The sequence below is a fragment of the Procambarus clarkii genome, chromosome 65, assembly GCF_040958095.1.
Source record: "Procambarus clarkii isolate CNS0578487 chromosome 65, FALCON_Pclarkii_2.0, whole genome shotgun sequence".
NCBI lineage: Eukaryota > Metazoa > Arthropoda > Malacostraca > Decapoda > Cambaridae > Procambarus > Procambarus clarkii.
In genome coordinates this window covers 22,305,037-22,377,125 of record NC_091214.1, presented here as the reverse complement: position 1 = coordinate 22,377,125, position 72,089 = coordinate 22,305,037, and the positions used below count along the sequence as shown (strand labels likewise).

Below are 72,089 nucleotides of genomic sequence, written 5' to 3'. Positions count from 1 at the left end.
TCACGCTCAGGAGTCAAATTTCCGACATTTCAGATATTTTGAAAACTGCAGGGGGGTTTGGGCAAAATATGACCCATCGCCGTTTTCAGTAATTGGCATATTTTCGGTATAAAAAGTCGTAATTTGAAAATGAAAATAGGTGCATAGAGTCAGAATTCGGCTCAAAAACCACACTCAGGAGTCAAATTTCCGACATTTCAGATATTTTGAAAACTGCAGGGGGGTTTGGGCAAAATATGACCCATCGCCGTTTTCAGTAATTGGCATATTTTCGGTGTAAAAAGTCGTAATTTGAAAATGAAAATAGGTGCAGAGAGTCAGAATTCGACTCAAAAATCACGCTCAGGAGTCAAATTTCCGACATTTCAGATATTTTGAAAACCGCAGGGGGGTTTGGGCAAAATATGACCCATCGCCGTTTTCAGTAATTGGCATATTTTCGGTGTAAAAAGTAGTAATTTGAAAATGAAAATAGGTGCATAGAGTCAGAATTCGGCTCAAAAATCACACTCAGGAGTCAAATTTCGGACATTTCAGATATTTTGAAAACTGCAGGGGGGTTTGGGCAAAATATGACCCATCGCCGTTTTCAGTAATTGGCATATTTTCGGTATAAAAATTCGTAATATGAAAATGAAAATAGGTGTAGAGAGTCAGAATTCGGCTCGAAAATCACACTCAGGAGTCAAATTTCCGACATTTGAGATATTTTGAAAACTGCAGGGGGGTTTGGGCAAAATATGACCCATCGCCGTTTTCAGTAAATGGCATATTTTCGGTATAAAAAGTAGTAATTTGAAAATGAAAATAGGTGCAGAGAGTCAGAGTCTCTTGTAATCCACTGATTGGTCAAAATTCAAATTCAAAATTCAAATTCAAATACTTCCAACACCTGTGAATAAATCTGACAGGTGTTTTTATTACATATTTACAATAGTCTCCAATTATCGATCATCAAAATAGAAAGACAGGGAAAGGTAACGAAAAACACATGTTTTCAATGAAGGAAAAACAGCTGTGTGTGCCGAGAGCCAACTACCCTGCTAATTGAACCTAACTCACTGGGTCAAGGAGTTACAAAAAGAAAGTGGCGAGCAGTCTTGAAGAACCAGCGGTAGTTAGCACCGGTTCTGAGGGCGAAGGTGTTACCACTGTGCCACCAGAGGACGAACGTTAACAATCCATATCATACTCTCGATTTGCCACTCTGTAAAGAATGCAACTCTTTTTACCGAATCTCTTTGTACCGAATCTCTTTTTATCAAATCTCTTTTTACCAAATCTCTTTTTAACGAATCTCTTTTTACCGAATCTCTTTACCAAATCGGAAACGTACGAATCCAACTTATCGAGGCAGACAGAAAAAATCAATATTACGATGCTTTATTTTGTCTTAATTTAGTTGACTCTCCGTTAAAAATGCGATGTGTTAGTTAACACAATGGGTTCATTTCACCCTGTGTCTGAAGACTGTAGAGGCGTCTCAGTTTGTGTTACCCCTCTCCTGTTGCGTTTTCTCTGATTCTTGTATTGTTTCCTGTTTTCTTTGATTCTCTTAATTTTTTCCTGTTTTCTCTGATGTTCTTAAATTTCCCCGTTTTTTGTCTGATTCTCTTAATTTTTCCTGCCATTTTATCTTTAAATTGTTCTCAATTTTATATCCTGATTTCTCTAATTATCTTAATTTTCCACAATTTTCTCTGATTTTCTCCTTGTAACTCCTACTTAGCCTGTTAATCACCTGTTAATTGTGAGCTGTTCTTGTTCAGTTCATAAATGGTAGTTATAACACCTTAGATCACCAACCATTAGTACATGTTATAACACCTTAGATCACCATTACTGCTCGTTATGCCATATGTATTTCCTGGCATTGTTACTTTAGAAGTTCATCCCGATAAAGTGCAATCATCACCTTGTTCAGTTCTGTAGTTCAGTCTGTTCTGGAAAAATCACAAATTTGAAGAAATTCAGCTTACAACCCCCCCCACCCCCCTTCCCTCTCCCACAAAAAAAATCCGAAAAACTTTAAAAATAAACCTTTGAAACTCATTGAACATTGAGGTCATTGAAAATGAACTCATTTTAAGACTGAATATATTCAGTCTTAAAATGACACGAAAAAAAAGCCTTTTAACACGAGTAATTAAGACTCTCAAATGCATTAGAATCTTGTCTATGAAAAAATTGTTTTCATAGATAAGAACCACAACGTGCAACAATGGCGGCTCTAATATACACATCATTTTCCTCCCCCCAAAAAACCAACCTCTTCCGTTCCCCCTCTCCAATACGAGCATTAAACACATTAATCATTTCACTAAGTGATGTAACTCCTCCAAGCATGCCTTGTGTGTGTGTTTAAAATATATATTCAATTAGTATTTCTTTGTTCACCATATCTTTGTTCTCTCATCTTCGTTTGCCATGTTCTTTAGTTCATCTTCTCATCCCATAGTCTCACATTCCTTCATAACAGGTAACAGGGACTATAATATATATATATATATATATATATATATATATATATATATATATATATATATATATATATATATATATATATTAATATATATATATATATATATATATATATATATATATATATATATATATATATATATATATCACATTTCTATCAAATCTAACGTAAATGTATTTTCATCATTTTTGTACCATATATATTTACAAAATTATATTAACATAGGGTTAGATAAGGTTCAAGCTAGGTTAGGTTCAAAATTAAGTTAAGATTCTATTAGGTTCAATTTAAGTTAGATTTGGTTCAAGTTTGTATATTAATCCATAACTAATCACACTCTAAAGGTTATGTTGATATTTAATGACAAAAAATATATTATAATATTAAATAGACTTGATATTGTTAATGCTTTTGTATAGTGTCATAAACAAAAGGGTTTTGGGTTGATATTTACAGTACAGTAATTTTTAGGGGTCTTGTTAATGGGATTTTGTAGGTAGGAATCATGTGTTGCTTATATGTGCTTATACTGTGGCAGTGTTAGCTGTGTGTCTCTCTTTGTCTCCTTCTATCCAGTATATTCCTTCTAAGTGTATACCATTAGCAACACTGACCCGAGTTGAGGTTAATGTTCTCGAAAATAATCAGCAAACTAATCTGGACCATCCCCCCTCCACCCCCCTCTCCATCCATCCCCATTACCCATTCGCTAAGAATAACAACAAACCCATTACATCACATCTCGTCATCCTTGTCCCATTAACCCATTCAGGTCTAACCTTCTAACCTAACCTAACCTAACCATCCTTCGTTAAGGAAGCCCAATCGCTAAATTTATCTACCTCCGAACCCCTCCCCCCCCTTTCAAGGACAAACCAACCAACCGCCTCTCATTAACACCCCCCCCCCCCTTAGGGCAACACCTCACCGTTCCCCTTAGGACTAACCATTTTGTAATTAAGGGGTAGTCACTAACCACCAGTTATTCTAAACATTAACCACTAACTACTCGGACCTTTGTATCACTAACCACTATACGCTCCTCCCCCCCCCCCCGGTCTATTCCCCCTTTACCCCTATTTGACTATTAACCCCTAACTACTATTACCCTTAATTATTAGTGTCATTATTTCCTCTATTTTAGACTATTATCGCCCTAACGGCTGCTGTTGCCACCACCACTATTCCTGCCGCTATTTGCATTCTCATATTGACTATTACTATTCCCCTTAGTTATTAGTAGTTGTTTAACATAGTTATTACTGCTACTGCACCCTTATATATCCTATTTCTGCCTCTATTCTACGTCTACTACTAAGTCCTTCTCCCCTCCCGATAATTTAAGACTTTACAGCGGGTAAATTCAAATTCAAAAATAACCGCCACTAACGACCACTTCCCCCTCGTGGCTACAGGACTTCCCAACATGGGTGTTATGGGCGTGGCACCCGCACGACCCCGGGGAGGACCTGCACCCGGAGTACCACCACAATAACCGGGGCGCCCGTCGCCTCTGCCTGCTGAGGCTCGACTGCTGGCCGCCTCCCCGTCCGGACTCCGCCGCCGCCGCCGCCTCTTCCTCCCTCCTCCTCCTCTTCACGCTGCTGCCACGTCTCTTATGAGCCCAGGGAGAGCGCGCTATTGCCATATCTAGTGTTTTGTTTTGCCTATGGTCCATAAGGGAGTGTTTGGATAAAACCATAGATTAGAGATGGTTGTGAGAGGTGGTACATATATGCGTGTGCTTTCATTATTTGGTACAATGAAAGGGGTAGGGGGGCTATGTTCCTCTTTGATTTTTCCCTATTGGACGGCAAGGAAGGTATATTCAGTATGTAAAAACCTTATTTTTATGTGCTTTCGAGCGTGTGAATAGGCAGAGGAAGAACATTATTACACCAAGCTTGAGGCACACATTAACGCAATGTTATCAGCAGCGTATGCAACGCTGCCACTCGTCACAACAGCCACTCACGTAGGGCTTTCGTAAGCCGTACCTTCAGCGAACACCAGGCCCAGCAGACGAACGCAATTTCGAACATTAGAGCTTTACGCTTGGATCGAACCAAAGCTGGTCCAGAGGTCTGATCCATTACTGGTCTTGGAAGACTGACCCATTAGGCTAAGTGGACTTTGACCTCCTTAAACTGGAAAAACAATGGACTGTGCAGAGGCGACATTATCCCATCCTACAAGATTCTGATAGGCCTATGATCAAAGCGAACAGATTCTGATGCATAGGCCTATAACCAAAGTGGACAGATCAGAAACATTCACCATAGAGGCAGCGCGAGATGGTCTGACTAACAAACCGAAGGAGAATTGAAGGAGCAGGAAGCAGAATAGCGAAGTTCAGGAGCTAAGACTCGTTCCTCAAACACATGTGACTACACACACGCAGACACACACGTGCCTGAGCAAACGCACAGGCGAAGAACAAGACAAACTCATTACAAGAAATAGCCTATATTCGCTGTTCTTATAATTATTGGGTACGGAGATAACATCCATTGATATCTCTGATACAGACCTATTGTTCCCACTTTAATCCTTTTTGCGCTACCGCTCACAGGATGAGTATGGGGTGAACAATAAACTACCTGTACTACTCACTACTCAAAGGATGAGTATCGGGTGCACAATAAACTACCACTCAGAACGAGTATGGGGTGCACAATAAACTACCACTCACAGGATGAGTATGGGGTGCACAATAAACTACCACTCACAGGATGAGTATGGGGTGCACAATAAACTACCGTTCACAGGATGAGTATGAGGTGCACAATAAACTACCGTTCACAGGATGAGTATGGGGTGCACAATAAACCACCACTTACAGGATGAGTACGGAGTGCACAGTACACTACCACTCACAGGATGAGTATGGGGTGCACAATAAACCACCACTCACAGGATGAGTATGGGGTGCACAATACACTACCACTCACAGGATGAGTATGGGGTGCACAATAAACTACCGCTCACAGGATGAGTATGGGGTGCACAATACACCACCACTCACAGGATGAGTATGGGGTGCACAATACACCACCACTCACAGGATGAGTATGGGGTGCACAATACACTACCACTCACAGGATGAGTATGAGGTGCACAATACACCACCACTCACAGGATGAGTATGAAGTGCACAATACACTACCACTCACAGGATGAGTATGAGGTGCACAATACACTACCACTCACAGGATGAGTATGGGGTTCACAATAAACTACCGCTCACAGGATGAGTATGGGGTGCACAATACACCACCACTCACAGGATGAGTATGGGGTGCACAATACACCACCACTCACAGGATGAGTATGGGGTGCACAATAAACCACTCACAGGATGAGTATGGGGTGCACAATACACCACCACTCACAGGATGAGTATGGGGTGCACAATACACCACCACTCACAGGATGAGTATGGGGTGCACAATACATTAAACACATCAACCCCATAAAAGTATCTTTGGAAGGTATAGGAATGAATAAATGATCTAATAAATTAGACGAATTTAAGAAAGTTAGTGGTATCTAATACCCGTTTTCTTTTCATAGAGAACGTGACTGCGCGCTACAAGGGTAACTAAGCTAGATGTTAAGGAGTCCCTTTCCGGGGGTACAATGCTAGTGGATATCTTTTTATTACGGTGAATTTACATTTGGGAAGAGTGTCTTAAGCATTCAGCCTTGTTAATGATCAAATAAAGGCTTCCATCTAAATGAGATTTTATAGAGATCTAAATCAAAGTTTCAGGTATATGCTGATAATTATCAAAATGATAACAGTGTTTTGTTTTTGATGTTCTGGAGATTTGAGTGTGTCTGACTTTTGCATGTTTTGATCTCCGTTCTGAGGGTGTATATACACTTGAGAAGTGCGACCCACTTCTAGGTGTATATATACACCTTTACGTTCAGGACTGAAATAGACTTACTGGCAGTTCAGTAAGTTGTATGTGGTGGCCTTAATAACCCTCCAGAGGTTGATAGGTCTTAAGCCCAAACACCTAACCTAAACAATCTTTCGATTTTTATATTTATAAATTCCGATAAAGCTTTTTTTTTCTCTGATAATCTCACTAAACTAGTAAATAAGTGGTTTAAATCTTCAGACTTTTAACAAATACATAAAAATAAAAATAAGCAAGTCTCACTAAACTAGTAAATAAGTGGTTTAAATCTTCAGACTTTTAACAAATACATAAAAATAAAAATAAGCAAGTCTCACTAAACTAGTAAATAAGTGGTTTAAATCTTCAGACTTTTAACAAATACATAAAAATAAAAATAAGCAAGTCGTAAAGTCAATCCTCTTTTTCACAGCTCTTGCCCATGAAGCAAGACTTTTAGACTTTCCACGACCTCAGCAAAATACATTTTGTATCGTCCTCAGAAGTCGTTATTAATACACTCGTGAATCACTCTCAAGTCACAACCCCAAAATATAATGTAGTTTTATACAATTAAGGCTTTTTTATGCAGTCAGACTAAGAGTTAAATTTGAGGAGTCATGTCTACGGTAATCAGACTCAAGTCTGACACAAGGCTTCTGTACTTAGGTCTTCGCTGGAAAGGATATTCAGACTTTGTTAAACACTTCTCCATTATGCAGGCGAGGAGTCACAATAACGTGGCTAAAGTATGTTGACCAGACTACACACTAGAAGGTGAAGGGACGACGACGTTTCGGTCCTTCCTGGACCATTCGTGGAATCGACTTGAGAATGGTCCAAGACGGACCGAAACGTCGTCGTCCCTTCACCTTCTAGTGTGTGGTCTGGTCAACTTCATTATACAAGGATAATTGGTTGTTCCAACATGGCTGATCTTCATAGATCGACCAAATGAATCATTCTCATCGGAATTGATCGTCAACGTGATTGGTCTATTGTTCATTCAGATGTGATCGACCTCATCCACTCTTCTCCAGTTGGTATCTTAAGGTGATCTTAGTTGATATCTTAAGGTGATCTTAGTTGATATCTTAAGGTGATCTTAGTTGATGGGGGTCGAGGTTATGCCTCTCAGGTAACATTTACTTATGTGGTTATTTCCGTGTCAGCGCATCGTCCGTGTCCTCCTTGAGTCTTTCCTTGGGTCCTCCTTGAGTTCTTCCTCGAATCGTCTTTTGAGTCATTTCTCGGGTCCTACTTGAGTCATTTCTAGGGGATCTCTTTGAGTCCTTCCTTGGGTCCTTTTCGAGTCCTTCCCCAAGTTTTCCAACTTAAAGTCTTCCTCAAAATCCTTCTTATACAGATCAATAATTTTCCTTAAGGTCTACCATCATTATCTCCAAATCCCTAAGTGAATTATCAACAGTTAATCCCAAAATCCCTAAGTGAATTATCAACAGTTAATCCCAAAATCCTCATTTAAATCGATTGAAAAATTCCGCTTCGTATTTCTTTGCAGTTTGCTGAAAACTTTTGTACATAAAGTTCAATGTTTCTCAAATCTTTTGAAAAGTAAATTTCAAGGCGATTTTCCTATTGTGCGCGCATGTGTATGTGTGCGTGTGTGTATTTACTATTTGTGTCTGCAGAATCGAGGTGTTAGCTCTTGGACCCCGCCTTTCTAACCAATCTATTTTTCCTCAATTATATCTTCTACATATATTTTTTTTCTATAATGCACGCACACATATCCCCAGGATCACCCAGCTGCCCGTAGCAGCTGTCTAACTCCCAGGTACCTATTTACTGCTAGTGTGAACAGGGGCACCAGAACGAAAGAAACTCTGCCAATTTGTTTCCGCCTCGGCGGGGGATCGAACCCGGCCCCTCGTAGGACTATAACTCCCGAGCGCTGTCCACTCAGCCGCGAGGCCCTATTGTGTGTGTGTGTGTGTGTGTGGGTGCGTGTGTATTTACTATTTGTATCTGCAGAATCGAGCAAATAGCTCTTGGACCCCGCCTTTCTAACTAATTTATTTTTCCTCTGTTATTTCTACTACATATATATTTTCTCTCTCTCTCTCTCTCTCTCTCTCTCTCTCTCTCTCTCTCTCTCTCTCTCTCTCTCTCTCTCTCTCTCTCTCTCTCTCTCTCTCTCTCTCTCTCTCTCTCTCTCTCTCTCTCTTTCTCTCTCTCTCTCTCTCTCTTTCTCTCTCTCTCTCTCTCTCTCTCTCTCTCTCTCTCTCTCTCTCTCTCTCTCTCTCTCTCTCTCTCTCTCTCTCTCTCTCTCTTCTCTCTCTCTCTCTCTCTCTCTCTCTCTCTCTCTCTCTCTCTCTCTCTCTCTCTCTCTCTCTCTCTCTCTCTCTCTCTCTCTCTCTCTCTCTCTCTCTCTCTCTCTCTCTCTCTCTCTCTCTCTCTCTCTCTCTCTCTCTCTCTCTCTCTCTCTCTCGCTCTCTCTCTCTCTCTCTCTCTCTCTCTCTCTCTCTCTCTCTCTCTCTCTCTCTCTCTCTCTCTCTCTCTCTCTCTCTCTCTCTCTCTCTCTCTCTCTCTCTCCTCCCCTCTCTCACCCCTCCCCAAGGAAGGCATTACCCAGCCACCATCACCACTCCTCCATGCCTTCTGATTCGCAGATCGGAAATATGGACCACTTGAAAGGTCCCAGGTGAGGACCAGGGACTCATGCCTATCATGCACTGGGTTCGTCTCACCAGTAAGGGCCCTTGTCAACTCACTAGGGAAGCGTACAGCTCCCTCTCAGCTCACCAGACATGGCGGCCACTTCACCAAATAGGGCTGACCTCACCTCAGTAAACACGGTGATGTCTCTTCACCGCGCGCGAAGCAAACCTGGAAACACAATCCTTTTCCTTCTGTTGTTTTTGCTGCGTTTTCTCTTTCCATGACGTCAAAGCACCGTCTTTTATTTACTTCGTAAATTTTTTGCGTTTCTAAAACTTCAACGTTTTCTTTTTTACATGTATGGTTTTGTACTGTTTTTGTATTATTCCTGATGTACATACGTGTAGAAATGGTATACCCAAAAGTCTGTTTTGACTCGTCGAGGGATTCGAGGTGTGAGTTGGTGTGTTGGAAACTCACTTTATCACCACAGGAAGGGGCGTGGTTTGTGCCGAACCTTACACATATCCAACAGCTGTTATGTGCTCCACACATCCCCATCCCACACCTCCCACACCTCCCTTCGCGAAGACCTCGACGTCTGTGGACATCGAAGTCGAGGGGTTCCACAGACTAACACACTCCGTCAATCTCTTCCGCTTGTCCTCGCCGCGGCACTGTCTGGCCTTTCGTCCTCTCTGGACATCCACTGAATCGCACATCTTGCTTAATGACAAAAATCTTGTTGCATTTCGAACTCACTATTTATATACGAATATTCATGTATCTATCTTAATATAACATATTTGAACTGTGTTTTTTTCCCCTTAAATGAGGAGAAAATCTCACCAGTTCACGCCAATGGCTTGGTTTTCAACGCTGACGTTCTCCTATTGTATTATATTCCAGTTGTATTCCCGTTGTATTCCTCTTGCATTTCCTAATATAGTAACACGCATTTGGAGGGTGAATTCTCGCTCGGTGATATCTCCTAGTTTGTTATATGTTGAGGCGTCCATGTGAAGGCTGCCAACATATGTCTTGTGTTTACATTTGGGGCAAGGGGATACGAGCACACTTATTTTTGTAATCGATCCGCTTGTCTTGTCATTTAGTGAAAAGGCGCCATATTGTCTCTGGATACTGACACTTATTTTCTCTCGGTGTGTCTTAGGTGGCTGCAATTGCAAGCAAAGCCTCAGTGGACTTGTACAGGTTTCTGTCGATAGATGGGATGAGTTTCTCTAAGCTCTCATAGAGCCGTTCAATATGATGTTGAATGTGAAATTGTGATCGATAGATAGAGCTTTTTTTGGGGGGAGGGGGGAGAATTTTACAGGGGAGGACAAGGGATGGGTTATGTTGTGTATGAACAGGCGTCGTTTGTCGGTGGAGATGGCCAGGTTTTATGGAAGATATATAGATGTTGATGACTCAGTGTGTCGTTGAGGACACGTGCAGGGTGTCGTGGAGAGTGCGTCGTACCTAGCACACACACACACACGCGCACACACACACACACACACACACACACACACACACACACACACACACACACACACACACACACACACACACACACACACACACACACACACACACACACACACACACACACAAAGCGGGGCGCTGATTGAGAGTTCATCCATCTGCGCGCTGCTGGTGGGACATTGTTATTTTTGTACATTATAAGGGTAGGTGTGTGTGTGTGTGTGTGTGTGTGTGTGTGTGTGTGTGTGTGTGTGTGTGTGTGTGTGTGTGTGTGTGTGTGTGTGTGTGTGTGTGTGTGTGTGTGTGTGTGTTCACCCATACATAATCGAACAGTAGTTAAACGTGTATGTTTTGTATAACGTATGAATGTGAATTGCAAAAATAAAAAATCATTCTCACTACAAGCCTAGTATTAGGAGTAAACGCAGTGTATGTATGTATATATATATATATATATATATATATATATATATATATATATATATATATATATATATATCAAAGAATCTAGCACGAAACTTATCTGTATTTCTAATTGTTCCTCTTCACCTATTTCTTTATTTCTGAACCATCGTCCTGTTAACACAATATTGGTCTCTGTAAACTACACAGGCTTCAAGGATTCATAAGTTAGTGTTGGGACAATCAACACCCACACGAGGGAGGTGGGTGTACCTATCAGACTGGAGACCTACACACTTTGATCTCCTACAATCCTACGGGCTCACCATAGCCCGTGCTACTTGGAACTTTTTGTTCCAGATAGCGAATCTTTAACAATAACATCCTACAATCGTTATAAGATTGCGTGATGCTGGTATCAGGTGATTGTTAACTTTCTCAGATCTGTGTTTTTGCATTTGGATCGACAGTTTGGCTATTTGCTGTCATTTTTCAGCAGGGAAATTTCGGGATTGACCTGTTCGATTTCAGGATTGTCGTGTTCGATTTTATGCTTGGCCTGTTAAATTTCAGACTTCACCTTTTAAATTTCAGGCTTGATCTGTTAAATGTTAGGCTTTACCTGTTAAATTTAAGACTTGACCGGTTAAATTTCAGGGTTGATCTGCAAAATTTCAGGCTTCATCTACCAAATTTTAAGCTTGACCTGTTAATTTTCAGGATTGACTTGTTAAATTTTTTGGGCTTAACCTGTTAAAATTTGAGCTAGACCTATTCACAGCAAAATTTCAGGCTTCATCTACCAAATTTCAAGCTTGACCTATTAAATTTCAGACTAAACCTGTTAATTTTCAGGATTGACTTGTTAAATTTTTGGCCTTAACCTGTTAAAATTTGAGCTAGACCTATTCACAGGCTTAAGTTGTCGTCTGCCCTGTTTTTCAAAATTTGATGTGGTAATTATTTTTGTGTAGAATGCTGGCCTTTAGAACTTTTGGTGTTAAATTTGTATTTTAACAATATCAATCTTCATTTAATGAGCATTGGTTCCATAACTTGTCAAAGTTGGTCATTGTTTTGCGTATATTCAAAGCTGAATTCTGGAAGGCGGGGGTTTTCCTCATATATATATGCCTTTAATAATATATATATATATATATATATATATATATATATATATATATATATATATATATATATATATATATATATATATATATATATATATATATATATATATATGTCGTACCTAGTAGCCAGAACGCACTTCTCAGCCTACTATGCAAGGCCCGATTTGCCTAATAAGAAAAGTTTTCATGAATTAATGTTGTTTCGACTACCTAACCTACCTAACCTAACCTAACCTAACTTTTTCGGCTACCTAACCTAACCTAACTTTTTCGGCTACCTAACCTAACCTAACCTATAAAGATAGGTTAGGTTAGGTTAGGTAGGGTTGGTTAGGTTCGGTCATATATGTACGCTAATTTTAACTCCAATAAAAAAAATGACCTCATACATAATGAAATGGGTAGGTTTATCATTTCATATGAAAAAAAAAATAGAGAAAATATATTAATTCAGTAAAACTTTGCTTATTAGGCAAATCGGGCCTTGAATAGTAGGCTGAGAAGTGCGTTCTGGCTACTAGGTACGACATATATATATATATATATATATATATATATATATATATATATATATATATATATATATATATATATATATATATATATATATATATATATATATATATATATATATATATATTCAACGATAGCTGGATATTGTAAAAAAAAAAGAAAATGATTAAGGATGTTTAAGAAGAATTTGTAAGATTTTTGGATTAGATATTAATGGACGCGGCGCTAATTTTCTGGTATGTACCCATCCAAGGTGGTATCTATCCAAGGTGATATCTATCCACCCAGGAGCCGTGGCTACCGCAGACACCAGTAGATAAGCAAGGATCTCCCAGCATGGTGGGAGCAACTGCCAACCGTACAAAACGCATTTCTAAACAGAGATAAACATCCGTGAGTTTCTGAAACTCTCCATCAAATGTTCACAACGATCCCGTCTTCGTTTCCCGGCGCGATGACTTCAAACCTCTTCAGCAAACCATCGAAATCACCAATTAACGAATATATAAATGTAAGAAAACCCTTAATTTATCGACTATGAAGCCGAACTTTAGAGCGTTGGTGGAGACAGCCCGGGCCTCCTAGAGACCCCCTCAGCAAGGCGGGGGCCCGGGCCTCCTAGAGACCCCCTCAGCAAGGCGGGGGCCCGGGCCTCCTAGAGACCCCCTCAGCAAGGCGGGGGCCCGGGCCTCCTAGAGACACCCTCAGCAAGGCGGGGGCCCGGGCCTCCTAGAGACCCCCTCAGCAAGGCGGGGGCCCGGGCCTCCTAGAGACCCCCTCAGCAAGGCGGGGGCCCGGGCCTCCTAGAGACCCCCTCAGCAAGGCGGGGGCCCGGGCCTCCTAGAGACCCCCTCAGCAAGGCGGGGGCCCGGGCTTCGAAGCCTAGCCTGCATTTGAAGTTTAAAGCTGCCTGGTCGCGCGGACAGCGATGGGACTCCGCCTGTCGCGACTCTATCCAAAAACACATTTTTCTGGTCGGACTAATATTGCTCTGTTGCATGGAAACGGGATAGGAAGGGAAGGGGGAAGAGAGAGATACTGAGCCTGAAGAGGAAGGATATGAAAGGATTGAAACAAGGCAAAGGAAATCATAAAGAAGAAAGATCAATGTAAACGTAGGTGATCAATAGGCAATTGAAGAAGTGAGAAAATTATTCCCAGGAGGAACAAGATGTATAGGGACTCTTAATCAGGCGAGAAAGTGATTAGTAATTATTTAACGAGTTGAAAGACTGGGTCAAAAAGCGAACAGATGAACAACGGATGAGCAACAGATGGCAGTTAGAGGACCAACCCGAAAAAAAATCTTTTTCAAACGATTCTTTCCAAATAAGCGTCAAGTGACATCCTAGACCCCAACAATAATAATTACTGGCTGAAGAAGCAAGCACCTGTCACGTCTCTGTCGAAGACGCCCCCTTAAAAAAAAAAAAATTAGCAAAAAACGTGTCCAGCCAATTAAATTTCTCCCCAGAAGTTTCCCATCGTTTTGATTGGCTGGTGACGTGGGACGAATCACTTGCTGCAAGTTTTCGCAGCTTGTTGTGCTGAATAGCCTAATCCAGGATCCTGGTTCAAGTACGTTTATTGAGACAATATGATACATATCAAAAGGATGTATCTTATGTGTCTCAAACTTTAAACCACAAAACCGAACAACAATGCCAATTTCGACCTTAATTGGCGAAGCATTATATCATAACCCTAAAATAAAAAAAACTAAATCAATAAAACTAAAAAAAAGTAGCAAGTGCAGCAATAACAAAATAAATTAATAGGCAATTGTGTGAATAAATAAAAAAAATCGTAAATGCTATTTAAGCCCCAGGAGAAAATCAAAGAGAAAACTCATTAGACCCGAAGAATATTTTGTAGTCAAGAGCACCAGATGTGAGGACCCAACCCCACAGCACATCAGAAGAGGAAGACAGCGTCTGGGATCATCCCGGGCGTAAGTAAGTTCGAACCCTGATCACGGCCCTTGTGGATTTGTTCAGAAGAGAATTTAGTGAGTCGTTTCGGTCCGTCGTTTCAATGGGTCGGACCGAAACGTGGTCTCCTCTTCGTCCTGTGATGTGTGTGTGTGGGGGTTTTTGGTCATCATATCTTCAGCCATGCTATTGGGACTCATCATCTGCACAGAACACCAGCTTCAAGAGTGTGTGTGTGTGGAAATGAAAGGACTGTTAAGCTATCAGTTAAATTACATTAACTGAATATCTTTTGCGTTTAACCAACATTAATTTTATATCTTTTGTGTATGCCAAAGAGAGCTCATGCAAGCAGAGAGGTAGAGCTCACTGTGGTTAAAACCCGGAGAGGATAAAGCTCAGTAGAGTCCAGGACGGTAAGCTTGTTGCAGGTAGAGCCCAATGAAATAGAGTTCGATATAGAGCCCAGTAAGATAATACACAATTTGGGAAAATATAGCACAACAAATCGAAAGATAGTATGGTGGAAATTATGTATTTAAAGATAAAATTCCAATCAGTGTTTGAGTATTCTTATAGGCACAGCCAATAGTATTTGTACTCTCTCTCTCTCTCTCTCTCTCTCTCTCTCTCTCTCTCTCTCTCTCTCTCTCTCTCTCTCTCTCTCTCTCTCTCTCTCTCTCTCTCTCTCTCTCTCTCTCTCTCTCTCTCTCTCTCTCTCTCTCTCTCTCTCTCTCTCTCTCACTCTCTCTCTCTTTCTCTCTCTCTCTCTCTCTCTCTCTCTCTCTCTCTCTCTCTCTCTCTCTCTCTCTCTCTCTCTCTCTCTCTCTCTCTCTCTCTCTCTCTCTCTCTCTCTCTTTCTCTCTCTCTCTCTCTCTTTCTCTCTCTCTCTCTCTCTCTCTCTCTCTCTCTCTCTCTCTCTCTCTCTCTCTCTCTCTACAAACTAAATGGCGTTTTAAAATTCCAGACAAGTTATGTCATTTGTCATATATAAAACAAAAAACTAACAAGTAAAACTAACGAAACCGAAACTAATTAAAAACTATTGAAAAGATACAGGTAATTATTTACTACAAGAGCAAGAAGACTACCAACTCGCTCATAGAGAACTCTCTGCCACAACGATCTCAATATATAGGCAAGACAACAGCAGCTCTCAAAGCACCTGAAAACGTACCACCTTGAAGACAGATTAGGCACCTCACACTTCACCTACGACCCCAACCAACATCGACTGGGTGTACCACCTTACCCGGTACCTTAGAGGGAGTACCTTACTTCACCTTATCCTACATGGTTACAAAAATACTGTACCTTCACTTCTTTTGTATCCACTTCCCCCCTCTGCCTCCGGAGGTGGTGGAAGCTTCAAACTAAATCCTTAACTTGTAGTCAGGCCAATAATATTGTACAATGAACTAAGAAGTTAATTTTGTTAATTTTCTTTCCAAGTGAAGAAGGAAGAAGAACATCATAAAATTATATATATATATATATATATATATATATATATATATATATATATATATATATATATATATATATATATATATATGTAAAATTCGTGCTAGATTCATTGATCTAACTCTTTGTCATATTTGAAACACACACACACACACACACACACACACACACACACACACACACACACACACACACACACACACACACACACACACACATATATATATATATATATATATATATATATATATATATATATATATATATATATATATATATATATATATATATATATATATATATATCGTGATCAAAATGTAATTTTTAAGCTTCAATATTTGGATACCATTATACAGTACTGTGCAAAAAGAAGTTTACACTGATATTATACCAAAAATGTTTTCTAAAGAGTTGAGGGACGCTGAACCAGAATTCAGTTTCCAAAACACTCTCACTTATCTCTAGAGCACGCCCGCACTTAGAGGAAACCCACAAGCCGGATATAACACGTAAATACCTTTCAATTTCATCTCATATCCGAAGTCACCATTCATCCGGACCGTTCATCACCCGGATGTATGTTGTTCGGTTGTTCATCATTCGGATGTTCCATTGCTCAGAGCCATTCCAGTATAAGCTTTTGTTATGGCGTTATTTAAGAGTGTTGATGTGGTGTGTAGTATTAGTGAATTATAACAGGGGAGTAATGACGCTCAATTTCAAGTTAAAACTTATCCCGAGATTCAAAGACGGCACTAGTAGGGAGGAGCATTGGGGGATGGAGCCAAGCCTCAAGTGTCAGTTTGAGGGCCATCATTCTCTCTGTCTCTGTCTGTCTGTCTCTCTCTCTCTCTGTCTGTCTCTCTCTCTCTCTCTCTCTCTCTCTCTCTCTCTCTCTCTCTCTCTCTCTCTCTCTCTCTCTCTCTCTCTCTCTCTCTCTCTCTCTCTCTCTCTCTCTCTCTCTCTCTCACTCTCTCTCTCTCTCTCTCTCCCTCTCCCTCTCTCTCTCTCTCCACCCAAGATGCTTCTCCCTGCGAGTGTCTCTTAAGGACTCCGGATTTAGTGTATGTATGTTCTAATATACAGATTTTTGCTTTTCTTGACGAGAGTTTCGCTAATCCGGCCCTTCTTTTACCGGCCCTTCCCATCACAGCGGCCCCTCAAGCCTCCTCATTCCATCCCTCTCTTGCTCTATCTCTTCCCTCCCTTCTCTCTCTCTCTCTCTCTCTCTCTCTCCTCCATCACAACTTGCGTAATCATCAACCCACGACAACTATCAACCACGACAACCATCAATCACGACAACCATGAACCCCAACAATCGTCAACGTGCCCCTCAACTTTCAACTGTTGTCAAACTTGGCAAATAATCACTTCATTTCCAAATATCCTTCCTTTTTTTCAACGGGCCCCCATCAGGCATTGACGATCCACGTTTCATCAACCGTCATCAACTCATAGGACACTCAACTTAGCAGTTCTCAACCTTCTTTTTAACCCTCCATCCTTATTTTGTCAACTCTTCAGCAACGATTCAACCCCAAATTCCAGCAAACCATCAATCCTTATCATCCTAAACTGAACATCTCCCAGTCACCACAGTTTTATGCGGCTTTTACCCCCTCTCCTATTCCATCTTCCCTCCCTCCTTATCCCTCCCATCCTCCTATCCTTCCCTCTGCCTCCTCCTGTTCCATGGCCCGGAAGCGAGACTAGCGTTCTAACGGCTCTAGTTCGTGTCGTTAGCTGTCGTATGTTCGTAAGGACTGTATATCGTATGTTCGAAACTGTAGTTAGAGTTTGTAAATACCTCGGTTGTAAATGCTTTCTTTCCCACACTCTTTACCTCACATGTGTAAATATAAATAGTCAATCGTTTACACGCAAGAGGGGGGAATTGTAAATTGTATTTTTGAGAGAGGGGGGGTAGCCTAAACTGGAGAAATTTAAGCGATTTACGTATGCAACATAATTTTATATATATATATAAGAATTCGACAAACGAAGCTCTGAAATCCGGTTTAATTTACAGTTCTCTCTGTCAGTAAACAGGAGAAGGGGGAAGTGTAAATAATTTGTATTATATATCCTATGATATTTTTGGGTGGTTTTTGGGTTTAATGATTTTTGCCTAGCCTAGTGTGCTTCAATTCGTTATTATTGTGCACAAGATCAGCAGGGAATTTACAGTTATTTACAGAAGTCTTATATGTGAGTAAACCATGTACAGTATTTTGTGTTTTATTTTGTAAACAGCAGCATGTGTAAATGATTTGCATTTATATATATTAGTTTGTTAGGCAAGAAACATTGGGCAGCGCCTCTGGGTTTCTATGCAGTATGTCTAATGGATGTAAATAATATATCTGACTGTGTAAATGCTCTCAATAAGTCTTCTGTACAGTAGGCAGGTCATCTTTATTGGTTATTGACAAAAATTGGTATAGATTTTTTTGTCAATTCGCAACAATTCAGTCGCGAATTGACAAATTGAATTGATCATATTGCAGTGAGGATGCTGCTCATATTCACTGCCGCACAGGACAGTGAGGATGCTACTAATATTCACTGTCACACATGACTGAGGATGCTGCTCATATTCACTGCCACACAGGACAGTGAAGATCAGATATTTTTCAGTGAAGATATGACATGTTCATATTCACTGCCACACAGGATAGTGAGGGGTCATACGTAAGACAATAGGTCTAAATTATCACCTTGCAAAGTTAACATCTTAAAAGGATATGCAAAGGCATTAAAACATATGAAAATCTCTCCAGATATTTGAATCCTATAGTTGGAATCCTATATATGAATCCTATAAGGCATTAGATCCCTTAGCGTGACACTCGCTGTTGGCACGGTGATTAAGCCAGCCCAAAGTGTCTGCACTCTTTTAAAACTCTTATTTTGTTATATAAATGTATCTAAATCCATTGAAGGCGACTAGTGTAACAGATGCTCTCGACAGATGTATGTGTGTCAATATTTTGGAAAGGTGGTTACGGGAACCGGTTCAGGGTGTCACAGATGGTGTTGGCAGAGGTGTTTAAACCTCCTGGGAGTGTATAGATGTCCAAACTGACCAAAGAGTTAGAACCTGAGATGGTCAAGTCTCCTGGAAGGCATTCGCACATGCGGGTTAGATTCTTCAAAGGCGTTTTATTGTACTAAAAACTTCCTGCTGATGGACTGCTTGGAGTCACTTAGGAAAATGTCTATTTTAATTTGAGTGTTGTGATTTTGATATTTTTGCAAATTAAATCTCGAGGTGAAAGCTCTTGCAGACATTTTTTTTCATTTCTGTTCTAGATTTATTAGTTAATTTGGAAAGATTAGCCTAGTATTTTGAGGACAGTCTTGAGAGGCGTTATCTTCCTTAGGCCAGATTCACGAAGCAGTTATGCAAGCCCTTACGAACCTGTACATCTTTTCTCCATCTTTGGCGGCTTTGTTTACAATTATTAAACAGTTAATGAGCTCCGAAGCACCAGGAGGCTGTTTATAACAATAACAACAATTGATTGGCAAGTTTTCATGCTTGTAAACTGTTTAATAAATGTAAACAAAGCCGTCAAAGATTGAGGAAAGATGTACACGTTCGTAAGTACTTGCGTAACTGTTTCGTGAATCTGACCCCTTGACGTGGCGTGAGGCGATATGGGATATTTTAGTGCCTGATCAAACAGAATATCGTGTACAGACTTTTGCCTCCTCAGCACGAATAGTTTTCTTGATCCATACAAAAATTCTAAGAGCCTCTGTTTGGTACCAAGGGAAAGAAAATGAGATGTTCCTGGTTTTTTGGGGGAGGTAATATTTGAGTCTTTCATTGGACTATTCGACTTAAAATTATATTGCACATGATGATATAATTAATAGCTTGCTTAATAATATATATATATATATATATATATATATATATATATATATATATATATATATATATATATATATATATATATATATATATATATATATATATATATATACTACAGAAGGTCACTACTGTGCTTCAGTAGTGACCTTATCACCTTTAGAAATTTTGGATATTAGGTTACCGTTTGCTTATTTTATTTTTGGATCTTTGTATGTATATTAATATGCAGATTGTTGTATGCATCATGATGTATTTTTTTAATACTAACTGATTTAATATTGACATGTTGGATTTTTTATGTATAATTTAAGATGGATATAATTTATAGCTGGAGTCATCAATTGGATTTATCTTCTACAAAACTTGTACAATGGTGTTATTCCCAGTAACTTGTATGAGTGGGATTGGGTGGTTATAAATAGGAGCTGCCTCGTATGGGCCAATAGGCCTTCTGCAGTTACCTTTGTTCTTATGTTCTTAAATAGGAGCTGCCTCGTATGGGCCAATAGGCCCTCTGCAGTTACCTTTGTTCTTATGTTCTTAAATAGGAGCTGCCTCGTATGGGCCAATAGGCCCTCTGCAGTTACCTTTGTTCTTATATTATGGTGTGTTTGTATTCCAGCAGAATTCATTGATACATATTGTTAATTCAGATAATGATATTCCGAATGGGTGTTCATCCTGGTTTCATTCTTTTTTTCGTACCCAACTATAATGTTATGAACTAGTTTTTATATATTTAGAATAGTCTTGTCAGGATAAAATAATATATGTCAGTTGTCAGGCCTAAACTCTGGAATGTTTGCTGAGAGAGCGGCTATTGCTTCTGGTTACAAGTTTCTATATATCGAACACACTCTTTGTCTTTAGTTAATATCCTGAAATATTTTGTTTAAGTTACTGCTCTTTACCACCAAGTTTACGTTTTCTCTCTTCGGTGTCATGATTTGTGTTGAAGATTCAAACGATCTTCTTAGGCTCCGTCGTCTTATCTTTACTGATCCCGGTATCGTATCTTTACTAATCCAACAGTCGTGTCCTCCTTACTCCTGCTATAGTATCCTCCCCTTAATCCCGATATCGTATACTCTTTAATCTTGCTAGCTTATCCTCCTTAAACCTGCTACGGTATCATTTAATCGTGCTAAAGAATCCTCCCTAATCCTACTTTCGAATCGTCCCTAATCTCCTTACCGTATCCTTCATAATCCCGCAATCTTTTGTAGTTTAACACTCCAATGCATCATTTTGTACCACAATTAACTAACAGTATGTCTTCTCTTAAGACAAGGTCTAATGCATTTATTAAAATATTACATTTCAAATCTAACGTTTAAAACACTTTTAAGACATTTTTCACTCACTCTGTACCTTATAAGGAACTCATTTTGAGAAACTATTAGAGTAAATATTTGGCATGCTCTAAATATGCCTTTACACTGTGAGTATATATTTCTAACGAATATTTTAATTTCTATAAGTCATCTCTCGGAAAATTTGTATTTCAAAACAGAATTGTTTGGCTGTAATAAATTTTTAAAGAGATTGTTAGTTGGGTTGTATAATTATATATATATATATATATATATATATATATATATATATATATATATATATATATATATATATCATTATCAAAAAGTTACTATAAAAAGTATGAGAAGTTAATGTTATCAGACAGCAAGTGTATTTTTGCAAAATTTTAAAATATTATAATGTAGAATCTTAACCAAAAAATTTTATTTTCCACCATGAAATGAAATGTTATGCATGAGTATTATTTCAAAATCTTGGAAGCCTAAGCAGTTGTATAGAAATAGTTGACTACAAAGAAAAGTATTGAACGTGTGTCAGGAATTTGAAACCATCAATTGAGCCAAAATTGAGGTTTACGTCTAGTGACCAAAAATTCACATGAAAGAATTTTTTTTTACAAATTTATTAAAACTGATTTTGGTCTGTTTTAGACCATCTTTATTTCCCTGGACTACATAATAGTCCACATATTAATGGTTACCGAAATATGGTAACTTTTGTCACCCTTTTCCAAAGAATGAAAGCTCAAAAAACATTATTTAGCCTAATCGGGGTTTTAACATAATATACAATTAATATATTGATATGTATACCATGTCCTTGTTAGTTCTGTAACGTGGTGTACTTAAATAAAATAAAAATTAATGAAATGAATTGAAGAAAATAAGATAAAGCATTTTTTTTTTTAATTAAAAAAAAATTATTTTAAATATGAGGATTTTCTAATTTTGTATTTTATCCTATTTTCATGTTTATTATATTTACAAGTTTACAATATCCTCAAGTTTCTCCTCTTGTAATGTGTCTTATTTTTTCCGTTGTTAAGCTTTAAGGGTTCACCCTTGTTCGACCTCTTGTTGCGTTGATCTACAGGGTTCAATGCTTTGTTCAACGTAACAAGGGGGTTCAGGGTTCGACCCCTTAGCTGCGTTGCTTCACTCACAAGGTTCACTCATATTGGGACTCGTGTTATGTTGCTGTACACATTGTGTAATTAATGTATATTAATTGTATGCTCTTGTATATTTACAATATGCTACCGCGTTTTGGCTTAAGATGTAACACAGGAATTATACCAAATAAACTAAGATTTTTAAAGTGGGTTTAAGTATTCCTTATGTGTGTGTGTGTGTGTTTGTGAAACCGTTCATCACATTAAATACCAAGTTTATTATTACATCATCATGTGATTCAACTAATTGTTTGTTGAGGCTATGGAGCGCGGTTTACTCATTCTGGATACTGGATTAGTAAATGGATACGAGATACTCATTCTGTGAAACCCAAGAGATGTGCAGAGAATAAAAAGGTTGTCATCAGAACCCATTTGGTGTGTATTTTCGATAGAACTAAAATAAGCTTGGTATATACACAAATAACTAGGTACACATTTCAGTGTGTCTACCTTTCTGTGTATATACACGGATGTATATACATCTCAGTTTATATACAATCAGAAGTGGGGGTTCAGTAAGTAATTATCAAAAGCAGGCGTTAATCCGATAAGACTTTTGAACCAAAGTGGAGGTACAATTCTCAGTGTACTGTTGTTGTTTAAGATTGAGCTACTTGGAACAAAAAGTTCCAAGTAGCACGGGCTATGGTGAGCCCGTAGACCAGTGTACTGTATATACTGTTACGTTAAGTGAAGTAACGCGGTTATATCCAGCCGATGTATGCTTTTACGTAGCATAAAAAAAAGCTGTATACAAAATGTGAATATGGAGAAACAAAAGGAAGTAAAAAGCCAAAGTTAAATACAAATTAAATTTAATTAAATATTAATTAAAATGTTAAAATGTTATTGGATTGGATTGCAAATTCTCTTATGTGTTAATTTGTCATGTAAACATTTCGTGCCCATTTTCACTTTAGGCCACAAAAGGTCACTGAGTTTCGAAAACGGATTTTGTAGCTCGGGCAGTTTCTGTCCTGAGTATTTTAGCCTAGAAAGTTTCGGTCCAAGAAGTTTCAGTCCAAGACGTTATTAGCCCAGGCGGCGTCTTCACAGTCCTAAACTAACAGAACTCGGCTAACTGCTCCTAGCGAAGCCTTCCTCCAGCATAATAGTTTGTGTTGATGATTTCTCTTGTGATGTTGAGCTCCGATAACGATGAGAGAGGTGGAAGGGAATTATCGGGAGAGAGCGCCAAGCCATTACGACTATATAGCACTTGGAAGGGATCAGGATTTGGGACGGGGGGCGGGGAGGGATGGAATGGTGTCCAACCACTTGGACGGTCGGGGGATTGAACGCCGACCTGCATGAAGTGAGACCGTCGCTCTACCGTCCAGCCTAAGTGAGAGGTGGGAATGAAAGATTTGTAAAAAAAAAAAAAATTAAATGTCGTTTATATAATCTATATAAGTAGAAAAATAATGATACAGGGAAAATGATAATATAGGAAAAATAAATGAGTCAATATTCTGGTTTTATATACTCAAGCAGGTCTTAATTTATCAGGGGTGGATGGGGGGGGGGGGGGGGGGTGAGGGGGTCAACCTCCAAACATAAGCCTCTTATATCTCACCCCCCCCCCCCCACCCACCCACCCACCCCCCACCTCCTCCTCCCCTCCCAGCTATGATTTTATTTTTAGCTTTCACTGTCTTCCCTTTGGACTTGACAGGTTTCCAAGTGTGTCAGTATTTCTTGTTTAAGTCCATTTATTGTGGAATCTCCCTTCTGAGTTCTATTTCCTATAATATCCATGAAAGAAATGATCTCGTTACCACGTATTTTGTGCATTCCTTCGGTATGTCAGCCGTCTATTTAGTTGGGAACAATGCAGCTTATCTTTCATAAAATACAAACAAAATATTGACAATGTATAGTGATTACGCATATCCACGGAGGTCTCGGAGTTGACTTTTATTATGCCGACGGTGTCAATATACGAATATACGAACATCAGGTTCAAGTTCAAGTATGTTTATTGAGACAAGAAAAAATACATCTCAAAGGTATAGAGTAGCTTAGGCTATTTCTACCCCCTCTACTTCAAGTCCCTCAAGGGGCGCACAAATTCAGTCAGGTCTCTGGCATCATTGCTCCACATCCTTGTGGGGTCACTGACACCTTGACTTCAATACTCTCTCGTTGTGACATAAATTTTGCTCTCCGCACCTCTATTAGGTCCCTTATTCTCACAATCTACCGTAATGTGGATCAGATCCCAGAAAATTAAGAGTCGAGACCCATTCTTACTGGCGAACATCAGGACAGTTCCTGAGGAACGTAGACACAGACGCATTCAGGGCATGAGAGACATCTCCCGTCACGCAGGGTGCAGTCGCACCTCCACAGATCTCCAGTATCATCTACTGATACTGGTTATGGCTCAAAGGGGTCACCACTTACGGGCTATTCATGCCCGTGCCACCTTTTGGGTGGCTTAATCGTCATCATCATCAGAGACGCATTCAGAGCGCTGTGCACAGCGTCTGACTGACCAGTACAGAGTATGCAGCACCGGCGTGGAGAGCCCGTCTCTATAACAACAAACCAACGATTGAGAAAGTACAGAGATTTGATGTAAAACATCCCATAAGTAACAGAACTAAAATATAGGAAGATAAAGCTACTAGCACTGAGTGAGACGAACCTACTAGCCTTCTTGAAACAAGTTCCAGCTACTACGCTATGGTTAAAACGAAAATAAACTACATATGAAAAACAGTCAAATCACACAATATTAAAGACTTGTAAGTAATCGTGTCGGAAGACGTTAGTCTTAAAGAACCCAATAAAATAACGGCCACAACTGCAAGAAAACGACAGCCTCGATAAGAAGAACCTTCCAAAACAAAAGCTATCGGACCAATAACATAATAGTTCTCCCACGGCGCTCAGAAGAGAACTTAATAAATACCTCCACAGGATACCTGATTACCTAGACAGTGATCAGACTGCGAGCAATGGCATCTAACAGCCTGGCTGACCAGGCCTGGTCAGAAGCCGGGAATCCGTTGCATTAAAAGACTGATAGTTGGAGAGGCGTGGCCCAGAAGCTGAGACACGGCTATGCTACCGTAAGATTGCTTGCCTCTTAAGTTATTGACGACCTAGAGTTCAAGTGCAGGGCAAGGTGGTTTGCCCTTCACCCCCACCCCCCTGTTTACCCAGCAGTAATTGGGAACCATCGCAATTAGAGGTTCCTGATCTTGAGAAAACAAAGAAGGTAAGGGGTTCAGATAAGCTAAGGGGAGGGAGAACTCTTAGCATGCAAACAAGAGTACAACAAAAACTATTATTATTACTGTAGCCACTAGTGTAAAACAAAAAGGGAGCAATATCCGCCCACACACACTGCTCCGCCCAACCCGCGTCACGCCACAGCGGGAGTGGTGGCTATCCTGCCCCTCCATGTTGGCTTCTCCCGCCACTATCATCATTCTTGGCGCTCTCACTATCTCACCATCCCTCCCTTTCACTCTCACTCACCCTCCTCACTCTCCCGGCCTCTCACTCTCCCCCCCCCCCTTTTTAACTAAGGCTAGGGTTCATAAAGGCTGTCAAGTGACGTACTTAGTAACACTGCAAGCAAGGGCTGTTATCCTACCTAAGCTCATCTGAAGCCTACTCCTTAAGACTCAGTTATTTCATGTTCAGTCTCCGTGGTGTAGTGGTAAGACACTCGCCTGGCGTTCCGCGAGCGCTATGTCATGGGTTCGTATCCTGGCCGGGGAGGATTTACTGGGCGCAAATCCTTAACTGTAGCCTCTGTTTAACGCAACAGTAAAATGTGTACTTGGATGAGAAAACGATTCTTCGCGGCAGGGGATCGTATTCCAGGGACCATAGGATTAAGGACTTGCCCGAAACGCTACGCGTACTAGTGGCTGTACAAGAATGTAACAACTCTTGTATATATCTCAAAAAAACAAAAACATTATACATTAACAACATTAGGTAACAATCATATAAAGAACAGGATGATCCAGTAGCCAACTGTGTGCCAGAGCTTTCATGTGAGCAGTTGACCTGATCTTCCATGTATCAACCTGTTGAGCAAATAAGTTCCAGATGCAAGTCAGCCTAGGAATTAATGATTGATGATGGAATGACGTTCTTGATAAAGGCAGTTCGAGCATAAGACTGTTGAAGGTTAAGAGCCTATAGTGCTATGGGTGTCAACTACTGGTTGTCCACGGAGTTGGGCCAGGTGTGGAACTTTGAGGATGTTGGCCTTGTACATACCAGTAAGACCACCAACATCACGACGGTGTTGCAGGCTCTGATCTTCAGACCATATCCGCCAGACTTGGTCAAGACTAGAGATGAGCCTTCTTGCCCGTCTTTCCACTTTGCCCAAAAGTCTGATGAATGATGGGGGGCAGGCCGTCCAGGAGAGAGGTTCATACTCTAGATGAGAGCGAACTTGTGCTTCATATAAGGTTTTGCAGCCACTGCTGTCGAGGTGTGAGATGCGCCGTGGGGGTGTTAGTTTCCTGGCTGCCTTTTGGGCTAGGTTAAGCACTTGGCTCTTCATTGGCATTCAAGAGTCGAACTTCATTCCCACAATGTCAGCTTCATATGTGAACTCTAGAGTTTTGCCATCCATTTGCAATGCTATCTTATTCCTCTCCATCTCTCTCTCTCTCTCTCTCTCTCTCTCTCTCTCTCTCTCTCTCTCTCTCTCTCTCTCTCTCTCTCTCTCTCTCTCTCTCTCTCTCTCTCTCTCTCTCTCTCTCTCTCTTTCTCTCTCTCTCTCGTTCGTTCCCCGTTCTTCTCCACCCTTCCAATTTAGCAATTTTTCCTATGCCGTGTTGTGTGTGCTTGGGTGCCGGCTCTGAGGGTTCATACTCTCCCAGCTAATACAGTTAGCTTCGGCTGCCAAGCTTCACTCTCCTTGTTACCTGCCGTAAGCTTAATAAGTTGGCACGGAACGTGGATCTCAACTTACCTGTATGCGTCTGATGCTCAAGTGAGGTTTTTGCTGCGGAATTATATCTAGCCTAAATGGTGTAGGCCTGTGTGTGGTACCCAATTCATTTATTCTAATTAAATGATAACTGGATTAATTGAAAATGGAATAATGTTATTGAGGTATAAATGCACACAAAGGGATGAAGTAGCTCAAGCTATTCAGTTAAATAAAACAGTTTAACAATAATAATTTATGTCCAAGCTATATAACTGAAGCGATGTACATATATGTCTCCTACATTACTTTTATATCTACATTGGAAAATCCATTGTGCCTTCAAAATAAATAAATAACAAGAAAATATACGATATATTGTATATTTATAAACAATATACAGTATATTGTAGAGCTGGAAAAGATCATCCAGATATAGAAGGAAAGATACAATACAATACAATACAATACAATTTTATTTAGGTAAGGTACATACATACAATAAATATTTACAAGGATTGTTTAACTTATAGGTATAGCTAGTACATACAATGCCTAAAGCCACTATTACGCAAAGCGTTTCGGGCATGAAATATTGGTATGAGATATTGGATAAGTATAGATTTAGGAAAGAATTTCAATTCAATTTCTTTCTTTATTATGCACCCCATACCCATCCCGTGGGCGGTGGGGTAAAGGATTACAGATTCTTAATATACATTTGAAACGTAGGTTAAATTAAACAGTTTTAGGCTTTAGAAAAGAGCTGGGTAAATACTGGTTCGGTAACAGGATTATTACCGAAATGCAAATGGGGAGAGTCTTTTGACAAGCCGCCGTCTTTCTATCCTCACCGAGACCAATAGTATGAGTATCCTTCAGGTAAATACAGGTAAATATGATGATGGAATGAGGCGTGGTGTATCCTGGGAAGAGAATATAGAGGTTGTGGGTTGAGCCGCGGGGTGGCAGCACCGTCCGGCCGTCTCCAGCACCAGTCCAACCCGGCTTCCCGTACCGACTCTTTATCATACACTTTCCACCATCTCAGGTAACATTTTCCGTTGGTTATTGTGTCTCGGGGTGTTTAGTGGGTAGTGAGGGTCCGGTAGGGGGTGTACGGGTGGCGTATGACTGTTGGAAATGGTAGTTATTGATGTGTGTTGTCCTGATCAGCTGATGACTTGTGTATGGATCGGCCGGTCAGACTTCGACCTCTCTGGTGTCCACAATACACTTATTTCTCTAATGTCTTAAGCCCTATTTATCCCTAGGTTAGGCTAGGGATTAGTGTATTCTAGGATATATATCCTGTTTATCCCTAGGTTAGGCTAGGGATTAGTGTATTCTAGGATATATATCCTGTTTATCCCTAGGTTAGACTAGGGATTAGTGTATTCTAGGATATATATCCTGTTTATCCCTAGGTTAGGCTAGGGATTAGTGTATTCTAGGATATATATCCTGTTTATCCCTAGGTTAGGCTAGGGATTAGTGTATTCTAGGATATATATCCTGTTTATCCCTAGGTTAGGCTAGGGATTAGTGTATTCTAGGATATATATCCTGTTTATCCCTAGGTTAGGCTAGGGATTAGTGTATTCTAGGATATATATCCTGTTTATCCCTAGGTTAGGCTAGGGATTAGTGTATTCTAGGATATATATCCTGTTTATCCCTAGGTTAGGCTAGGGATTAGTGTATTCTAGGATATATATCCTATGTATTATTAGGTTAGGTCGGGTTAGTGGATTCTACAATATATATATCCTGAATTTGGTTTGGTGTGAACTGTATGTTGCAAAAGGTAGCAAACCCAGGCCTATAGGAGGTTTAAGGTTTGCAAGAGAACAAAATATACTTCGTGACTATGGAGTAGTTGTTAAACTACTTGAAGACCGTTTGCCAACGGATTTTAGAACCTAACTAGACCAAAGTTTATTTTTTAATTTATATTTTTATTGTTTATATACAAGAGATGTTAAATTATTGTACAGCCACTAGCACGCATAGTATTTCTCTCCCATTCTCTCCTAGGCACTAAAACATGCTCAAGTAATGTTTAATCAACATTATCGAGAATGAATCAATTTTTAAGCGCTATTATCGATGTTGAATCGTTTGATACTTGCTGCCATTTGCAACAACTTTTGGAACAGCAGGGCAGGATAAATGAACAGTTCTCCGTATATGGCAGGATGAGTGAACAACTTTCAGGAAGCGGATGAATGAACAGCCAGTATGAGAAAAGTAGGATGAATGAAAAGCTCTTAGTACACTGGCTGGCATTTCTGAATACAGTATAAAGCATTTTAGCACCATCTGTGTCTTCAGAGTTTTAAGGCATTGACCTAAGGTAATCCTTAGCATAATATTTGCATTTGCAGGATGATTGTAACCAGGCTTATTCCCGAGATGAGATCACTGCGCTGTGCAGTGCATCGCAATTATGGTGCATCAGCTGTGCTGCTCAAGAAAGCTTCCGACCCTATCCAGCAGCTCTTTTTGGACAAGATTCAGGATTACTCCAAGAAAAGCAAGTACGTTACCATTGATGTGTATTTGATAAGTGGTGTTATCAACATAGCTCTTCCATAATCTTTAACCAGAGAAAGTGTAAATTGCCTGGTAAGTATGAAAGGAGAATTTATAGTGATGTTGAATGTGTACTGTATATAAAGAAAAATTATGATATGGCAAAAAGTTAGTATGAAAAGAAATTTTCTTTGGATGCAAACTGAAGGAGAGGGACTAGAACAAATGTATTATGAGATTAAAAGAGAACAGTGTGAAGTGATAAGTTAATTACATCCTGCATATTTCACTCTCCCTAGCCTTGAAAACTAATTTTCAAAGGATAATTACCAATATTTGTGAATGGCTTCTGGGGAATCTCAAAATTAAAATAAACTATAGAATTTGGTTTTAAATATGCTCAATGGCTTTCCAAAGGCCTCATCTATAACTTGTAATGTTTCCTCCATTTGTGAATTTGGCCCCAACATCCTAAGCAAATTCACACGTACCCCTGCTTCAACGAACTCGTGTTCATTGAATTGGGCGAGTAAATCTGGCATGGCAAATACATGTTCCAATCGGGGATTTACCAAATTGAGGTTTGTTGAATCAAGGTTATACTGTACATGTCATTTATGGACCATATTACAAAGTGAATATAGGAGGAGTCTGAAGAGCTTATCAAGTGACTGGTTTGAAATTGATGTAGAAGTTCAGCAAGGCATTGTTGTAATGGTTGTTTAGTCCAGGCCAGTGATTCTCAACATTTTGACCCTCCTTGATCCCGTTTTGATCAACATTTTGATCCCTCCTTTTGATCCTCCTTCACCCTTGTGGAATCCTTGAAATAATTTTCATGTCTTGTGGAACCACTGCATAAAAATTATTGTATATGTACAGTATATTATTTTCATTTATATTTATTAATAAAAAGTCAACAATATCTGTAAACACACAAAATAAACATTGACAATGTTGTTGCGGAATGGAACCTGGTTGTGAAATGCTTGTCTAGGCTGTGTATGAGGGGGGGGGGGGAGGGTGATGTGTGAGGTCACTGACAATACTAGAAAAGTGTTTATTTTGTGTAATTATAGTGTACATATACAGTACTGTATATCTAATACCTATATAGGTCTGATAGTGATTCTTTGTATTAACAGGATGCCTTTTATTATCTTTAGAACACCGAATTGACTGAAAATATTTTGGTTTTACATAAAAATCTGGCTGGTGAAATTGAAATATATAGAACAAAGGAAATTTCTTCTTTCCACTCTTCCTAATGATAGCAGGGAGGGGAAAATGTAATGTAAAATAGGGGTAAGAGATGGGTCCTAGATGGGTCATTTACCCAAATTTATTCAAAAGCCAAATTTAATTTTTTAATCATTTGTAACACCCTATTAATATTTACATTTTCTTCTATTTGTATCCTTGACAGATATCCCTGACTTATTCTGATAAACTTTTAAAGAATGTAAATTGTGCATCTTAATCTCTCTCTCTCTCTCTCTCTCTCTCTCTCTCTCTCTCTCTCTCTCTCTCTCTCTCTCTCCTATGGGAGGCCCCTAATGGTCAAAAGTAAACTATTTCATCCTTCTCTGCTCACTTACATGGTAATTTGTCGGTTCTGTAGTACAGTACTAAAAATTTATGATCTATGGGGAGCCTGGCAAGGGACAGATATACCTTCTTGAAGTTATTTTGAAATAATTTTGGGGATTAACGTTCCTGCAGACCGGTCCTCGACCTCGCCTCCTTTTTTGTTACACCCCCCCAGGAAGCAGCCTATAGCAGCTGTCTAACTCCCAGGTACCTATTTACTGCTAGGTGAACAAGACCATCAGGGTGAAAGAAACTCTGCCAATTGGTTTCCACCGGGGATCGAACCCGGAACCTCAGGACTACGAATCTCAAGCACTGTCCTTTCAGCTGTCAGGCCCTCTTTACCTGAAGGAAAAAAAAAAACCACAAATTTTACATAGCATGCCTCTTTAAAATAAAGCCTAAGTGGGTGGATGATGCATTTTGGCTTTGTTTGTGTATAATATTTGAGTACAGTATTGTATTAATCTTTATTTTATTTCAGGGCTCTTGGTGGCAAGTTGGTAGATTTAACTCCTGATATTGAGAAACAGCTTCAGCAAGAACTAGATAAAGTAGCTCGTCACTATGGTGGCGGTCAGGGAGTGGACATGACAAAATTCCCTACCTTCAAGTTTGAAGGTTGGCTTCTTAAATGTTTTTTTTATTATTATTATTTTTTAAAGAATTAGATAAAAATCCCTACTATGGAATTTCCCTCTTTCCCCCTCCCCCACTTCTCTCCTTGAGATTTCTATTCTGTATTTTGAATCTTTCAATGCTTTGACTTGTATACTTACAATGTATACCCAAGTTGACTGTCTTGTTTGGGATCATCCCGGGCATAGGATCGAACCCTCATCACGGCCCGTGTGGATTTGTTCATTTGTATACCCAAGTGTTTGACAAAAAGTATGGCTGCTATTGAAATTGTGCTTTGTAGCCTAATAGCAACTGATATATTTTTTTTTTTTTTTGTGATACTATCCTGTATCTTTATGAAGTCTTATAGTAGATGTAAAATCTTAACCTCTTAGTTTATAATAAAACAAATTTCTGAACTAAAATATAGCTTTCTTTTGTTATTATATAGTGTAATAACCCAAAAAAGCAATTTAAAACACGGTGAAATCACATTAACTGTACATTAGAAAATGTTTAACCTAGTAAGCTAATTTGATCCCATCATCCTGATCAAAAAATTTAAGCCAATTTTTTTTTATTTTTTTTAATAATAAAATGTAATACTTTTCAGTAGACTATTTAAAATCATAAGGGAGGGATCTTAAAGGGTGAAGAGAACTATGAGGAGAAAGCATCAATTCATTACTGCTATGTAGCACACTATCTTGACCTATATATATACCCACTTCAACCACCCCCCTCCACTCTCAAACTAACCCCCAGCCACATCCATTATTACCATACCCTCCCATACAGTGTGTGCCTATAATCCACCCCAGCAATTTTTACCCACTTGTATAAATAATTGACTGCAACCTGTTAGTTACAGCAACAGATATAACGATACTGGTATAATGCGTATGGTGTCCATAGCACTTGGTGAGCCAGGGCTTTCAACCCATGCAGAAATCTGCCAAAAAATGTCCATGCTAAGGCAGTACTAGCACATGTGTATGTGTATTTATCTAGTTGTACTTGCCTAGTTGTGGTTGCGGGGGTTGAGCTCTGGCTCTTTGGTCCCGTCTCTCAACTGTCAGTCCACTAATTTACAGGTTCCTGAGCCTACTGGGCTCTATCATATCTACACTTGAAGCTGTGTATGGAGTCAGCCTCCACCACATCACTTCCTAATGCATTCCATTTGTCTACTACTCTGACACTGAAAAAGTTCTTTCTAATGTGTCTATGGCTCATTTGGGCACTAAATTTCCACCTGTGTCCCCTAGTGCATGTGCCCCTTGGGTTAAATAGTCTGTCTTTATCTACCCTATCAATTCTTCAGAGAATCTTGTATGTGGTGATCATTTGCCCTCTAACTCTGTCTCCCAGTGACGTGAGGTTTAATTCCCATAGTATCTCCTCGTAGCTCATGCCCCTCGGTTCGAGTATTAATCTGGTGGCTAGGCTGGTGTGTGTGTGTCTTTTCCACGTACCTTCCCTACCATGCGATGATTTCGGTACTTAGCATTCCCGTGGGCCCATCCTCGACCAGGCCTCCACGTTGCTGGACTGGTCAAGTTTTGAAATACAACAACTGACTGCATCTGTTAGCTGTGTCCTACGACTACCTGTACTGCTATTCTGGCAATACAGTACAGTAGTCGTAGAGATTACCCATGACCCTTTTGTTGTGATGCTAGGTGATAATCCATTAATCACCTCTAATTTTCATTGAAAGTATATTATGAAACAACACACTGATTTTGTTTCTCTTATTTTACAGAACCCAAGATTGATCCAGTTGCTTAATTTGATAGCCGCATCTCGTCTAACCTGTATAAAGCCCGTTTATATGAGAGAATGTCAAGACCTTATTGATACATGTGAATAAAACTTTATTGTAGATTTTGATGACTTTCATTGCTACAGTATTCTAATTGAATGAATTGGGAGTATAGAAAGTTTAAACATTGCAATATTTTTTAACATTTCTATTGAAAGTAAATGGTTTAACCTTCATTATTGATCCTGTTATTTTTATATTTTACATTTCATTAATAATTGATTGCTTTTAAAGCAGTTAAAATATTCACTTTCATGAAATGTGTGATTGCATGAAAAGTCTGTTTATTTAAATGTTTTTTAAATGCATTATGGATTAGAATTACTTTTTGGAAGATTGTAATTACGACTGCAAGGGGAAAAAGTGTGTTATAGCAGAAAATGCCTTTGTTTATTCCTGTTACTCCAATGGGCATAGTTTACAGTCAAATGGTGAAAGTTATTTACTGCTGTATGCCAGTTTTACAGAATGCATTAAAAATGTTTCAACATTTGTGAAATGTTCGTCCAAAAATCTTCCCCTCGGTACAAGAGTTGGTGCCTAGACGCTACAGTAGTGTGGTGTCAGTACAGTATAGAGAAACTGTCGCTCAGTAAGGTGGACCATTAGGAGTACTATGCTGTACTGTAATTAATGGTAAACATGAAAACATTGCATTTTATTACAGTAAATTAAAAAATTGAAAGTTGATGAGAAAATCATGTTGGGTATAATTTAACATTTTCTAATTTGTATTTTAACATTTCCTTGTATACTTTGAGTTACTTGAACTGTATTTTCTATTAGAAAATAGACAAAACTTAACTTTTTAATTGTATGCGGTACTGTATATGCGAAGAACATGGTTATCTTGAAAATTAAGACAACTAACCCTAATACAAATAATGTCGTGTTGTATTTGTAATACTCTGACACTTGTTCCTGGTATCGAGTTACTTTGGAACTGTTAAAAAAATAAACATGGAAATATGTGATTTTGCTATCACAACCGGACAGAGTAGTAAAATTTGTTCCCCAAAGGAAGGATGAGCCAAAATGAAAATACCTTGACAAAAAGGTTAAGAATATAATAGGTTACAAGATTTTATCAGAGGGCCACTGTCTCGTGACCTCAGTGAGGATAGGACGCCGGCGGTTGGTTCATCAAAGGTGCCCTCGTTGGTCGATGATATAAGAATTGGATTTTGAATTGCGGCAGTATTTTGGCCTGTACAGCTATTACAGGTTGGGTGGTTCCATGGGTGAAAAAGCATATCTTGTGCTTTTTGCTTACGGGGGGGAAGGGTCCATGATCTAGTGCTATGCCCAGAACTGGTTGAAAGCAAGACAGGAATGAGAGTAGGAATTGGAGAATAAATATAGTTTGACTAGTATAGTGCATATGTATTTGCAGAAGTAGCAAGTGATTTTGTATTTTTTTTTTATATAGTTTAAATGTGCTAGTCATATTCCCAGGATGTCGCTGTCAATTTCCTCTTGAGTTTTTCGTGAATGGGTGTCGAGTTGGTAGTGGTAAGGTGGGTGACATTGTCAGAATAGAATATGGTCAGTGATATGCTGTGCATTTGGTCAGGAATTTGATTTTCATAGTTCTGTTATTTAAGTATTTGCACAGAAGTTTGTCATGGGTGGACGTTCAAAGTTAGTGCAGTTTGAATTTTAGTACGTGGTGCCAAACTGTGTCAAATACTTTTTCTGCATCTTCAGTGATGAATGCTGTGGTTTGCCCCTGATGATTAATGTTAATGTAGTTAGTCTTGATGTTGAGAGCTTCCTGTGTGGATCGCTGAGGGTTGTATCCAAAGTAAGTGGTTCCTTATCCTTGAAGTGGTGTCTTGAGTCTGGTGGCAATATAGTTGTTCAAAAACGTTATAAAGTGTTACAGGTAAGCTTATGGGTCTAGGTTTTGGGGTCAGTGTAAGGATATCTGTGGGTGATTTGAAAGGAAGAGGGCAGTAACCAGAGGTGAGAAAGGTACAAGTTAGTGAGAGCAGTAATTATAGTGTTTGGCAATTGTCTGATGAGTGTTTGGATGATGCCAGCTGTACCAGGGGGCTCTACAACAAGTGTCCATGAAAACCATCTTGGCTTTGGTTCTAGTTAACAAGAGTTTGAATTTCTGTTTCAGAGCTATGGTTGTCAAGGTGAATGATGTCAGGTGAGGTGTGTCGTCGATTTTGGTGCATCCATGTGTCAGCTAAGTTCAACTCTCAGTACTTGGGAACTGAGGAAGGTAGTGTACATTTTCAGGAGTGTTTGATCTCTCTTTGATTCATGGTAGGTCTTGTGTGGTTGGCAGGGGAGGTATAGCATAAATGGTGCCTGATTTAGAGGCATGCTTAGGATATCAGAGTCTGGGGGGATTGATTGATGATTGATAAAGATTAAGCCACCCAAAAGGTGGCACGGGCATGAATAGCCCGTAAGTGGTGGCCCTTTTTGAGCCATTACCAGTATCAATAGATGATACTGGAGATCTGTGGAGGTGCGACTGCACCCTGCGTGACGGGAGATGTAAAAAAATAAGTCTTGGGGAGGGGGGGGGGTATTCTGTATGGTTTCTATGGTTTGAGAGACGTATAGACTTGTTACAGGGAGGGGTTGGTGGGGCGCTTGTTGAGTTTTGTTTAGTCTGGGGTTTGCTGTAGTGCGCGTTTTCTGTGTGGGATTACAGGGGGGGCTCTAGGAATAATTTTTGGGGTTATTTGATATGTGGAAGATGCTGTGACGGAGTCATGACGGAATGTGCATTATGAGAGGATTACTGGGGAGAGTGTTTGCAAAGACACGGATGTTGCCCTCGGGCATAATTTATGGCCGATTGGATACAGGCTGTTTCTTTAGCGAAAACAAGCTATAACTCCTGGGTACCTATTTACTGCTAAGTGAACAGGTGCGTTAGGTAATAGAAACGGACCCTATACCATATATGATTATAAGCCCTAACATAATTATATTAAGTTATGCCGTAAATGCTTTGCGTATTAATGGCCTTACTAAATATACATAGTTTGTAACCATTGTGCCATAATCTGCTGTATATTGGTTTAATTAAAATGTATTATTATTATCATTGAGGGGAATTATTACCTGCAGCAATCTACCATTAGTCTATCGACAAGGCAGCCTAATTCTGGCACTGTGCATGATCTCGCAAATGATGATGCGTGCGCAGGGTCAAAGGTCACCCATAATCTAGTCATCATGATGGCAACAGTTGAGTGCTCCTACTGAACAACACTTGACCAGCTCTCTCTACATCAGAAGGTAATGCAGACTTCCGTAGATACTTATAACTTAGATACTATAGTATACTTAGATACTACTAATATTTATTTATATATATACAAGAAGGTACATTGGGATTGTGAGGATTCATAGTATATTAATTACATTCTTGTAAAGCCACTAGTACGCGCAGCGTTTCGGGCAGGATATTATAACTATATTATATTATTATAACATATTATATAACTATATTATAACTAAGAGTCTGAGACGAGTAGTAGTAACATACGTAATGTTAATGAATCTTTTTGTTTTATATATAGTCTACAACACATATACAAAAATGGTTTTAAATTATTTTAAGTGAACACAACCTATATATATATATATACATACATATTTACAAGTCTGTATATAGGCCAAAAATATATAGCACTATACCTGTGTTCATGTTCCAATATTGCCACATAGAACGCGCAGTCAAGAAAACATTACACATTTCTCATTAAAGCACAAAAACCTGATATTTATATTCTTCTGATAATAACATAAAGCATATAAGTTATTTAACGTTGTCATATATGATTCCATACCATTTTGTTCATGGGAGTTATATAAATATATATATAGCGGCTCCCTTAAGATAGTCGCGCGTTATTGGAGAGTCTGGTTGCGCCTTGTGGGTCCGGTCAGCTGGCCCGGAGATGTTATTGAGAGTTCTGCGTTCTTGTTCCAGCAGACGTGTTCTTCTTGGCAGCAGAATGGCGCTTTACAGGGAAGACAAGGACGCCAAGAACATGTCCGTGGACATCGGAGGTAAGGCATGACGTTATTTGAAGCCAAAGAGTCCGGGACAGGAAGCCTTGTACTGGGGCCATTGATCACTGACCGCCCCGCCCCCATTTTAAGGTCAACTGGTGACCTCTAAGGGGGTGTAACCTCCCATTGATTGTTGTTGTTGTAGATTTAGTTGACTTTGTTCCTTAACCCCTGGGTGCTTATTTATTCCTCGGTGAACCGAGGCATCAGGTGAAAGTAAAGGTGCCCAACTGTTTCTGTGCCCCCCCCCCCCAGGGCTTGAACCCTGGACCCTAAACTGTGAGCTTAGGACATAGACCACTGAGCTACGTGAAATCTTTGAAGAACTTGTGTAGACACGGTTTTACTACGTAGCTAAACGGGATTCGGTCAAATCGCACACACAAGATATTTAGACGAAACTTGGTTTCTAATTGTCGAAACTGTACATGCCATTAGGTTAGGCAGTATTAGCTTATTCTGTTAGGTTCTGTTGGGTTAGGCTGGGCTGGGTATGGTTTAAAATTTGTTGGCAAATTGTCTTGTGTATAACATGACTTTTATTCAGCTAAACATAATAATATTTCATAATAATTCCCATTATCAGGACAAGAAGACTATGCATATATGTACTTTAGAAGTTTAAACTACTGACTACTACTACTGACTAGAAACTACTTGCCTTCCACCGAATGCAACTCCACAGTAGTTGGGTCTCGGTAGTACAGTTGGGTTCACTCTCGACTCACAGTTGGGAATCCCAGGTTTTAAACTCAGGCGAGACAGGAATGGTTGGACACATTTCCCGTCACCTAATGTGTGCGTTTGCCTAGCAGTAAATTGGTACCTGGGAATTTGTCAGTTGTTGTGGGGTTGCTCTGGGGAAGATTAGTAGGAGCGAGGACCTCGGTCCTCCCTCCTACTGGAGAAATATTAGGGGGACTCCCGGTTTGCCTTCTCATTCGGGGGGTAGTGGCGGGCGTCGTTCCCCAGAGCAGGCCAAAGCGCATCGTTGAGCCTGCCAAAGAGCAGAATATGGAGACTCAACAATGTATGAATTGCGAATAGGTCACAGTGTTTACCTAATATATGCAGACAAACTATCAATAATTGTAATTAAGTTCAATAGTTCCAAGATAAGGTGCTGTCAGAATATCTCATCTTTTTCTTTGTTTATTTGATGTCCCATTTTCAGGCATGCGGAAACCATATAAAGAAAGCACCGAGGCATTTACCGAGGATGATTTGGTGTCTCAAGAGCCAATTGGACAATTTGCTGCCTGGTTTAATGAAGCATGCCAGAACCTAAGCATAGTAGAATCAAATGCTATGTGTTTAGCTACAGCCACAAAGTAAGTAGAAATTATAAAGCTCATAAGAGATAATTAATATCCATAAAGAGTCAGGCTTGAATGTTGTTAATATCAAAGTCTCTCCGTAGAAATTTTTTATTACCATCTCGTTGCAAAACTGTCATGCCAGCGGTTAAAAAGAGATGAACTTTCTGCTTATAAATCTCCCCTTATTTTTGTAACGTATAATTACGTGTGCATGTTTAGTTGGTTAGACACATGAGAGTTTAGTGTTTTTTTTATACAGTATTTAGTAGTCTCAGTTACATCAGTTGGTTTGTTGGCAGTGTAGTGAAGTGTCGTAGGAGTTGAGACGAAACCTGGAGCAGGGAAGAGAGCTGAGTGAGGCCAGGGGTAAAGAGCTCGGATGCAGGGTGAGAGTTGTAGAGTGTGGCGCTCTGAATGCGGGCGGAGTCGAGGAGCTCGATGCGGGACGAGTGCGTGGAAGCTCAATGCAGCTGGAGCCTGGCTGTTTGCTCTGTGTCGAAGCTGAAGCATCTTGTGAGGGTATGAACTGGACACACCAAGTGTTACATTGTCATTGGTTAATGTTGAAGTTGTGTGGTATTTCTCAAGCGTCTCTACTAAACCACTTGAAATTAGACTGATGATTATTATTGTTGTTTTTAGATTCAGCTACTTGGACCAAAAAGTTCAAAGTAGCATGGGCTATAGTGATCCCATAGGTGAAGGCTCTTTGGAGCCATTATCCGTATCAATAGTTGATACTTTAGATCTGGGGATTGGGTTCGTGGATGTGCCAATCCAATCAAAGACCCTAGAGCTGGTCAGACCGGTGAATTGATGGGGGTACACATGTCGCTCACAGTTCAGTGCCACAGGAGTCAGCAGGGCCGACTTTGGCAAGCTGTCGGCGAGCTGGCCACATTTCGCAGGTCTAGGGTGAGATGGCCGGGTGTTACAAGAGGATTGGTTTCTTTATCCCAGTTCCCCTGAAGTGATGATTGTTCACTATCGATTGCTTGTATAATTGGTCCACACCTCACCTGACCATCCTCTCGTAGGTTAGGAAGAAGTATTAACCATAATTAGGTAAGAGGTATGGATTTATAATTAGTGAACTAAATAGAATTAACATACCCATCTCATTATCTGCACATAAGTTAATGAGGATATGGAGCAAGTACAGTATATTATTGACATAATATACTTGCTACATTTTCTTGACAAATCATTTATTGGACTGAAATCCTCAAACAAACAGGAGATGAGATTTGAAATTAGTAGCATCTGACTGTAATTTCCTAGGAGTTGTTAGAGGATTCTGAATTTTAAATAACAAATGATCTCATTTCTATTTGTTGGTCCTCCTGCCTAATTTGCAGTGGTCCTGCCTGTTTTGTACGTTTGTGCTCAATATACTGCAATGAATTCTCTCTCAAATGGAATGATTTTGTTCTTGAACCTTCAGTGCATTTAACTTTGCATCCCATTTTTGCTTTGTCACAAATATTACTTTTATAAATATATGTTAGCAATAACACATTGTGCATATTATGTGTCAAATTTTCATGGTTATAGTAGAGGATCTGCTTTGGACATCCAAGTGGGGGAGCAAGAGAGAGATTTTATACAGTTGCCGATAATATCGTCTTTTCCTTGAAGCCAACATTTGACTAATCCTAGAGTTTTTATTTTTTTTTTAACGGCAACTTCCACTTGTTGTGCAGGTTTTTGTGATTTGATGGATCCTGACTCCACGGTCCTTTTCTTCATCCATCCAACATTACAATGTAATGTTGATTTGGAAGTTATGAGTCTAATTCAAACAAATTTCCGGATGCAGCTAATGGTATTCAGTCACAGTTAATCCATATTAGTTAGTTAAACTTTAAAGCAGCATGTACTTGACTGAATATGCTGCTTTTAAGTTTTAATTGACTCAAATTTGTATATAAAATATATTTCTGTATTCCATATTTTTATCAAATTTGGCTGATAATCAGGCATTCATATTACTCCACCTATATTTTACATTGTTTTATAGTGTAATTGAACATTTTCAGATCTGGGAAACCTTCAGCTCGTATGGTACTCTTAAAGTGCTATGGGAAAGATGGATTTCATTTTTTTACTAATTACAATAGCAGGAAAGGGCAAGAGCTGGTAAGTTAACTCTTGTTCTGTCATGACTTAAGGTATGGTACAGTTAGAATTGTCTTCACTATATCAGTTGGTTGCTCCCTAAGGCTAGATCTTACTGCTCTTGTAGACCGAATCAAGCTGAATTATGGAGGATTTGATATTCTGGATCACCTTGGAAATGTCCTTCGAGGTTTATTCATATAAAGTGGATTGTGTGCTCTGCTGGAACTCGGGACATCAGAAATGAGATGCAACAGATGTTTGTTGTTAGCAGTGTGATCATTATACAGTAATCAGTTGTAACAAAAAAAAAGATAGCCTGTGTATTTGCTGCATCCATATTGTGTTGCACAAAAAAGCAATTTCAAATACTGTACTGTATTACATTTTTTAACATTATGCACTCTTGTGTGTGCAATTTTGCCTTGGCAGTGACTCATTCCTTAAAGAGAGAATCTTAGCATATGGGCATTTAGTATTTTTGTTTTCAGAGATCATAATTAGCCCCTAACATAAATATATTCCCGTGGTCATAGTTATTATGTTTTATTTTATAATATTAAGTTCATTCTACAGGGAAGAGTAAGCCTTTACATTATCAGGCACAGTAGTGTTATGAAAATAACTTGAGATTGAGTGTCATATATTATAGAAATTTACATACATTATCATAACCCCATTTCCCAGTGTCAAGGAGTGAGTAGGCATTAATGAGTGACTCTTTGTGATGAACTGTACATGATGATTCACGTTGATCAGTGTACAATGCAACTTCAATTCAATGAACTACATGACACTAACTTCAGTTCGTTGCAATGAGGGATTTGTTGCAATTGGAGATGCCTCCAGAAGGCCCATATTTGTGAAGGAAAACTGGGAATCTCTCAATGAAAACGAATCATAGAATTTTGTTTGAAATATGTCCAGTGGCTTTCCGAAGACCCCAGTTCTTTCTTCTAATGTTGCATCCAACTTTGAAAATCATTAAAACATGATTGGAGCCATATTAACAGTTACCATTCATACCCAAATATTTCCCATGCTCTATGAGCTGATTTCACTGAGCAAAATTTTTAATTTCAACCTGTCATATGAAGGACAGCTATCAAAAGAGCCTATTTGTAGAGAGATTTAACCACATCTAGCATATTTCCCACACCCTAGTCTTGAAATCTCATTTTTAAAGGAAGAAGGGGCCCATATTTTCATGAATGAAAACCTCTGCAACTAGAAATAAAAACAAACCATAGAATTTTGTTTTAAATATGCCCAGTGGCTTTCCCAAGACTGCAACTCTCTTCTAATCTTAAGACCATCTTTGAAAATCATTAAAAAGATGATTGGAGCCCCTAATTAGAGAGTTACCATTCATATCCTCATATTTCCTATGCTCTGTGGGCTGATTTCACTAAGGAAGCCTTTTAATTTTAACCTATAATATGATGGGGCAACTTTTCCACCTGTCTGTGAACTGTCCCAACATTTTAAGGAAATCTGCACATCCGCAGCTTCAGTTAACTCTTGTTCTTGGAATTGGATGAATCAATCTGGCATGGAAAAAGTGTTCCAACTGGAGAGTCACCAATTTGAGGTTCCTCTGTACACTTGGTCTTATAAACCAGAGGAGTGTTGCTTTGGATATGCAGGCGATGAGTCACAATAACGTGGCTAAAGTATGTTGACCAGACCACACACTAGAAGGTGAAGGGACGACGACGTTTCGGTCCGTCCTGGACCATTCTCAAGTCGATTGACAGCTTATCCTGCTTTGGATAATTTCTAGTGTTGGTGCTTGTTTATCCCGTGATGCTGTGTAATGTATACGACGTATTGAATTTAAGGGATTTTTTAACTTGTATATAATTTAAGCTTCAAAACTGTATTAGGTGCTTAGTTTCAATATATGACACTTATTGCAAATTCCATGGAGTTTTTTAAAGTTTGTACTTGAAGTTCTTCATCACTGCATAAGCTTCTGTTTAACAAGAGTTGTTAATTTTTTTTTGTTTTTTTCCAGGCAGAAAATCCACAAGCTCATCTTTGCTTTTACTGGGCACAACTCATGAGACAAGTAAGTTACTGGAGTTCATCAGGTGTATTTACTTTAGTTATATGGGTAACGTAAATCTGTAAATATTTACCGAGTTTTATTTTGAAAGTATTGCAGTTAAATACTGTTTTTATGGGACTGCACTAGTTAGTGTTGTAAGTTTTAACATTCACTATTGTGTTTTGGAAGGTAAATATAATGTGGCCAGAAAGTAAACTATTGTACGAGAGTTTTTAAAGTGGCGTGGATATACCTGGCAGGTTGGTTTTTAAGAGCATTTCATAAAATTGTCTTGGGAAGTATACTGAGGTAGAGGGTGTCGATGTATGAATATGCTAATATATAGGAATTGGGGATATAGGCATATACTGTATCCCTATGTAAGGGTGATGGGGGATGTAAGTACTGTATACACTGAGGAAGAGTTATGGAGATAATGTAGAGGGGATGGAAATGCAAAGATACATAGAGGGATGGTGATATAGTTATATTATGGTAGGGGATGGGGATGTTTAGATATGTAGAGGTAGGGGATGTTTATACAGAGATCTTCACAGGTATAGAGATATACTGTAGAGCGGGATGGGAATGCCTGCCTCTGTTGCCTAGCCATGGGTTTAATTGCAATCTGTTAAATCTCTGTTGCTCTTTTTGAATTGTTTCAGTTGCTAGTTAATTGATAACTCTTTTGATGATATCACACTTTGTATGATTATGTACAGTTTAAAAATGGAGTTACACTACACTACACTACACTATTTGTTCATTAAAAATAGTGTTGCAACCAACAAGGTTCACACTTCTGTACTACTGATTTTGTAAATTTTTTTTTTAAATTTTGCCCCGAGGGGCGAGTTTATTGGGCAGCGCCACTCATCTTGTGAGTGGACACACCGCCATAGCAGCATGTACAACACTCCCCAATAGGAAGAAAACCCGCTGGGTTGTTCATCCTGTCACTTGTACCCAGACACAGCTGGGACTTGCTTAACTGTCTCAAGTGAACAGTTCCTCAAACAAGAAGATTAACATCTATCAACCCTTGAAAGCTTACGTTATCTTGCGGGTGCAAAATGGGGAAATCTTTTAAGAACAGCATCAATATTTGACAAATAGTGTTTTCCTAACTCAAACAATGTGGGGTTTATTATTCTACACATATTTCTGATATCTCTCAGGTGTTCACATTCACGTAGATAGTGGTCAAGGCGGTGTCCGTCACTCTCACCACAGATTCTGCAACTTCGCTGATCAACTGTTGTTTCCATTAGAGGGCATGGAAAAAAAAAAGACCATTCCTAGGATTAGTATACCACATGAGAACTCTATTTGGCCTAAGATAGTGTTTATTAGACCTAAGATTGTTTGGGCAGGTTAGGTTTTATTCTGTTAATTATATTTCTAATTTTTGGTGTCGCTTGAGCTAATTCAATAATACAAAATGTTAACTTTTTGATGTCCAGGAGTCCATGCCTGTATACAAGGAGAGATCACATTAACGTAATGTATCGGTGAACAAATCCACAGGAGCCGTGGTGAGGGTTCGAACCTGGGAACACTCAGCGCATGGGTTTAAACACTCGTCATGGCTCCTGTGGGTTTGTTCATGTTTGTGTTTGACCAAATAGTTACAAGTACTGTACAGCACAACCCAGATTCAGCAAACTATATGAAACCAAGCTGGACTTGTGATCCTGTGGTCCCGGGTTCGATCCCGGGCGCCGGCGAGAAACAATGGGCAGAGTTTCTTTCACCCTATGCCCCTGTTACCTAGCAGTAAAATAGGTACCTGGGTGTTAGCCAGCTGTCACGGGCTGCTTCCTGGGGGTGGAGGCCTGGTCGAGGACCGGGCCGTGGGGACACTAAAGCCCCGAAATCATCTCAAGATAACCTCAAGATAAGAAGCTTGTTTTTTTTATATATAAATATATTCAGCCGTTTTTTTCAAATGATGCTTCCATCTATGAAAAATCATTAAAATTGTGAATTGAGTCATATTAAGAGAGCTTCTATTTATACCCCTAATATTTCCCATGCTCTATTGGCTAATTTCCCTGACCAAAATTTTAATTTCAACCTGTCATATGAAGGACAACTACCAAGTGAACCATTTGGTTCGTTCTTGACTCACAATTATGAATTCTGATTTAAATCCCAAGCGAGACAGAAATGGGCATGTTTTTTTCACCTAATACCTAGCAGTAAATAGGTACTGAGGAGTCAGCTCATTGTGGGGTTGCATCCTGGGGAAGGGTCAATACTTCGACCTTTGGGTGTGGGAGGACCTCGATGTAAGCCTAATGCATACACAGTATATAAACAGGCTGCCTGACTCCATCAAAATGAATTATTATAATTATATTTCCCATGCCCCAGCCTCAAAACCTCATATTCATAGGAAGATGGGTCCATATTTTTGTGAACAAAAATAGCTGGAAATGAAAATTAACAATAGAGTTTGGTTTTAAATAAGCTTAATGGCTTTCTCAAGGCCCCACCTCTTCAAATGTTGCATCCATCTGTTACAGTCATTAATAATGTGATTGGAGCCATATTAAGAGTTCCCATTCATCCCCTTATATTTTCCATGTTCTATAGGGCTGATTTCACTGAGGGAATTGTTAATTTTAACCTATTATTTGCTAGGCAACTTTTAACCAATCTGTGAACACTGGTCCAACATCCTAAGCAAATTTGTACATCTCCATTTCACCGAGTTTTTGTTTGTCAAATTGGGTGAGTAAATGAGGGTTGGATAGTGTATTGTAACCGGAGATTTGCCGAAATCAGGTTTATTGAATCGAGGTTCTGCTGTGCTATTACTTTAGGAGAATGGGCTAGGCACCCCACAACGTTATGACTGTTATTTACACAGAACATTATGACTTATTGTTACAGAACATTACGACTGTTATTGTTAATATTTTAACGTAATTGTTGGAATTAACCCAGGTACGTATAGAAGGACGCGTGGAAAATTGAGTGAAGAAGAATCTACTGAATATTTTCATACTCGCCCACACGGCAGCCAGATTGCAGCATGTCTTAGTCCACAAAGTCAAGTAAGTTTTACCTTTGTCAATATAGTATCCTTGAAATCATGTTTTTTCAGGACTTTTGGGATGGTGTAAGCCCATGTGCTTTGTTTATCCTGACAAGGGAATCTGAGACTCCAGAGATCAGGCCTGTAATGTTTACAAATTAAAGCAGTACTCATCTAGTTATGCTTGCAGGGGTTGAGCTTTAGTTCTTTGGTTCCACCTCTCAGCTGTCAATCAACTGGTGTACAGATTCTTGAGCCTACTAGGCTGTATCAAATCTACATTTGAAACTGTGTATGGAGTCAGCCTCCACCACATCACTACCTAATGCATTCCATTTGTTAACTACTCTGACACTGACAATATTCTTTCTAACATCCCTGTGGCTCATTTGGGTACTCAGTTTCCACCTGTGTCCCCTTGTTCGTGTTCAACCCATGCTAAATAGTTTGTCTTTGTTCACCCTGTCAATTCCCTTGAAAATTTTGTAGGGGGTGATCTGTCTCCCCTTACTTTTGTCTTCCAGGGACATGAGGTTTAACTCCTGTAGCCTTTCCTCCTAGCTCATACCTCTTGGTTCTGGGACTAGTCTGGTGGCATACCTCTGAATATTCTCTTTGTCTTGTGTTTAACTAGGTATGGACTCCAGGCTGGAGCTGCATACTCCAGGATTGGTCTGACATAGGTGATTTACAAGGTCTTGCAAGCAGATTGGTCTTGACTGTGCAAAGTGTTGTATGAAGCTAGGTGATAAACCCTTTGCAGTTTGTTTATATGAGTAGGACCTATGCTGTATGCTCTGGACAAATTGTTTGTGTCTATACTAGTGAATAATGATAAAGAAAAAGAAGAACCAGGTTACTTCCTTACCCAACAACAGGTTTTACCAATTAAATTAATTAAAGAACTTGCAAAGTTCTCCGTATTGTCCTTTCTTGAAATGAAGTTTTTCAAGTGCTGTGTCCTAGTTCTCTTCTAGATTATAAAGCATTGCATATTTTATTTCCAGATGGACGTGGTCACTCTTAGGGGAGGAAGGTACCGAATGTCAAATAGCTCTTCTTTCGTGTTGAATATCAAATCTAGCATCACTGAAATAGCCTTTTCCCTCCTTTTCTCACTCCCCTTGTTAATTATTCTCATTTATGTCCGATCCTTACTTATTTACTCTTTAGGATGCTGTACTAGAATAACATGTCGGTGAAAGTATCTTCCTAATCCATAGCGCATCTCTTCTTCCTTAAATTGAATGTTCCGTGAAAGGGGGAGAATTCATTCTTGTTTGGATCTTGTGATTAGAAATAATGATAATATTATTATTCATTTGTGTGTTATGTTCATGTATACATCAGGGTTAATATTCAGTATATATCAATACTTTCCGGTATCATGTGATATACTGTTTGGTTTATTACACATGTAGGAAGTACAAAGAAAGGTAACATTCTCAAATAAATTTTAGTATTACATTAAATAGACTATCAGGAATCTACATAAATATCCTCATTTCCACACAACAAATTTCTCTCATAGCTTGATGGGGTTCTGGGAGTTCTTCTACTCCCTAAGCCTGGCCTGAGGCCAGGCTTGACTTGTGTGAGAGTTTGGTCCACCAGGCTGTTGCTAGGAGCAGCCTGCAGACCCACATACTCACCGGTGAGACCCATAGGGTCTCATTGCCTAGCTACACTTACCAGCTTGCCTCTTGACCACATTCTGAATCCACTCTTGACCTTAACCAGTCCATACACTGACTTCAGAACTGTTTAAGACCATTCCCTGGGTTACTCATTGCTCACTTTTACTCACATATCCAAGAGTTCTTTAACATGTGAATACAATAATTGCTGTTATTGCACTATAGTATACATGTTTTATATAACTATGTACATTTTTGTGCACCACAAGAACCATTAAGGTGTTCTGGCGAGTCCAAACAGCACAGTGCCTCCACACGGCAGTCAGTAAGATCTTGCTCACTCGGTAAGATTCCTCCTCTCACCATACTATGCACATTGCGAATTCTCACCACAGTGCTGCTATTATCAGAATTCTGGTCACTAAATTCTGTAAAGGAGTAATTTTCCACAAGTTTATTTTGTAAAAGATCATGATCAGTCATTGCAAGATACTTAGACCAAATAATGGCAGAGTGCTGTGGCTGCCTGCCTAGTGCTGTGAACATCATGAACAGCATTGTGTTCACTTAAATGTGAACATTGTAAACAGACTTTATCACAGTCAGGCTCTTCCATAATACTATCATCACAAAATAATAGCAGTTAGATATATATTTTTGTCATTTTGATGCAATCCTGTGGTTACAGGCTGAACAGCAGTGCTGTTAGCTCGTGCTGTATGCATGAGACCTGATAGCTGACTCGTACTGAGGCCTTCACACCCTAAGAATAGTATCTACAATTTAAAAAGAAAAATAGTCTGTTTACTGGAGCCCTGAGAAAGCTAATATGGACTGTGTAGTCGCAGGACTTTTTAAATCTTGCACAATACTCTAAAACATACATATATATTATATGCACCTTCCAATTAGTTAGGGCAAAATTATATGTACATGTGAATTGTGCCCTGGAAGGGTTAAGCTATGTTTATATTATATACAGTATTCATATAAACTATGTAATGCCCTTTTGCTGTATCAAAGGTGCCCTTCTTATTTTTACTAATGTTATTTCTTCTGATGTAGCTATATACAATACAGAGTTTCAGTTAATGCCCATTGCACTTCAACAGGTCACTACAACAGGTCTTGCTTCTGGCAGGTCAGCTTTCAATCCTTTAAGGTTCAAGTGGTTGGCCACTGTTCATTCCCTCTGTTATCTTTCTTATCCCAGCTCCTTGTCTTCTTATCCCTCCCAAGTGCTATAAAGTTATGCAGGTTTAGTGCTTTCTCTTGATAATTACCTTCCCTCTGTTTCTGAAAAGATATGTTTGACTCCATGTTATGGGTTAACCTCGCATACATATTATCATGTAATGCATAAAGATATTTTGTGTTTGTGTAGTGTGAGGTTTGTCCATAAATAAGGTTCACTTCTAGTTTACTTAGTATAAGTCAGTAAGATATGTTCATTATCTCAGTACATGTAAAAGTGATATATTTTTGCATTTTATATATGACCAATGGAAAGATTATGCTTTTTACTAGCTCTTTTTAAGTCACATTAACACTAAAGCACCACTTTTCTGTTTTGTTGGCCTTCCTCATGTTAAAGCTTTTGGTACTCTTCAGCTTTTCAGATTTTGCCTATTTTTATTTTTTCCCTCTAACTTGATTTGGTTATTCAGATATCTTACAAGTCAGTTGCATGTACTGTAGTTCACTTTTGTTACTTATGTACATATGCAGTTTAAAGTGCTCTTTCTACTTTGGAAGAATTGGAGAATTTTGAGCAAGACATCATATACAGTACTGTACTCTATATACAATAGTTATTTAATTATTTTTTATTATCACACTTTTTTTCTATTAGGTCAGTTAGGTAAATACAAAGGTGGACTGTTACAAAGCATTATTTAACTATTTGTATTCTTTCAGGTGATACCCAACCGCAGTTTTCTTACTGACAAAGATGAACAAATGCGAGAGGAATATAAAGATGAAACCAAATTGATTCCAAAGCCTGATTGTTGGTTAGTATTTGATTATTCGTTCAGTAGCTTGTAGTTGAAAGTTATTGAAATTTGTCTAATCCCTGTAATGTTTTCATGGTTGTAGATCTTCCTATTTTGTTTCAACTGTTGTATTGTCTCTTAATAGTCATATTTTGTAATGTGTAAATACTTTACACCATATTGCCTCTATATCAAGCAACACCTTGTGGAGAAATGCCATCTCCACAGCCTTCCATTCTATAAATCTGTCTTGTAAAAGATCAGTTAGATTATTGTAAATGCACATGAATCATACTTTATACAGTATTTATAAATACTGTGTATACATTTTTGGGCCATGGTAGTACAGTGGCTATGTCCTCAACTCACAATTGAGGATCCAGGGTTCAATCCCTGGGCAGGATAGAAATGGTTGGGCACATTGGTTCTCACCTGCTGTCTCTGTTCACCAAATAGTAAATAGGTACCTGAGAGTTAGACAATTGTGTGGTTGCATCCTGGGGAAGATCAATAGTTTAACTTTGGGGGGGAAACGCCGATAAAAGCCTAAAGTATATATTCATGTGCTCCTTGTTCCTGTGAAAACAAATTATTATTTCACACTTTTCATAGGGGGTAAAAAAAAACACAGAGGTTCTTTTACTTTTAATATGTAACTGTTGCAGCTATCAACCATAACTATGGCACAAAAAATTGTGGAACACATAGACTTGTACATCAAACACTTTTTGAGAACTTATTTGCTCATGTTACACAATTGCATTAGATGTACTGTATTTTGGTGTTCAAATCTAAGAATAAAGAACTACAGTAGTGTATATCAATCATCTACTAGTAAAATTTTTTATTAGAAATTTAAAGTTAGTCAATTTTCCTTCTCTGGTAAAATTATCTTTAAAAAATATGTATTATATTTCAAATAAGTTATCCTTGCATGCACTCTCCTTCTTCCACCTTCCTTCGTCAGAATCATCACTTACCTAGTTATTGTGATGCCAGAGAATTGAACAGTAAATGCCTCCACTTTTGTTGCTCTTCAAAGTGATATTTTATCACGTAAATTTCACTATGATTTGTGGGCAAATATATATACAGTATATATAATGTATATTACACACAAAGGAACCTCGGGTGACAACCACTCGTAGAGAATTTGTTTCAATTGAAGAGCTTCAGCTCGGTTAACGAGAAAACCACGTGGTGCTTCCTAGCGTTCTCTCAAATTCTTGGATGCCTCCGATGACAGTATTGTTGTTTTATCCTGCAGCATAAGCATCCCTCTGCATTTATTTGTGCCTTTTCTTAGTTTTTTTGTGGTTTTGTGACTACAGTTTGTAACCCACAATGTTGCCAAAGAAGCTGCTTGCTAAAGATAGTGTTGTCAAGAGGAAGGTGGAGGGGGGCCAGATGACAGGGGGTGACTGGATGGATGGTGGAGGGGGAAGGGCTGAATGGGTGGAAAGGGGGAGCCTGGATGGTGGAGGAAAGCTGGATGGATGGATGGTGAAAGGGGGGGGGGGGGGCTAGATGGTTGGTGAAGGAGGACTGGATGGATGGATGGTAGAGGGGCTGGCGATAAAGTGAGTGGCTGGGCAAGCAGTAGTAAGATGGTTGACTGAGCTGGTCACCCTTCCCACTACCTCCATCCCCCCATCCTGCACCCACCCTGCTACCTCCATCCCGCACCCACCCTGCTACCTCCATCCCCCCATCCTGCACCCACCCTGCTACCTCCATCCCCCCATCCTGCACCCACCCTGCTACCTCCATCCCCCCATCCCGCACCCACCCTGCTACCTCCATACCCCCCATCCCGCACCCACCCTGCTACCTCCATCCCGCACCCACCCTGCTACCTCCATCCCCCCATCCCGCACCCACCCTGCTACCTCCATACCCCCCATCCCGCACCCACCCTGCTACCTCCATCCCCCCATACTGCACCCACCCTGCTACCTCCATCCCCCCATACTGCACCCACCCTGCTACCTCCATACCCCCATCCTGCACCCACCCTGCTACCTCCATACCCCCCCATCCTGCACCCACCCTGCTACCTCCATACCCCCCATCCCACACCCACCCTGCTACCTCCATCCCCCCATCCTGCACCCACCCTGCTACCTCCATCCCGCACCCACCCTGCTACCTCCATCCCCCCCATCCTGCACCCACCCTGCTACCTCCATACCCCCCATCCCGCACCCACCCTGCTACCTCCATACCCTCCATCCCGCACCCACCCTGCTACCTCCATACCCCCCATCCCGCACCCACCCTGCTACCTCCATCCCCCCATCCCGCACCCACCCTGCTACCTCCATCCCGCACCCACCCTGCTACCTCCATCCCCCCATCCCGCACCCACCCTGCTACCTCCATCCCCCCATCCCGCACCCACCCTGCTACCTCCATCCCCCCATCCTGCTACCTCCATCCCGCACCCACCCTGCTACCTCCATCCCGCACCCACCCTGCTACCTCCATCCCGCACCCACCCTGCTACCTCCATCCCCCCATCCTGCTACTTCCATCCCCCCATCCCGCACCCACCCTGCTACCTCCATCCCCCCATCCCGCACCCACCCTGCTACCTCCATCCCCCCATTCTGCACCCACCCTGCTACCTCCATCCCCCCCTCCTGCTACCTCCATCCCCCCCTCCTGCTACCTCCATCCCCCCATCCCGCACCCACCCTGCTACCTCCATACCCCCCATCCTGCACCCACCCTGCTACCTCCATCCCCCCATCCTGCACCCTCCCTGCTACCTCCATACCCCCCGTCCTGCACCCACCCTGCTACCTCCATACCCCCATCCCGCACCCACCCTCATACCTCCATACCCCCACCCATCCTGCACCCTCCCCACCAAATTCATTAAGAAGATAGAGCCCGCCTGACTCAGAGGTGATTCTCCTTCCACACTGTAACCCCCTCTCCTCCTCACCATTGTCTCCCTCAAGCCAGCAACGACTCTTCATAAGGTGAAGTACAATTGAAAACGGTAAAACAAAAAAACATTTATAATAATTACATGTACAGTATTATAATTACATTATAAAATTCCATATTGATGTTTTTCGGGGGTGGAACGGATTAATTGTATTTCCATTATTTTAAATGGGGAAAATTAGTTTCGCAAGATGAGCATTTCACATGACAAGCTCAGTGCTGGAACGGAATAAATTTATTAACCGAGGTTCTTCTGTATATATATATATATATATATATATATATATATATATATATATATATATATATATACACATACTGTATATGTAATTTTATATATACATATTATATAATATTGGAAGTGTTTTGACTGCAGAAACATTGAAAAGAGAAGACAATTGAATAGGAATAGTAAATTATTTTACCATCATTTTTTGTTCCAGATCTTGATCATTATTGTCTTGCTCCTGTGAAAAGTGACCTTAAAGAAAGTGTCCTTCAATCAGAATCAAATGTTGATAGTTTTCTAGAGGAGCTGCCTCATATGGGTCAATAGGCCTTCTGCCGTTACCTTTATTCTTATGTTCTTAAATGTTGTACAAGCCCTAAAAAAGCATTCCAGTGCTGTAATAAAATTAGTTCCAGAACAATTGAAATAAATTTGATAACAGTAGAGTACTGGAAATCCATAGCTAATGTTTTAAGGGTTTGTGCAAGATTTTTTAGCACTTGATTATGATTGCAAACCTGAAGTTGACTTTTCATGAGGAAGACGTGGATAATGTGGATAACTGAAGATCTTGGACATGTAAAGTGAATTTCATTTGTCTTTTGTGCTGCAGATAGTGTAAAATGCATTATTTATTTAGATGAGCAGATAAATAGCAGTCACTAATTCTTTTGTACATTCACTCCAGGGGAGGCTTTCGTGTTGTACCCGAAGTTGTAGAATTCTGGCAAGGACAGAGTTCTCGTGTGCATGACAGAATTCGCTTCAGGAAGATCACAGCTGAGGAAAACATTGATGAAAGTATGACTAAGCAGGGAACAGATGGATGGGTGTATGAACGCCTGGCTCCATAGATACAAGCAATAATGTACAGAAAAAAAAATATATTATGGAGTTATATGTATTTTAATATATATATAGTTATATATTATGTTAATTGATCATTTTTTTTTTCAGCTGGCACAGAGAAATCACATTGTGATATGTCAACGAGAAAATCAACTGGAGCTCTTGAGGTGACTCGAACCCATGACCGAAAGGATCCCAGCCACTGATGCTTACCATCCTGACTTGGTAAAGTCATACAACCATATTTCTACTGAAACTGCAGGAAGTCTGGAGGCCCTTCCTGAAGCCAGTCCAAGTTTTTTATATGACCCCGAGCACCTGGGTGCTGTAAGCATAGTATGTAGTTCATCCACTGTACACTCCAATAGCAGATACACAGAGAAATCACACTAACGTGATATATATCAATGAGAAAATCAGCTAGAGCTCTGAGATGACTTGAACCCACAACCAAGAGAATCCATGCAGACGATGAGTCACACTAATGAGGCTGAATATATGACGACCAAACCACACACGAGGAGATGACAACATTTTGGTCTCTCCTGGACCATTATCAAGTTGATTGTGATGGGAGCGAGGGAAGCACGGGCATTAAGGCAGGAGAGAGGTGAGGAGCAGGTAAGAGGCGTTAATTGCTAGAGGAAGGCAAGAGCAAGGTTTAAGGTAAGGAGGGTACAGATGGGATGGGAACGTAAGAATAAGAGAGAGAGAGATGCCTAACCCTCCCCCCCACCCTTTTTTTATATCGGGTCACTTTTCTTGGAAAGGCATTTGAGAATGTACTGTGAAAGGGAAGAGTCAACAGCAACAAAGTCAGGACTAAGGTTCATGCTGGGTATGTTGTCTATCAGATGCACTATACACAACTGATTTTGTTGCTGTTGACTCTCCCTTTCACAGTACATTCTCAAATGCCTTTCCAAGAAAAGTGACCCGATATAAAAAAAGGGTGGGGGGGGAGGGTTAGGCATCTCTCTCTCTTATTCTTACGTTCCCATCCCATCTGTACCCTCCTTACCTTAAACCTTGCTCTTGCCTTCCTCTAGCAATTAACGCCTCTTACCTGCTCCTCACCTCTCTCCTGCCTTAATGCCCGTGCTTCCCTCGCTCCCATCACAATCAACTTGATAATGGTCCAGGAGAGACCAAAATGTTGTCATCTCCTCGTGTGTGGTTTGGTCGTCATATATTCAGCCTCATTAGTGTGACTCATCGTCTGCATGGGATTCTCTTGGTTGTGGGTTCAAGTCATCTCAGAGCTCTAGCCGATTTTCTCATTGATATATATCACGTTAGTGTGATTTCTCTGTGTATCTGCTATTGGAGCGTACAGTGGATGAACTACATACTATGCTTACAGCACCCAGGTGCTCGGGGTCATATAAAAAACTTGGACTGGCTTCAGGAAGGGCCTCCAGACTTCCTGCAGTTTCAGTAGAAATATGGTTGTATGACATTACCAAGTCAGGATGGTAAGCATCAGTGGCTGGGATCCTCTCGGTCATGGGTTTGAGTCACCTCGGCTCTAGTTGACTTTCTCAATAATAATAACCCAATAAACATATAAATATAATGGCTGTTTAATATACCCCTTGTTATAATCATTTCCTGGTCTTTCCTTTGCTACTGAGGAAATCTATTGGTGGGCTGGGAACCTTGCCCTTACTAGCATATTCTGCAAGGAGTCTCTCCATTTTCAAGCTATCAGATGGGAGTCCAAAGGGGAATGTTTCCATGCTGCTATCCATTACCAAAGCTTGTTTACCTCCTCCCTATAGGTTCTTGATCTGTTGGCATATACAGTACATTGTTTGAGAACACCATTCCAGATAAGGTAATCAACTACGTACCATCCTACCTCTGGTAGTTTCAACTTTTTCTACTGATTCCTGAAAATTCCTCTAGTTATCCCTGTCCCTGAAGAATGACCATAACCTTTTTGAGTTCCCTCACCACTGTTTGGATGCCTAATTAATGAGCGAGTTCTCATTCAGGATGTTGCATGACAAGAAGTATATGATATTTAATCCTTGTAGAACACGATTTTAGATTCTATTCAGGTATTGAGGAAATGTTCCTTTTTTTGGGCTAAGTAATTATCAAAAGAAGGCACCATGTCCTTTGGGCTAGATTTCATCATAAAACCCTAATCTGAACACCATTAGGCCATGTGTGAAAATTCTTTATCTTCTACCTTTCCTGATACCACTATGTCATTATTATTATATCTGAAGTACATTAAAAGAATGGTCTCGGGTGTACCTCCCATGTTGCTCCTCAAAGGCTGTGTGCATGATAACCTCTGCAGTTACAACACGCACTTGCTCCAATCGCTGTTCATTTAATTTGGCGGCAAGCCTTATTGTCAAAACACAGGAGTGTGTCCTCTAGGACATGGCACAGGCAGTTCCACTAGCACCTTTTCCTGGGTACATCTTACTCTGGCATCTTGTAGGTTGTGTGCAATTTCTCCTGTGTTCCTCAAAAAATAAAAATGCAACTTGAAACGCTGCTGCTCTTGGGGTATACTCTAGTATAAGGCTTCTACACAGAAAAGGTGGAATCCTTACAATGGCCAAATTCAGAAATGCTCTTAAGAAACTCTGTAGTATTATGTGGAGAAAGGATTGCTGTGATGATGATATCAACTGGCCTTATTAGGACCTTGCAACCACTCAAAACTAAGTGTCTCTGCAAAGATGTAAGTCTTACAAACCTTTTGCAAAGAAATCTAGAGGTGGAATGATAGGAATGTGGCTATCTTGCTGCCGCTCGGAATATTTATTTTTCCTGGCTTCATCTGAATTTCAACTATCCACGTAGTTGTAAAGGCAAAGAATAAGATTCTTGCTTTTATTTGGCCCACGTTCGAGGATCACCTCTAGGTTTGCTTTAGTTCGTAAGATGTTTCATCCATCACGTCTCATTCCTTTCTGAAATTCTTTGCTTTCCAAACCACTATCGTCTCACCCTTGTCTGCTCTTTTGATGATGTCTTCCCTCTCCTTCAGCTTACACAGGGCATCAGACTAATCTCCTGAGATTATGCTTGATGCAGTTTGAAAAGTCTTCTCCAATTTCTTGTACAGTGACTCCGCCCAGTTGTGGAGTCCTGCCTTTTTCAAAGGATCCTTTTTTAGCTTAGCAGGGTGCAAATATTTGAAGGACAGGGAGTTCTAACAGCCCCCCTTGAAACGGGTGCCTGTATTTTCTATAGCTGCCTTCTAGGCAACTATAAAAATGAAAATCTCCCATGCAGTGAAACGGGTGCCTGTATTTTCTATAGCTGCCTTCTAGGCAACTATAAAATGCAAATCGCCTATGCATCTTTTCCACCATGTTTCTTAGGTTGATAACTGATTTCTCTCTTATTTTTTGTTTTGGTGGACCCTTCACAAATGTTAACCCCTTTGCTAAACCCCTTGTGTCCATCTTGGAGATGGGAATCTCTGAAATAACCTGGGTTGTCCTCTTCTAGTAACCTCTTCTGCTCCAGTTTCCTGTTGTGGCAGCCTGTCCTTGATATTTGTTGAGGTTCTTGTTCCTCCTGTTGATTGTTTGTGCCTCCCCATTGTAGTTTTCTCCATGATTCCATTGTCCCTGTCAAACATAGCCATTTTCCTCTTTTTACTGTTGGAGAAAATGCCTGTTTCTCCATCCTGTAGCCAAAAAATTTCCTGTCTTGCCCATTTGTGTATTGTTTAGGGTTGTGGATCCTGTCACCTCCATTTCTGTTCCAATATTGGCCTCTTCATCTGTTGTTTTCTCAATTTCTGAAGCAATTCGGCCTTTGAGGAGCAACGCAGAAGGTACACATGAGCCCCACATATCTAGTGTACTACACACACAGTATATTGATGACATTTTACAAGTAATGGTTGGAGGGGAAGTAGGGATCAAGAATTTTCACACATAGGCTAATGGTGTTCACAGATTTGGGTTTTATAGTGGAATCTAGCCCAAAGGAACAATCTTTCCTTGACACCTGTGTATACCTGAACAGAATCCAAAATAGTGTTCTACAAGGATTAAGTCTTATATACTTCCTGTCATGCAACATCCTTAATAGAGATGTCCCCTATTCGTTAGGCATTCAAATAAAGTGGTGGACATGGAACTCAAGAACGATTTAGATATGATATGGTCATTCTTCAGGGATAGGGATAACCAGAGGAATTTTCAGGAATCAGTGGAAAAAGTTGAAACTACAGAGGCAGGATGGTACTAGTAGTTGATTACCTTACCTGGAATGGTGCTCCCGAACAATGTACTGTATATTCCAACAGCATCAAGAACCTATAGGGAGGAGGTAAACAAGCTTTGGCAGTGGATAGCAGCATGGCAACATTTCCCTTTGGAACCCCACCTGATAGCTTGGAAAAGGGGAGCCTCCTTGCAGAATATGCTAGTAAGGGCACATTTCCCAGCCCACCCACAGATTCCCTCAGTAGAAAGGGGAATACCAGGAATGGGAACCCACCTATTTTAACCTAACCTAAACTCCCTTTCCCGATGCAGAGGTTTCCTTGGTTTTGAAATGCCTGCAGTTATAGAAGCTCCTAACATATGAGTTACATGCTTTCACCAAATAGATCAGAACCTAACCTCACAGGGAGGAGGGGAATAGGATCAACATGAAGTTATACCTTGCCAATGTGGACCAAGAGTGAATCTTGTAAACCTGCCCATTCTCTAGATTTGCCTCAATATATCAAATACAATGTCCTAACCTAACCAAAAATGCATGAACCCAAGCTACCTACCTAATCTAATACATAAAATATGGATTTTTCAGAGCCATTACTTTTATGGTACCTTGCTTTTGCTATTTTGTTTACTGTAATGCTGCATTAGTCAAGAGGATGGGTTGTGTAAACAGGGTATCCTGGTAGTAAAAGAACAAAAGGGAGAGGGAACTGGGCTCACAACAGGAGCAGTAATCAAGGCACAACACAAATGGGACCCCACACAGTATCCAAGGTAGTGCTGATCACATCAATTATGTACAAATGTGATACTGGTTACCATATAATCTCTGGACTAGAGAATAGTGAAAGACACCAGAGGTAAGGTGCAACTCCATATGATGCAGTTTCAATACAATGAAGGGTTGAAGGTGGAGCGGACAATTGTGTGAAATAACCCATCCAACTTACACAGCTTATGGAAGAGGACAAATAAAGAAATGTACATCTATCCACTTCCCAGGTGGTATTAACAAGACCTTGAGTAAACAATCCCTGATGGTGCTGTGCTAACACACTTGCCCTGTGTCACATGAGTGATTAGTTCTAGGGTAAAGTCCTGGCCTAGGACTGACCATGTGCCAATTCTTAAATGTGCACCTCTGTCCACTCAATAGTAATTGAATATCTGCTAATTAACCAATTAGTGGGTCATGTACCAGGGAAAATTAGTTGGTAAGACTTACCATGAGCTTGGGAAAGGAAAAGCTCTCAGCCTGCTAACAGGAGTCCTAAGTCATCTGTTCCTGTACTCACCTGTTAAAAAAAAAATCATTGAATGTAGTGAAATCCCTCTCTGGTAGATCCCTAGTGGCTCCTTCACACACTCTTCCTCAGAATGCTCCATGCTAATTGGTCACATCCATTGCAGTAGTTTTGTTTGGGCAACTGGAGGCCACAGCCAGCCTTGAAACCACCAAACAACTCTATGAATGATTCACACAGAACTCAATCTAGCTCAAAAACTCATTAGCACCAATTGCTACTACCAGGCAACCCAACTACATACTGTATTGTGCGCAGCCTACTCTCCTACTTGGTTCTGGAGCTGATGAGCAACTCGCCGACAAACTGAGAAACCTGGAGAAGAAGGGGTGAATCGAGGAACAACCACGGCTCTACCAGAGGCTGCCACTTCATTTCATGCCCCTCAGTTCAGGCAATAAACACCAGTGAGAAGTCAGAATGGAGCCAGAGGAAACCGAATCTTCCACTCAGCCACAAACTTGTGCACCGTACTGTGCGCTCAAAGGGAGAAATCTGACCACCAATCCTAAGGCAGCCTGATCAATGCTGGTCACAAAACCCCAGCCCAGATCTGAGTCGTCTATGAACACACCAAGCGATGGGGAAAGGATGGCACCCCAGAACCGAACATCCTAGAAGCCCCAAAGGGAAAGCCAGCAATGCAAGAGTCAACAAAGGGCAGACGGGGCTCAAACCTGGCAGTCTTTGGAGTGGTGAAATGGGTGGAACCAGAGAAACTGGTATAACGGCTGGAGACAAATCCTGCATGGAAAACCATACAGGCAAAGCTCCTGCACAACCACTTGACCAACCCATGAGTCACCCAGGGCTGATCTAAGTGATGAAGATTGGCAGAACAAAGCTTCCAGAGGCAGGGACAGAGAAGCTTATCAACAATCCAAAATGAGGTACAGCCAAGTCTAAACCTGAAAAGTAACCAACTGAGACTTCCACCAGTTCACCAGGAACTTGAATCTGGCAAGCTGGGAAAGATCCAGATCCCTAGCCAGCTGACACACAGACTGACTGGAAACCCAAACCAGCCAATCCTCGAAGTAGGCAACACACAAACCCCAAGAGATGCAGCCGGGCCACAATGATCTGCACCAGCCTGGTAAACACTGGTGAGCTAGATTCAAGCCAAAGGAAAGAACCCTGAAGTGGTAAGCCTGATGCCCCACAATGAAACTTAGTCAGTCCCTGAACCTGGGATGTATAGGAATGTACCAATACATGTACTCACCTAGTTGTGCTTGCGAGGGTTGAGCTCTGCTCTTTCGGCCCGTCTCTCAACTGTCAATCAATCAACTGTTACTATTATTTTTTTCACACACACACACACCCTTGCCCCCTTGTGTTAAATAGCCTGTCTGTCTACCCCTATCTTGAATGTAGGGGGGGGACATGATCACCACATTCATGATTCTCAAGGGAATTGATAGGGTAGTCAAAGACAGGCTATTTAACACAAGGGGCACACACACTAGGGAACACAGGTAGAAACTGAGTGCCCAAATGAGCCACAGAGATATTAGAAGGAACTTTTTAGTGTCAGAGTGGTTGACAAATGGAATGCATTAGGAAGTGATGTGGCAGAGGCTGACTCCATACATAGTTTCAAGTGTAGATATGATAGAGCCCAATAGGCTTTGGAACCTGTACACCTGTTGATTGACGGTTGAGAGGTGGGACCAAAGAGCCAGAGCTCAACCCCTGCAAGCACAAATAGGTGAGTACACCCAGGAAGCAGCTCCTAACAGCTGTCTAACGCCCAGGTACCTATTTACTGCTAGGTAACAGGGGCATCAGGGTGAAGAAGAAACTCTCTACCCATTGTTTCTCACCGGCGCTGGGAATCGAACCCCAGACCACAAGATTACGTGTCAAGGGTGCTGTCTGCTCAGCCACCGGCCCCTGTAGGTCCAGGGACACCAACCATGATTCAGCCCATAGTAGTAGGCAAACTTGGCCTAAAGTTGTCAATGCAGAAGTTCAGACAGAGGATGAAGCTGTTCAATCCCAAAAGATCAAAGATATACCATAGGTCTGCAAAGTCCTGTTTTGGGACATTGAACAATTGGGACACCCACTGAACAGACAAAGTCATCGTGACTATCCGCCCAGTCCAGTCAATCTGTATTGACCCAATGCAGTGCCAGAGAAGAATCCTGATCCCAAGACCATAAACTCTGACCCCAAGAAACTTGGGGTCAACACTTCCCTAGACACATCAACTCCCCTAGCCCCCATCCAACATTCCACAGATCAGTCCAACACTTCCAAAGCTTCTTAACAAAATTTGGCATACATCAGGGCTTAAGGACATGAATTGAAGTTAATGAACTGATGCAGGGAAATGAGTGTCAATGACCTTAAGGAATGGGTTAAGGTAATAGTAGAGGAAGGTAAAAAAATGCAAAGGATGCACCAAAAAGAAACTACAAAAAGATTTAAAAAAGAAAGTGGAGGACGTGACAGAAGAATGGGGTTAAGAACCAGCAAGGGCCTTTGCAGAAGTAACCAAAGAATCAGAGTTAAGGCTAATAATAAAGGCAAAAGTGACAATGATGTCAGATAAAACTGGGTAGTGAACGACAACACGAAATGATTACAAACTACCTGACAGAACCAGAGGGGGGCTACCTGACAGGAGAGATGAGATGGCAATTGGGAACCTGGTTGATACCTGGTTAATGGGGTTCTGGTAGTTCTTCTACTCCCCAAGCCTGGCCACTAGGCTGTTGCTTGGAGCGGCCCGTAGGCCCACATACCCACCACAGCCCGGTTGGTCTGGCACTCCTTGGAAGAAGAGTTTTAAGGAATCCTTGACCAAGTGCAAATGGGGCAAACCAAGAAATAGAAAACCTTTGCAGAATACGGAAGGTCCAACAAGGATGATAAAGTCCAGCAAGGGTTACTATCTAAAAAACAGTCATCCAGTGTAATATATACTGGCAGAGGATATTGAGGGACAGGGAAGATACAGCTGGGACAAGGGATCCATTGACAAGGACCTGAGTATGTTAAGAGAAAAAGGATACCAAGAGAAACAGATGAAAAATTGCAGGGGAATGATAAGAGGGACAGGAAATGGAATTGGGGGAACGAGACACGAGGTCAGTGAAGGAGGAGGATAAACAGGCACAGCAAGGTAGTAGGTCTAATCACACAGGTGAGGAAATAGGCTAGAGGAAAATGAGTGTGTATATGACTACACCAACACACAAATGCCACCCTCCAGATTGATTCAAATCCAAAGGGAGAATCTATATCCCCACGTTCCACCCCAAGAGAAGAAACTTAGCTGCCCAGTAGAAACAAGTAGTATAAAAATTTGGTACATAAATGCAGACAAAACTACAATTAAAGGGGGTACAGCTGCAAAAATAGGTGGCAGGACTGCATCCTCATAACATTATAGAGAAGAAACTGACAAATGTAATAGAGAAAGCAATAAATATTCCCAAAAGGATACTAGGTACTGTAGTAAAAAAAAAAAACAGGGGGGAGAGTAGCAGCCTTACTGTTACAACACTGGAGCTTTGAGGAGATAAGAGATTCTTGAGGTAACTAACCAGCAGGATTTCATACTAGGTATGATAACAGTGTGGACCATGAAGATAATATTGTGTGTTATTTACAACCCTCCATTAATTACAGGAAGGACAAGGAGTATGATAAAAGCAATAAAACATACCTAAAGATAATAAAAAAAGGTGGCCATAGTAGCATGGAGAGCCAGAGCAAAGATCCTAATACTTGGGGATTTTAATCACAGGAAAATAGACTGTCAACAAAGGATCCTCACAATGGAGATGGAACATGGAGAGTATGATTAGTGGACACTACAGACGAACACTTCCTATGGTGGCATATCATGGAGACAACAAGAGAAATACGTGGTGATTTACCAGCTACCCTAGACCTGGTGTTTACCCATAATGAAGATGATGTAGAGAACATAAAATACGAGGTGCCACTAGGAGGCAGTGACCACTGTGCTACTGTGTTTGATTTTACTGATGAGCCGAGTCAAAAACAGGATAGTGAGAGAGAATACAGAGGAGGGTTAGGACTAACCCTCCTCTGTATTCTCCTAACAGGAGGGTTAGGACTGATCTCCAGAATGTTCAATGGGAGACTGAAATGAAAGAAAAGTTAGCAAATGAGATGATGGAACTCTTAAAAAAAATGCAGAGGCAACAGAACAGTTAATACCTCTCAGGAGGACCCCTTGAGATTACAGCGTTTTCTGCCCGAAACGCTGCGCGTACTAGTGGCTTTACAAGACTGTAATTAACCATATTATGTATCCTCACATTTTCAATGTACCTTCTTGTATATGCATAAATAAATAAATAAATAAATACTTTGCATTAGTTCCAAGGATCAACATCCCCAGACCAGGCCTCCTGGTTGGTGGTCTGGTCAAGCAGGCTCTTAGATGCAACTGCTTGCAGCCTGACAGATGAGTCACAGCTCGAGTGATCAGGTATCCTCTGGAGGTATCTCTCAAGTTCCCCCTTGAACACCCTTTGATTATAAGTAAAAGTGTACATAAGACCAAACATGTTGATTTTCTGAATGGCTATGGGTGTGGCTCTTTCTCCAGTTTTAAGCACTCTATATATGGAGTTATGAAATGATACTATTACAAACAATATTGCCTCCTAATGTTACATGGTTCTGTTATGTTGGTGATGTGTTTTGCTTATAGCCCAAGAATAGAAACCTGAATACATTTTTATTAGAACTACAATTTCATTGACCTAAGAAAAGCCTTTGATACTATTAATCACAACTACCTCTTACTTGAACTCCAGCATTATGGAATCCGAGGCCTTGCCCTTGACTACATCCGATCCTATCTTAGTGACAAACACCAATATGTAACCATCAATGATACAACTTCTTCCACTCTACCAATTACCGTTGGAGTGCCACAGGGCAGTATCTTAGGACCTTTTCTATTTCTTATATATATATAAACGATCTGCCTAATGTTTCTAATATTCTCAAACCTATATTGTTTGCTGACGATACTACCCTTATCTATTCAGACCTCAACCCACATACACTAAATAATGTTGTGAATAATGAATTAAAAAAAGTCCACTTATGGATGTCAACGAAGAAACTAACATTAAACACTGAAAAGACTTACTACATCTTATTTGGAAGCAAATCATCAAATGCAATTCAGCTACAGATAGACAACATTAACATCAGTAATAAAAATGATGGCAAATTTCTTGGCCTATTCCTAGACAAGAGACTCAACTTCAGCACCCACATTCAACACATAACTAAGAAAGTCTCTAAGACAGTTGGTATACTCTCCAAAATCAGATATTATGTACCTAACTCTGCTCTCATCTCTCTATATTATGCACTAATCTATCCCTATCTCAACTATGGTATCTGTGCATGGGGTTCAACCACTGCAAACCACCTCAAGTCCATCATCACCCAGCAAAAATCTGCTATCAGAATAATATCAAATTCTGCTTTCAGACAACACACAGCCCCCTTGTTTAAATCCCTAAACTTGCTAAATATTAACTCCCTCCACACATTCTCTTGTGTCAACTACATTTACAAAACCCTGTTCTTAAATGCAAACTATGCTCTGAAACTCTCCCTGGACAGATGTAATAGGACCCATTATCACCACACCAGAAATAAATATCTCTTTGATATCCCCAGAGTTAAACTTAATCTGTGTAAACATTCTATGCAAATAAAGGGACCCAGTTTATGGAACTCACTCCCTACTGAATTGAAAAGCTGTCCAACTTTTACATCATTCAAAATCAATACTAAAAAGTACCTAATTTCATCTTCATAGTTTTTCACTTTTTGCCTTAAAATTGCACTGTATCTTTTGCTACCCAGTCTCCCAATCTTTATGTACCCAATCTGAACATCTTTACCATTGTGATCATTGCTGTCTTATATGTGCTGTCAATCTGCTGTATGGTGTCTATTAATCTTGTCAAAATTACTAATCAAGCTGTCAATGTAATCAATCAGAGCTTTAATATAACAATGTGCTTTAATATACTTACCAAGCTCTCTCATCTCATTTTTCTCTTGCAATGTATCTTTATCATTTATCAATTCTGATAGAAATTACCTACTTAAAATTATCTGCTAGATTAAGGACCTGCCCGAAACGCTGCGCGTACTAGTGGCTTTACAAGAATGTAAATACTGTACTATCCAATGTATTCTCACAAACCCAATGTACCTTCTTGTATATAAATAAATAAAATAAATAAATAAATAAATAAATAAATAAATAAATAAATTGTAGTAAGTTCTATGCTGGCCAAACAGGTAAACATCTTGACCAGAGAATAAAAGAACACAAATATAGTACAAGGACAGGTTAAGAGTCCAATGCATTATTTGTTCACTTAAGAGATTGTAATCATTCAATTTACTGGACTAATTCATGCAAAATTGTGGAGTGTAAATCAGTTACTGAAAGAATTATTATTGAATCTTCATTTATAAAAAAAGTAGTGAATTAGATAATATTAATGTCAGTTCAGGATTATACAAATTAGATAACTTTATAATTGGTAAGATTTGTGATAGATATACAAATAGTGTATTAATGAAGGAATACCCCAGTTAATATCCACATCATCACCTCACTTCCAGTGATCATTTAGCTTGTGGTTGTTTGTCTAGTCAGGTGTAGTTGGGTGTCTAGTCAGGTGTAGTTGGGTGTCTAGTCAGGTGTAGTTGGGTGTCTAGTCAGGTGTAGTTGGGTGTCTAGTCAGGTGTAGTTGGGTGTCTAGTCAGGTGTAGTTGGGTGTCTAGTCAGGTGTAGTTGGGTGTCTAGTCAGGTGTAGTTGGGTGTCTAGTCAGGTGTAGTTGGGTATATAATCCCAAACTAGTGACACATCTTGTATTGTTTTACTTCAAGAAACACTTAACAGGACTGAAAGAAGTATCACTATCCCAGGATATCAAGGTTTCCACTGCCCAATTGCACAAGGTGGCGGCACCAGAGGCACTTCAATAGTGGTAAAAAATCATATCAATGCCACAGCAATCACAGACCTGCCTAACTGTCGTGAGGCCATTGAAATTATGGGAGTTAATCTCACTATGAGGAACACAATCATTTACATCTTGAATGTATACAGGCGCCACAGAGAACACGATATGGATCTCTCTGCAATCTTTGAAATAGCAGTCACCACACCTATTATCATCTCGGGTGACTTCAATGCTCATAGGGAATTACTACTTGATTCACCAAGAACCGATGCCAACGGAAGACATATTGAACATCTTTTGGATGAAGTGCCTGAAGTCAGTCTGCTTAACTCGACAGAACCAACCCATATTGGTGGGGGGAAGCTGGACCTCATGTTGTCTCCACTAGTATTTATAGTCTCCAAATTCCAAGGAAAAACATCCTCCTCAAAGAGGCTGGAAAATGGGACTCGGCAGGGAGGAATACTAAGCCCCTTCCTCTTCAACTGTCTCATGGAACAATTCATGAAGCTCAAGTTACCAAAAGCCAAACTGCTTAACTATGCAGACGACTTTATGGTCATCATCAATGGCAAAGGCACCAGGAACCATGCACAAAAATGCCTAGACATCGTCAGCAGGGACGTGGAACACATAGCAGAGAAAAAAAACAGCAATAAAACCAAAGCAATGGCCATTAAAATGAGAATTCAACACATCAGACTCACAATACAAGGACACGAAATTGAGTGAGTTACCTCTTTTCAATACCTAGGAGTCATAATAGAAAGCCAGTTGAAATCCACTCAAGAAATTGAATATCTTCACCAACGTTGTAAAGCCAGAAACTCTGCTTTGTGCTCCCTGACAAGTGAGCACAAAGATGGTGCATCTCTACCAGTACTCAAAATGTACTATGTTCAAGCAGTTACGTCACTCGTTGATTATGCTGCTCCTGCTCTTACATCCCTCAGTGATAAAGCATGGGAGAAACTGGAAGTGTCTCAAAATGATACCTTCAGAACAATGCTGGGAGCACCTATATGGACGTGTTGAGAGAATCTAAGAATAGAAACCAACTTACAGGCCTTAGAAAACATGATCAAACAAAGAATAGCCACCATAACAGCATAACAGGAACCACCACCAGACTGTCAATCAAAGATAGCATACACAGATCACTTCACACAAAAAAACAGCAATAAAACCAAAGCAATGACCATTAAAATGAGAATTCAATACATCAGACTCGCAATACAAGGACACGAAATTGAGTGAGTTACCTCTTTTCAATACCTAGGAGTCATAATAGAAAGCCAGTTGAAATCCACTCAAGAAATTGAATATCTTCACCTTCATCAAACAAAGAATAGCCACCATAACAGCATAACAGGAACCACCGCCAGACTGTCAATCAAAGATAGCATACACAGATCACTTCACAGAAACCTTCAATATAAAACAAGTGCATGGATGGATAATCTGGTCAAGATTCTAGAGAAAGTGGACTTGAAACGGACCATTAAAAACAAAGGAGAAGATAGACCAAATCAACACTTTCAACAGCCTCCTCCATGAGAAGAATCGCGTCTAAAGATAATCATTGAAGGATTACGAGTTAAAATAATCAGCATGTGACTCGCAGAGGCTCAAAACAGTCATAGAACAACAAATGGAAACCATCTCAAGACCTACAACCACTCACATCTTCACAGATGGATCAGTTGATCAAGAAAGAGGTTCTGCTGGGGCAGCAGTTTACACTAACAACCATGAAGCTTACTGGAGCATGAATAGTGGGTGCTCAACATTGCAAACAGAATTATATGCTCTGAAGGACGCTATAAATTATGCAATTAAGAATAATTTACATGATATCATTTATACCGACTAAATATTTGCTGCAGGCATTGTTATCCAACCAGCACAGAAATATACAACTCATCACGGAAATCCAACATATAGGAAAAGAAGCACACAATCTAGGGCTGTCAATCACCCTAAATTGTATGCCAAGTCACATTAACATAGATGGTAATGAAAAGGCAGACTCACTAGCAAAAACTGCCACTGCTCTACCTGTTGTACAGGTTCAAATACCTCAATTTTTTCACAGATTAAGGAACAAATCAAGAAGAAAATACTCCCAACTATCAAAAGTCGCCACAGAGCCAAATTAGCAGAGGGAAGATCCACTGCGATATGGTACGAACAAGCCACTGGGTATTACTCTTTCAAGCCTGACAATAAGATATCCAGAGACATTGCAGTAGCCATACACAGACTCAGACTTGGTTACAAATGCTGCTGGGAGGTAATAAACCCAATAGTTAAAGAGTGTCATATCTGTGGAACAGAAGCAGAGGCGCCACTATTGCACTACTTACTGGAATGTGAAGCTACTGAAGCCCTGCGCATCAAACTCAACATTAATCCAACGACAGCCGCTGCATTAAATGCAAATTCTACAGCAACTACAATTAGAAACACCTTGGCACCTCTCAACCAAGCTGGCAATGGATTAGCCCATACTTTCTCAAACCTTAAAACGTAAATACAGTATAATACTTTCTCGTTATCCCAGGCGACATATGCGCCAGGCATCGTTGAATAAAGACCCGGGTCTTCTCCAGACCCCAAACAGAACAGGAACCATGTGTCTACACTGCGTCAAGGTGGTTATTTTATTTTATTTATATATATATACAAGAAGGTACATTGGGATTGTGAGGATACATGGCATAGTAATTACAATCTTGTAAAGCCATTAGTACGCGCAGCACTTCGGGCAGGTCCTTAATCTAAGAAAATTTTAAGTAGGTAAATACTTGCAAAATTTATAAAAATGATAACAGTTACATAGCAAGAAAAAAATTAAATTTGAGAGAAAACTGTAGGTATATTAAAGCAAATAGGTAGCTCAGATTGACTGCCATGACAGCTTGAATGATAGTCTAACAAAAATTAGCAGGCACAATACACCATATGGCTAGCACATAAAAGATTGTTGCAAATTGTTGATTCAGTGTTAACCCTGGAACCTCTGTAGACTTCTTAATGAGTGATTGTTGTTGTTGCTGGTATAAAAAGGCAGCTATAACACTATAAGCTGTGTTGTTGGTGGTGTCAGCTGTGCCGGCCATCGCGTCAGTTGCCAAATCTAAATTGCTCAAAGTAGCGACCTGACGCTCTAAAAGTAGCGAATTTGAGTAGCCCAATTTCTTTTAGTGATTGATATGGGTTTCAAAGTAATATATTTTGATATATAGAGTACACTACACGATGTTAATTGTTTTATTAATATTATTTCTGCACATACACACACGTATGATATATATATATATCGTATCTACTAGCCAGAAAGCACTTCACGGCCTACTATGCAATTTCAATTTCTTTCTTTATTATGCACCCCATACCCATCCCGTGGGCGGTGGTGTAAAGGATTACAGAGGCACATAATCGGTTCAGGAACTGAACCCTCTAGTTCGTTTAGCTAAGCAAATAGCAATGTTTGACGCTAGTTACAAAATTATTAATGTTGTATACACATGTACACACCCTCATACATACATACATGTACATGTGTATATATATATATATATACGTATACACATATACATACACATACATATCATACATATATCACCCACACAAATACACACATCAATAATCTTTGTGTCACAAGTGACACAAAGAGGTGTCACAAGTGACATTACAAGAGGTTCACAACAGTCACTATACGAGGCACTTTACATCTATAGTGAGTCACACAGTTACTAGTCTTGCTCCACACCCACCCAACTGGGCGGCAGCTTTACAGTCATGTGCATGCATTACCTACAGTAAGCAAATTTTGGATACTTCGCTAAAATTTCGAGCAGCACATCATTATGAATGAAGTACTTACACATTTCTTGGACACTATTGATGGTGTTATCTCTAAATTCCGCAATTTTTTCACATTCCATTATATAATGACGCAAAGTATGCGAATAGTTCTGCTGACAGAGTTTACATTTAGTCAAATCTACATCAGCAGATGTTACAAACTCCCAGAGGTACTTGTAGCCGAGCCTAAGCCTAGCAGTGGTAACATCTAGAAGTCTGCTAACATTATTGGATGACCCATAGACGTGCGGTTCTTCATGCATAATAGAATGATGATAGATGGAGTAACTGGTGTGAATTTCACTTTGCCTCAAGTCTCCGAAATTTAGTTGATGTTCCTGGGATATTGCTGCCCTCAGGCTGCTCAAAGGCAGTCCAAGTTGGTAATCAATTCCCTCTTTACGAGCAAAAGTCTTGGCTAGCTCATCAGTTCTATCATGCATTCGGAAACCAATATGGGAAGGAATCTACAGGAGACAAACTCTGACTCCGTCATTGATTATTTCACCATATCTGTGTCTAGCTTCAGAGATAAGCACGTCACAGTTATGCCTTGGGGAGCTGAGGGCAGTCAAGGATGACAAGGAGTCACTTACAATTAGCGTGTCAATAAAGTACAGTTTAGTCATAGGAGATTCCTGGATTGGAATTCACTACCAAATTTCAATATATCCAAGTATTTTTAGTGTGAAATGCTGTTATTATATGCATAAATTGTTGTTTTAATAATATTACGCTTAACCACTTGGGCTGGACGGTACAGCGACGGTTTCGTTTCCTACAGGTCCGCGTTCAATCCCCGACCGCCCAAGAGGTTGGGCACCATTCCTTTCCCCCGTTCCATCTTAAATCCGTATCCTGATCCCTTCCGAGTGCTATATAGTCGTAATGGCTTGGCACTTTCACTTAATAATTCCCCCACCCCCCTGAATAATATTACGAGAGCAGTATTTAAGGGCTATTCATGCCCGTGCCACCTCTTGGGTGGCTTAATCTTCATCAATCGAGAGCAGTACGTCCTAACCAGACATTATATGATGATATCCTGGGCAGTTGATAAATAAAAGTAATTGCGGAACTCCAGTTATCTAATACTTATCATAAATTGTATAAAACCTTATCATAAGCTACGGGATTTGTAGATCAGTGTTTAAAGGGAATTCGGAAGTAATAATGATACAACTGATGCCATCTGTCGGCAAAAGAGAACACTATCAACTGGCTAGTCAATAGTGGCCATAAGATACAGCTTACGCCATCTGTTGACATCAAATTACACCTATAACAAATTACCCTACAAAATACCACTAACGCCATCTAGTTTTTTTCCAACGCACTATAAATAGCCAAACAGCAACCCATAAGGCGGGTTGTTGTGCTCGGGTAGGAGGTTCCAAGCTCCGCCCACAGATGGTATGGAGTGCATAATAAATGGCATATTATTGGTAGACATTCTTTGTTGACATTCACACAACAGCCAATCACAGGAAGGAATCAGCTATAGGTGCCATCCACTTAGTAAATAATCTTAGTTCAGCCCACCAGTCCTGCTTATGGAATTCTGCTTTAACTTTAATTTACCCAAAAAATTGAAGTGTTAGTTATTTAAAGTGTTAATAAAGTGATAATTAAATATTGCAGGATATAACAAATGTTATATAAAAATGGGCTGA

At 40.0% G+C, this 72,089-nt stretch overlaps 3 protein-coding genes across 3 annotated transcripts in view; all 3 read left to right on the top strand.

Moving 5' to 3' along the window:
- LOC123752260 (DBH-like monooxygenase protein 1) overlaps nucleotides 1-8,579 on the top strand; it is a gene marked incomplete at its 5' end in the record, with an annotated part of 10,309 nt that extends 1,730 nt beyond the window's left edge. Inside the window, 1 exon segment of the mRNA XM_045734315.2 lies at nucleotides 3,898-8,579. Coding sequence (XP_045590271.1) covers nucleotides 3,898-4,104 — 207 coding nt within the window.
- Nucleotides 8,580-28,121: 19,542 nt separating this feature from the next.
- On the top strand, nucleotides 28,122-33,862 carry ATPsynCF6 (ATP synthase, coupling factor 6). The gene is made up of 4 exons (XM_045763352.2): nucleotides 28,122-28,277; nucleotides 29,614-29,766; nucleotides 31,836-31,972; nucleotides 33,738-33,862. Exons 2-4 carry the CDS (start codon nucleotides 29,615-29,617, stop codon nucleotides 33,761-33,763), a joined length of 315 nt encoding a protein of 104 aa, XP_045619308.1. The 5' UTR covers nucleotides 28,122-28,277; nucleotide 29,614; the 3' UTR covers nucleotides 33,764-33,862.
- Nucleotides 33,863-36,905: 3,043 nt separating this feature from the next.
- Nucleotides 36,906-54,117, top strand: LOC123771062 (pyridoxine/pyridoxamine 5'-phosphate oxidase). The gene is given in 9 exon segments (XM_045763354.2): nucleotides 36,906-37,064; nucleotides 37,765-37,841; nucleotides 39,019-39,175; nucleotides 41,203-41,302; nucleotides 43,299-43,352; nucleotides 46,284-46,302; nucleotides 46,305-46,393; nucleotides 49,929-50,023; nucleotides 53,878-54,117. Coding segments are annotated over 8 exon segments (735 nt in total). The 5' UTR covers nucleotides 36,906-37,064; nucleotides 37,765-37,786; the 3' UTR covers nucleotides 54,044-54,117.
- Nucleotides 54,118-72,089: the final 17,972 nt, after the last annotated feature.

Coding starts and splice junctions, on each gene's coding strand:
- ATPsynCF6 (XM_045763352.2), top strand. CDS start 29,615: ATGATTGTAACCAGGCTTATTCCCGAGATGAGATCACTGCGCTGTGCA. Junction 29,767..31,835: donor GATTACTCCAAGAAAAGCAA/GTACGTTACCAT, acceptor ATTTTATTTCAG/GGCTCTTGGTGGCAAGTTGG. Junction 31,973..33,737: donor CCCTACCTTCAAGTTTGAAG/GTTGGCTTCTTA, acceptor CTTATTTTACAG/AACCCAAGATTGATCCAGTT.